The sequence below is a fragment of the Gastrolobium bilobum genome, unplaced genomic scaffold (genome assembly GCF_033153095.1).
Source record: "Gastrolobium bilobum isolate Gb01-03AN ecotype WA unplaced genomic scaffold, APGP_CSIRO_Gbil_v1 utg3993, whole genome shotgun sequence".
Taxonomy (NCBI): domain Eukaryota; kingdom Viridiplantae; phylum Streptophyta; class Magnoliopsida; order Fabales; family Fabaceae; genus Gastrolobium; species Gastrolobium bilobum.
Window position 1 is genome coordinate 83,390 of NW_026896196.1, and position 72,089 is coordinate 155,478.

At 39.5% G+C, this 72,089-nt stretch overlaps 2 protein-coding genes across 2 annotated transcripts; one reads left to right on the top strand and one right to left on the bottom strand.

The window, feature by feature from the left end:
• Positions 1–9,521: 9,521 nt before the first annotated feature.
• Positions 9,522–51,460, bottom strand: LOC133298188 (magnesium transporter MRS2-I-like). The gene is made up of 11 exons (XM_061497447.1): positions 51,239–51,460; positions 51,080–51,109; positions 50,815–50,956; positions 43,120–43,241; positions 32,097–32,171; positions 31,021–31,248; positions 30,879–30,923; positions 10,051–10,095; positions 9,941–9,970; positions 9,686–9,805; positions 9,522–9,608 (listed from the first exon to the last, which is right to left on the bottom strand). The coding sequence occupies exons 1-11, from the start codon at positions 51,458–51,460 to the stop codon at positions 9,522–9,524; spliced, it is 1,146 nt and encodes a 381-aa protein (XP_061353431.1).
• Positions 51,461–54,719: 3,259 nt separating this feature from the next.
• LOC133298189 (uncharacterized) lies at positions 54,720–57,880 on the top strand. Its single transcript, XM_061497448.1, has 2 exons — positions 54,720–54,861; positions 57,654–57,880. The coding sequence occupies exons 1-2, from the start codon at positions 54,720–54,722 to the stop codon at positions 57,878–57,880; spliced, it is 369 nt and encodes a 122-aa protein (XP_061353432.1).
• Positions 57,881–72,089: the final 14,209 nt, after the last annotated feature.

Genomic DNA, 72,089 nt, shown 5'->3' on the forward strand with positions numbered 1-72,089 from the left:
GATAAATATAGAAATATTAGAATAATTATTGAGAAGGTGAAATAACGCTTAAATCGCTTTTATGATGAAAAGTATGGATACCGATTCTGCTTCACGGTATAAATGCGTACCAGTGAAGTATTCCAAAAAATTATAATAAAAATGCAAATATTCTTAGAAAATATCTAGGTCAAGGATATCAAGTTTGGAGTAAAAATAATAAGCAGTGATGTCCGAACTAATACTGGCTATTTCTCAGTATAAAACACGTACCAGTGAAGTATCTCAAAAAATATAATAAAAATATAATAATTCCTATAAATATTTCTAGGTTAAGAATATAAAGTTTGGTAGAAAAATGATTAACATGATTAGTGGGCACACTTTTATAAATAGCTAAAGCGCACAAAACCCTAGGTTATTTCAGAAAATCTAAGCAGCCCCCTTTCTTCTCAAACCTTGAACATTCTCTCCACCACTCCCAAGAAAGATTGTGCCTTTCTCAATGGAAGTTCACAAAGAACACATTTTTACGCTTCATTCTTCTTCTTAATCCTCTAAACCCTTGAGAGCTTGTGATTAGTGAAAGAAAAATCCACTCTTGGGGGCATTCAAGGTTATGTTTTGGGGTGTTGTGGGGCTATCCACCTGGGCTTAGGGTCTGGGAACCATTGTTACACTCTTGGAAGCTTCAAGAATCAATTTTTGTGAAGAAAAGACCTACATTTAAATGTAACTCTCGTGCACCACCAAGTCAGTAGCTTAAAGCACTTCAAAGCCCTCAAATTTTTCTCATTTTTCTATTTTCAAAGTCCCTTAGGTAACCCCTCACCATTTCCTTTGTAAACTCATGAACAAAGCTTGTTTTGAGTCTTTTAAAAAGGAAAACTTTGATGATTCAAGTAAAAGGTTGTTAATTTAAGTGTAATATGGTAGTATGAACTTCTGTTTTTGAGTAAATCATGTTGGGAACTCAGTTCCCTCAGATCGGGTCAGGGGCCTTTGCGGAAGTCAGTCAATGAGATCTTGGATCTTGGATCTCGGCAATACGTTGGCCTGAACTTCACCAAATCGGGCAGCGCAGCGAAAAATCAAAACGAAAAATGGGAGAGAGAGAAGGAGAGAGAGAGAGAACACAAACAGTTTTTAACGTGAGAAAACCTTCTCCAATAAAGAAGTAAAAACCCACGGGACCTAGTCCAGATCAAAAATCCACTATGAAAATAATGGTTACAAATAATCTGAATCACCAATGTGGTGGTTAACTTAACCTCTCCAACAATGGTGATAATCAAACCTCCCTAGAGATGTTTCACTCAAACTTTCTCTAGAGATCTCTCAAATACAAAGCATAAAGCTTTGCTCAAATAATTTTCTCTCAAATTTCTAATCTCTTTCTTAATCTCTGACCTAGCCTCCACCCACAACTAATGAATATATAGAGGAGGTGAGATCAAGGTTTAGGGTTTTTTCGGAAACCCCTCAATGGGCTTGGGCTTAGCATTGAAGGAGGAAGCCCAACAAATCTCCCCCTCCGACTTCAATGTGTCGGCTTCAGCATCAACCCGGCTCCTTCACAGCAGTCTTCAAATTTCCTTGCTGGAACCGGCTTTGACATCTTGTCGGACCAATTCTGGTCAGTGTGCACTTTTACGAGTTCGAGCTCTCCACCTTCCACCACATCCCGGATCCAGTGATACCTCACATCAATATGCTTAGTACGAGAGTGATAGGTCGAATTCTTCACAAGATGGATTGCGCTTTGATTGTCACAACCCAGCTCGTACTTGTCTTGATCATGGCCGAATTCCATGAAGAACTTCTTCATCCACAGCATCTCTTTGCTTGCCTCAGTAGCGGCAATGTACTCAGCCTGAGTTGTTGATAGTGCAACACATTTCTGAAGTCTTGATTGCCAAGAGACATCTTCTCCGGCAAATCTAATCATATATCCCATCGTCGATTTTCTCGAGTCGGAATCTCCCCCTAAATTAGAATCTGAGTAGCTGATAAACCCTTGGTTTACCATGTTTTTAGGCTAAATTATACAAGAGTTATGTAGTAGAATGCATGGAATTCAAGGTTTTACAACATATAAATCATAAGATAGGAAATTGAGCTGACGTTTTAATGATATATGCATTTTGAAGGTAAAACCACAAGAATTGGTGCTAAAAGTGCTAAAGAAATTATGACAAAGAAGTAGCGGCTCAATATAGACTAAGGGAAGCCAAAGTCTTACAAGTTAAGAGCTAGAAAAGCACGCTCAATCGCACAACAGGACGCTCGATCGCTTGAAAGCAGGAAAAATAGCCAAAATGGGCACAACAGGATGCTCAAGCGCACAGATGCACGCTCAAGCGCCCAAGAATACAAAAATTCAGACTCGAGGAGCACGCTCGAGCGCCCAGTAGCACGCTCGAGCGCGCTCAGGCAGGCAGAAATAACTATTTGAAACAATTCAGCATGCTCCAGCGGCCAACAGCACGCTTGAGCGCCCAAGCACATCCTGACAACAAAAATTTGACAAGATTTAATGAAGATTTGCCAGATTGCGATATCCGGAACCAAAACAGAAACATATCGAAAGAAAGTCATGGAAGATTGAAGCAGGATATAACAAGATTCAAAGCTCAAATCTGTCAACCAATCTTCAAGATCTTAAATGCAAAGAGGAAACAATTGTAGAATCAATTACAAATCTGATATGGATTCATTGGGAGATTCAATGAAGGATACAACTTCAATGGTTATAAATATGGAGCTTGGGAGAAAAAGACCAACACGCAAGTCCAGAGAATTACATAGAGACCTGAAGGAGGAATCCTGTTGCGGAGCGCTGGAAAACTGAGGAACCAAGTCAACATCACATCAATGGAGGCTTGGGGTTCTATTTTCTTTATTATTGTTTTTCAATTCAGTATGCTAGGCTAGTCTTTTATGTAGTTAGGGGTAGATGGAACCCAATTGAATCTTTATATTTATGAATTAAATTGTCTCTGAATTCTTTTTTTTTTATAATTGAATAAATTTATCTATCTTTAATGCTTTCTATGAGTTTGCTCCTTATAGAATGATTTTGGGGAATTGTATGAAATTAGGGATGTTGGTGCATGAACCCTGATTAGATAAATTTATCATAATCCTTGTGATCTAGGGATAGACATAGGGTAATTGTGCAATCTTGTAATTCTTGATCTTAATGAATGTTTTATTGGGGAATAATCGGGGAACTAGAGTTCTTTCAAGATCACATAGATTTAGGGTAACAAGGAATTGAGCCCTAAATAACTTAGATAGAATTGATTGGCATTATATTAAGAAACAGATTCTTGACTGTTTAGTTCATAACATATTGAGGAGATTGGGGGAAGTCGAAACCCTAACTAGCTTGTTTTAAATTCTTAATCAATCATCATCTTTTCAATTGTCTTTTTAATTCTGAAATTTCTTTAATTACATCTCATTACTTGTCTTTAATTTTTAAAGTTCTTCAATTACAATTTTCTTCATCTAAATTCTCGATTGTCCAACTAAAACACGATTAGCGAACTAGTGCTTGAAATTTCGATCCTCTTGGGAACGATCTCGTACTCAGTACACTTTTATTATTTTACGACCGGTGCACTTGCCGAGTCACAACAGTAGCCTTGCAACTCATCTTTTCCTTCTCCAAATCGGAGGCATAAATTGGTCGTACCTCAGAGGTACTTGAAGATCCACTTCACTGCTTCCCAGTGCTCTTTGCCGGGGTTTAACAGATACCGGCTTACCATTCCAACAGCATACGCCAAGTCGGGTCTAGTGCAAACCATTGCATACATCAAGCTTCCGACGACAGATTGGTACGGGACCTTCATCATCTCATCTTTGTCTTCATCAGATCTCAGACATTGCTTCTGGTTCAGCTTTATATGTCCGGCTAAGGGGGTGCTCACTGTTTTGACTTTGTCCATGTTGAATCTCTTCAGAATCTTCTCAATATACTTTTCTTGACTCAGCCACAGTAGCTTCTTTTGTCTATCTCACATAATCTTGATTCTGAGAATCTGCTTTGTAGGGCCGAGGTCCTTCATTGTGAAGGACGAGCTCAACGCCTTTTTCAGGGCGACTATCCTCGATTTGTCTTTTCCTACAATAAGCATGTCGTCAACATATAACAACAATATCAGAAAATCTCTGGCCTCATACCTCTTCACAAATACGCAGTGGTCGGCTTCTGTCTTCTCAAACTTGTGATCAGTCATGAATGATTCAAACTTCTTGTACCACTGCCGAGGTGCTTGCTTCAAGCCATAGAGGCTCTTCTTCAATCGACATACCAAGTCTTCTTGGTCTGGAGCTCGGAATCCCTCAGGTTGTTCCATATATATTTCTTCTTCTAAATCACCGTGAAGAAATGTTGTCTTCACGTCCATATGTTCTACCTCGAGGTCCATCGAAGTCGCCATGGCTAACACAGTTCGGACCGAGTTCATTTTGACTACAGGAGAAAAAATCTCCTCAAAGTCTACACCCTTCTTCTGATTGCAGCCTTTCACTACAACTCGGGCTTTGTATCTCGGCTTCAGCCCGTTCTCTTCATTCTTAATCTTGTAGACCCATTTATTTTTCAGAGCTTGTCTTCCTTCAGGCAACTCGGTCAGCTCATAAGTCTGATTCTCGTGCAAAGACTTCATCTCGTCTTGCAATGCCTTTTCCCATTCTTCTTTCTCTGAGCTCGTTACAGCCTCATCATAACTCTGAGGCTCACCGTCTTCAGCAACAACAGTGTATTCATCAGATGGGTACCTTGTAGAGGGTCTTTTTTCTCGAGTTGGATATCTCGGCTGTTCTTCAGCTTGAGAACCCGGTTCATCATTTTCATCCCGGATTTCAACTTCAACTCGGACCTCAGTGACTTGGTCATCATTTTCTTCATTCTCTTGATTTTCTCCCCCTGCTTCAGCTCGAACAGGAGGAACGAGTTCTTCACGTCTGACAGTAACCCAGACTTTGAGCTTCGAAATATCATGAATCTTCTCATCTTCATGAAAGATCACATCTCGGCTTCTTACTATCTTCTTATTGATTGGATCCCAAAGTCGGAACCCGAACTCACATCTCGGCGAACCAAGATAGATGCATTTTTTTGTCTTCGAATCGAGTTTTGCCATTTCATCTTTAGGGATATGCACAAAGGCTCGGCATCCAAACACCTTTAATTGATTATAGGCCACTTTCCGACCTGTCCAGACTTCTTCTGGAATTTATCCTTCAAGTGGCCGTGATGGTGAGAGGTTGATTAAATCAACAGCAGTTCTGACGGCCTCTCCCCAAAATGATTTCGGCAATCCGGCATTGGATAACATGCTTTGAACCTTCTCTTCAATAGTCCTGTTCATCCTCTCAGCGAGTCCATTCAACTGTGGATCCTTGGGGGGCTTCTTCTCAAGTCGAATCCCGGCCGCTCTGCAGTATGCATCAAATGGGCCGCAATACTCACCACCATTATCAGATCAGACCACCTACAATTTATTGCCAATCTCCCTTTCAACCATTGCATGGAATTCTTTAAAGGATTGGAGTACCTGATCTTTAGACTTCAACAAATATACCCTCACTTTGTGGGAATGATCATCAATGACTGAAACAAAGTATTGAGCTCCTCTAAGGGACCTTTCCGACATGGAGCAGACATCAGTATAGACGAGGTCAACAATATACCTACGTCGTCTGGGTTGATCCGGTCTCACAAAAGAAACCCGGTGCTGCTTTCCAGTTAGGCAGTGCGTGCAACTCTCCAACGCTTGGCCTTTCAACCCGGTCAATAATCCTTTCTTGTTCAGGATTTGGAGCCCTTTCTCGCTCATGTGGCCGAGGTGCTTGTGCCATAGCTCCAAGCTAGGTTCATCTCGGACAGAATTGGCTTCTCCGTCATTGATCTTTCCTTGCATCACGTACATGGAGCCTTCCTTCTTACCTCGGGCCACGACCAAGTTTCCCTTGGCCAGCTTCCATCTAACACTGCCGAAGTAGTTCACTAACCCGACATCGTCAAGTTTGCCTACCGAGATTAGGTTCAATCGCATGTCAGGTACATGCCTCACATCCCTCAACACAAGTCGGCATCCGACATCTGTGGTCAGGGTTACATCACCGACACCAACAATCTTGCTGGTCACTTGATTTCCATTTTCACGACTCCAAAATCACCACCTCGGTAAGAAGAGAAAAAACCTTTGTGTGGAGTAACGTGGAAGGAGGCACCAGAGTCAACAATTTAGGTGCAGTCATCATATGCAACATTCAAATAATTATCCTCACCTAGGAGGAATATCTCGGCATTCGAGTTGGCAACCACCGCAGTGGTGCTCTTGCCTTCCCTCTTCTTGGAAATAATCTGATCCGGCTTCACACAACCGTTCTTCTCATCATTCTGCAAAGTCCAGCAGTCTGGCTTCTTATGACCTGTCTTTCCACAGTAAAAGCACTTCAACTCATATCTCGGCTTTTACCGACCTATGGACTTTTCTCGCCTGTCACGACCTCGACCCCGACTCTTGCTTCTACCCCGGGAGTCAGATTTCCCTCTATTCTCAGCAACGTTGGCTTCAGACGTGCTCGAAATACCTCGTTCTCTTCTCCTGGCTTCTTCGCCTAAGAGGTTGTCTGTCACGACATCCATCTTCAATTTTCCATCTGGAGTCGAATTATTCAAGGTCACCACCAGAGTATCCCAGCTTTCTGGCAGTGAGCTCAACAGCAACAAGGCCTGCATCTCGTCATCAATTTTCATCTTAGGCTTTGACAGCTGATTCATAATACCTTTGTAGGTTTTGAGGTGTTCAATCATACTCATGCCGTCCTTGTATTCCAGCTACACAAGTCGGCGAACCAGGTATGCGTTGTTCCTGGGAGTCTTCTTCTGAATCATGGACTCCAACTTCGTCCACAACTCGTACGCGTTCGTAAACTCAGACACATACTCAAAGAGGCTTTTGTCAATATATTTTCTGATCGTAGCTACCGCCTTACGACTCTTAATCTCCCACTCCTTATCGGTTTTGCCTTCCGGTCTCCCATCACGGATAATGGGCTCATGTAAATCTTTGCAGTAGAGATGATCTTCTATCATCGGTCTCCAATAGGTGAAATTGTCTACGGTCAGCTTGAACATATATCCATCATGAGTTATGCCACTGGTCTCCATCTCGTCTCCCTCAGAACCCGTCGAACTCGGGCTCTGATACCATTGTTGGGAACACGGTAGATCGGCTCAGGGGCCTTTGCGGAAGTCAGTCAATGAGATCCTGGATCATGGATCTCAGCAATACCTCGGCCTGAACTTCACCAGGTTGGGTAACGCAGTGGAAAATCTATACAAAAAATGGGAGAGAGAGAGAAGGAGAGAGAAAGAACACAAGCAGTTTTTAACGTGGGAAAACCTTCTCCAATGAAGAAGTAAAAACCCACGGGACCTAGTCCAGATCAAAAATCCACTAGGAAAATAATGGTTACAAATAATCTGAATCACCAATGTGGTGGTTAACTCAACCTCTCCAACAATGGTGATAATCAAACCTCCCTAGAGATGTTTCACTCAAACTCTCTCTAGAGATCTCTCAAATACAAAGCATAAAGCTTTGCTCAAACATTTTTCTCTCAAATTTCTAATCTCTTTCTTAATCTCTGACCTAGCCTCCACCCACAACTAATGAATATATAGAGGAGGTGAGATCTAGGTTTATGGTTTTTTAGGAAACCCCTCAATGGGCTTGGGCTTAGCATTGAAGGAGGAAGCCCAACAAATCGAAGGTGGGAACCTTGGAAGGTCATTGGAGTTCGAATTATGCAGAAAAATCTGCATTTTTGCGTTCTGGACAGGTGGTAAAATCTATTACCTAGTGCAAATATGACAACAACGTACTAGTTTGGTAAAATCGCGATGTCTCAAGCTAGAGACCTCCAAATTGAGTGAGGTTTGAACATATGTGAAACTAACCCATAAAGCTACCATTCTACAAAATTTCAGATCCATTGGACAATTGGATTGATAGAGGTTTGAGTTTTAAGTTTCTGCCTTGCAGTGGAAAATTCTGTTACCTTGCGAAAATATAACCGGAGTTATACAACTCTGATTGAGACATAAAATATCTCGTTGGAAAGCTTGAGATGTCTAGTTTAACATATTAAAATATTAGAACTTTTGGTAAAGATTTCCAACTGTATTTTTAAAAATGGTAAAGACAGTTTGTGCTTAGGGGCTTTGGGAGAAGCGTGCAGTACGCTAAACGAAAAAGAAAACATGTTCCATATGACTTGAAATTGTAGGATATGATTATTGATGATGTGTTTGCCACTAAATCAGATTGTGACTAGCTGGATTGTTTGGTTGTCGGTGACCACATTGATACTGAGTTGGTATTAAAGGACTTTACCGATACAGGTAAGCTTTTGGTTCTCGATTTTATCCATTACTTATTCTACCAAACCCCGTAGGGGATTGGTTTATGTGCATGGTATGTTTTCTGGAAATTATATCTGTTATGTTATGAGTATTGGATATGCTGTTGAGCTGGATTATGGAATTATATCTGTTTATGTTATAAGTATTGGATATCTTGTTGAGTTGTATTCTGTTATAGTGCATTGCTACATGTATATGTAGGTGGGGTAGTGTGCACAACACCTGTGAGGGGTTCTGAGCATGGTGAACTCCATGTAAGAGGTAGAGCTGCTGTAGTGTGGGTATAAGGTGAACTCCTTATACTTTTGAGTAGGTTGCAGACGTGCGTAATACCTACATTATTCTCTGGCCAGTAGGATTATGATTTGCGCACCCACATGATGTATGTTTGAGGATGCATACACACATGACATGGACATATGCTGCGTTGCACACTCATTTGATATATTGCATGACATGCTCATTTTATATACTATATTGTTTAATGCTATAAATGACCCTGTATAGCCATTCCCTTTATCTTGTTATTAATCTTCTTCTTTATATTTTGCATGCACTATTTTAGAACTTATATTATACCTATAAATGAGCTTGGGGTAGAGGATTCCTTAAGGACCCCTTGTCTTACTGAGATTTCTGTTAGAAATCTCAAAAAGAAATTGTTTTTTGGAGACTGTAGTTTCTCAAAATTATAGTCCGTCCACAACAGGATAATTTTTATATTTTTATACTTTTATAATTTTTATACTTCTTTAAAGAAGTGATGACACTTATACCTTTAAAGTTTAAAGGATTGAAATACATGATAACCAAAAAAAAAAGAGGATTGAAATACAGGTTTTATCTTTTATTAATTAACACTGGCTCTCTTTGAATAATAGTCCCTGAATGTTGGATCTCAACTCTTAAGTCCTGAAGAGCTATATCTTGCTCAATCTTTTAACAGCAGTTGTAACTAAGAATACAACAATTCAACAAAATATAGAATCAACTCTAATTTAAAACTCTGGAACATAATACTCATCACATTATATATAAAGAAATCCTACAGTTCATTCTCTGCACCCCTTTTGAGCTGATTGATTCACTTTTTTCATGACCCAACCAACCCCTTTTTGCGAGCATGGGTAACTATGACGAGAAACAAAACAGTGCAAAAAACTCCAGTAAAAGTAACTACCTGCCAATAAAAAAAAAAATATATTACATTCTTTATTCTCATTAAAAAATTGCAGCATATAATGTTTAATTGCATACCCATTTGAACAAGTAGCCATGGTTTTGATTCCAAGAAAATGGAAAATTCATGCCAAATATTCCAGTCACCAAAGAATAGAAAGATAGAGAAAGGTCTCCCGAGTTAAGAAACATCTCTAACTGTAAACAGTGTTGAAAAAGATGGACACAAATATTCAAAGGCTTAGCAACATAAAAAAATAATAATATAGTATCGAAATAATGAATAATGATATATGACATACATTATGTAAAAATTAAAATCTATAATAGCACCTGAATCAACTGATTTCGATGGTTGTCAATCTGCAAAATATGACAAACTTGTATAACATGTCTTTCAGCAAATACCAATAGGTAATACCAATAAATTGCTGGATTCTTGCCTGAATATTAATATAATCTTCAGTATCATCAATATATCCTTGTAGCTGTAAATGAAAATTAATTAGAAATGTATAATACAAAACCTTTATATATGATTTATAAATCATATATATATATATATATATATATATATATATATATATATATATATATATATATATATATTTGAATATATCCACCAGTTCATCAGCAACACAATTAATTCAGTTCAAATACTGTCAAACCCAATATATGGGTAACTCTCCCAAAACCATTTTTTTATTTATTAATTTTTAGGACTTAAACTCGAAATCTTAGTTAAGGAGAATAAACTCCTACTATTTAAACCAATGGTTGCTGGTAAAACAATTTGATATTTCAAGTAAAGCAAATAATGTTGAACAACATGGGTGTGTGTGAGTGTGCGTTCTATTCTCGGTAACCTAAACAAAAAAACATGATCAGATTTGAAGACAACATATCAACCTTTTGGCAGAAAGAATGAAGGTTGTCGAGGTTCCTTCTTCCTAATGCATCGGTAGGGTCCCACCGACACGCAAGTTAGGGATCAGTGGCGGAGCCAGGATTGGAGGAAAGGGGGGGCGAAAATTAATTTTTTTATCTTGCATATATAGTATCACTATTTTATTACCTATTGATCTCATAAGAACTCATTTAGGTAAATTTCTTACCAAAATATTAACATTTAGCAACATTTGAAAGACTGAAAAAATGTACTATTGGTCAGGTCCAACGAACATAAAAAGTAGTTTAAAGTAATAATTAAAAAAAAAGTGTCTTAACTAAAACAATGCTTTTAACTATATTTTTTTTAAAAAATAAAATAAAAGACTGCAACCAAGTTGTCCCAAAAAGTGAATCTTTTAAGTTAGAGCAAACTCATTTTCTCTATATGAAACTACTACACAAGAGAAACACAACTATGCAAATAAAAAGAGAGCAAAAGGGTGACAAAAAGGCTAAAGCTTTCATTAACCAAAACATAGCATATAAAAATAAATAAAAAATGCAGAAAAGGTTGCATATAACACATACATTAGGTGAAGTGGAGATAGATTTCAACTTGAATTTCAAATCAGAACTTCCACAAGAAGCACATGTAATAATAACAACAGTAATATGTTTGGCTTTCAACTGCATTAATTTTTTTTTAATTTTTTTGGAGGGGGAAAGGGGGTGGCCGCCCACCCTAGCCTCCCCATGTCTCCGTCCCTGTTGGGGATTACAAAACCTCTGGGACTAGTCAAAGAATACTTGGCCTAACGGGGATGGAGAAATATCACCCCTTAATAACAAAAATTTACTCTTGAGGCAGAAAGTGCTTTAGTATTGTGACCAATATTAGTAGAATCGAACCGACTGCTGATCCAAATTGTTGGTCTGGAAACTGGCCCATCAACCAGTTTGATTCAAACAATAGATTGGATTATAAATTTTGTGAACGTTTGGGGGTTCGAATCTGTATCATGAGAATGACAAATATAATATTTTTCACTGCGCTACATTTAATTGCTTATTAAGGTGTACCCTTTAATATAATTATTATATAATTTCATAGAATTATTTCACAAGTTGCAGCTAGTAGGGGTTCAACACTTGTCATGGGTTGAAGCAACCTATTACTTATCACTAGGCTATATTGGATTATTGGTGAAATTGTACTATTTAAAATATTTATTATATAATTAATTATAAAACATAAATTTTTATACATTTATATGAGTCGTGACAATTCCACTAGTTAAATTAGAGATTCACTGCTCGGTACTCCGACCAAGTCGGTTTGGGTATAATAAAATTGATTGTGACACTTTGAATATATAGAATCACCATCTTCTCATAATGAGAACCAATTACAAAAGAAGAAAAACAGCTACATCAAAGGTTAAGTATATCTGAATACGTCTACAAAAAGAAAAAAATTGTACAACTGAATGACGACGAACAATGAATATTATAAATTCTCAAATAGAAAGAAGATGGTTTTTAGTTTAAAAAAAAAAACAAATTGAGAGAATAATTTATAGAAGTGTAAGCTCTGAGTTAGTACATAAAAATAAATATTTTTCCGTATTTTCAACTATACAATATTCCAAAATAATTTAATCTATTATCTATCTATATATACATATACATACATACACACATATATATATATATGGGGAAAGATATTGTAACAATCAAAGTTGTGTTACTAACATGTTACTACCAATCAATCTCATCGTTAGATTGATTTATGTTGATCCAATGGTTATATTTATTTTCATCTTTGTATGGTTATGATTCTCCATATTTAAAGTGAAAACATTAAATATGGGAAATCATAACCATACAAAGGTGGAAATAAATATAAAGTATTAAATTTGGAAAATCATGACCATACAAAGATGGAAATAAATATAACCGTTGGATCAACATAATCGATCAAACGGTGAGATTGATTGGTAGTAACTTGGTAGTAACATAACTTGGTTGTTACAATATATTTCCCCTATATATATATATATATATATATATATATATATATATATATATATATATATATATATATCTTATTTATACCTTTATATTAAATTTGAGTTCACTAATTTCTGAGTGGTTAAATTTTTTACTGCACTCTCAATTAAAGAATCACATAAGTCATTCTTAACTTTTCTTCTTTTAATCTTAAAATTTAAATTCTTTGAATTAGTTATATAAATCTTCTTTTTAATTTTAAATATTTATTTTTTTAATTTATATTTATTTTTATATTCTTCTTGAAGTAATTATGTACATTTCTGTTATATTTTAAACATTTTTTCTTAAATAAATTTTCTCTTTTAATTTATAATTTTTATATTGGCAACACACCGATATTTGCTTTGAACAATTAAGAAGACGAAGGAATCTAGGAAGGAGGACTGCCCTATGGATGACGAGATGGGAGAAGAAACCACAGAGGAAGGGCTAGCCAGAGCAAGCTCAAGGGATGCAAGGCCTAAGGATGGAAACGCGAAGATTATTCAGGGAAGGAACCTCGTTTCCTACAGGGATAAGGTTCTGGCCCTGAATGGTCAAGCAACGGATTATGACTCCGAGGAAGAAGACTGGGTGGAAAGGCAAAGGAAAGAAGAGGAGGAAGATGGGGAAGAAGACGTAGCAGGGGAGTTTGAACCTCTATGTCCAACGTACCATTTCTCCAAAAGCCAACACAAAAAGGAGTGTGAACAATGGAGGAAAGCCCTCATTATTAAGTTACTTGGAAAGAGGATGGTGTCAAGCTACCTGATGTTCCGTTTGCAAAATATGTGGAGCTTGGTAGGGTCTTTTGAGCAATTTACTTTCGATAATGGCCACATCCTGCTCAAGTTCTCAGATGACAGGGATTATCATCATGTACTCCATGAAGGTCCATGGATCGTCGCCGACCACTACTTGGTAGTTCAACGTTGGAGGCCTTTCTTCAACCCGAATAATGACTCTCTGAAAAAACTAGCAGTGTGGGTACGAGTTTGTGGTATTCCTATGGAATTCTATTCCTCCTATCATGTCTGGAGAATTGGCAACTTATTGGGAAAGACTTTAAAGGTGGATAAGAGATCCATAAGGAGAAACGAAGGAGAAGACAGAGATGTCATTGACAAGGCCAGATTTGCCAGAATATGCATTGAGGTTGACCTGCGTAGAAGCTTTGTTCCTTCATTTAAAATAAGGGATGAGGTCTTTCCGGTGGGCTACGAAGGTTTACATCTGATTTGTTTCTCCTGTGGGAAGTATGGCCACAGACAGGATCAGTGTGAGGCTCCTAAGGAACAAGAGCACGGGCATACGGGTTCAATTGAGAGACCTCCCCATAGCTCAACCTCTAGTGATGGACCCGCCCCTGAGACTAAAAAGAAGGACGAACCAAAGGAAACAGAGGATGTGTTTGGAGAATGGATGGTGGTCCAACGTCGGAGAAGCGAAAACTGACAAAAGCCAGGCCAGGAAAATAGGTCAACCGGCATAGCCACTTGTACAACGGCGGGTGAAAAAGGCAGGGCTGAACAACCTAGAAAATTGAAACCTACCAACAGGGTAGCACCAGACATAGCTCAGAAACAACCTGCTGTAGCATCAGGGAGTCAGAATTTTGTTACACTGAAATTCACCCTGTCAACAGTGCCATCTAAACCTGATCCCGCAGTCTTGAAGCCCAGTAAGGCCCACATCAACAAGCCCACATCGAGCCCCCATCTTCAAATTTTGGGGCAAAAGAAACCCTTTGCTTCCACTGAGATGCAGATTGACGATTTAGAACTAGAAGCTAAAGGGATTAACGAGCTGGAAAAAGAAAATATTCCTGAGGCCTTAACCCAGATGAGTCGTATGCCAAAAGGCCAGGAAGATGTTTTGTTTGACCAAACCTTGCTAGACGCGGGGGGTACTGGGGTTCTCACCAACTAGTCTTGGCCCAGCCCAATGGGTTCGTTTTTTTCTTTTTGACAATTTTATGATTATTGTATCTTAGAATTGCAGGGGGCAGGAAAAAGAGGTTTTTCCACCCTCATGAAAGACTTGAAGTTCAATTTTAGAATTAATATTCTAGCCCTCTTGGAAACTAGTATAAAAGGTCAACAAGCGGACAAGCTGTGTAAAAGGCTTGGTTTCTCTAACTGCTACAGACAAGAGGCTATTGGGTTCTCCGGAGCTATCTGGCTCCTCTGGGATGACAATAATGTTAACATCCAAGTTCTCAAAGCCCACCACCAGTACATCCACACGAGGGTCCTCTATCGCAGTAATAATAAATCAGAACTCGTGACCTTCATCTATGCTAGCTCGAGGCTCACTGAGAGGAGGACTCTGTGGGAGGACCTCCCTAACCTGTGCAGGAATCCCCTTGAACCGTGGGTCCTTCTTGGGGACTTCAACTCTATCATCCATGCTGATGAGAAGGTTGGTGGTGTCCAAGCCAGCAGTAGGGATATGGAGGATATTCAATCAGCTTTTTTCGATTGTGCTGTGGATGATGTGGGTTTCAAAGGTCCCAGATTCACCTGAAGAATAGGCAATCTCCATCAAAGACTCGATAGGGCCTGTGCTAATGGAGCTTGGAACATATCCTAGCCAGAGCGTTTGTTAACCCATATGCCTTTCTACAACTCATATCACAGACCCATTATGCTAGTAAATGAGAAACCTGAAATCCAGCTTGGGGTTGTGAGGTCGTTCAAGTTCCTGACAGCATGGCTCACAGTTGATAACTTTGGGGATATTGTCCATAGCTACTGGGACAGAGAGAGCCAATGGATGAAGGCTAGGAATTCTTTCCAAGATAAAGCTTCTGAGTGGCACCAAAATGTTTTCAGGGAAACCATGAAACAGAAAAGGAGGCTTTATGCACGGCTTCAAGGTATTGATAAGAAGCTTTCCTTTGGAGAAGACTATTCCCTTCAGCTTCTCCAAAACTCCCTTTGGAAATAGTTAGAGCTAATCCTTATCCGTGAGGAACTCACTTGGTTCCAAAGATCTAGGTGCAAGTGGCTCAAATACGGGGATAGGAACACTAAGCATTTCCACTCATCTACCATTGCCCGTCGTAGATTTAACAGAGTTGAAGCTATCAAGAGCAAGGACGAGGAGTGGATTGGAGAACCAAATGCTTTGATCAAGTTGGCAACTAACTTCAACATTAACCTCTATAGGGAAGATGAGGAACATAGACCTGAATTCCCTATACCTAGTATGTTTCCTCGCCTCAACCCTGAGGATTATCTAGCCCTCTTTTCCTCTCCTTCGGATGCCGAGATTAGAGCAACAATTTTAAGTATGGGGAAGTTCAAAGCTCTAGGCCATGAAGGGATCAATGGGGTTTTTCTCCAAACGCAATGGGACATTGTGGGCAACTCCATTTGTAACCTTGTTAAAGAGGCCTTTAGTAATCCCAGTAAGGTGGCTGATCTGAATAACACCCTAATTTGCCTAATCCCTAAAACTGAAAGTCCAGAATACATGAACCAATTTCGTCCAATCATCCTGTGCAATGTTTCTTACAAAGTTGTGACCAAGATTATTATTAGCAGGCTCAAGATCCACATGAACAAGCTCATTGGCCCAAACCAAAGTAGCTTCATTCAAGGCCGCAACAGCACGGACAACATTGTGGTAGCCCAAGAAATCATCCACTCCATGAAGTCCAAGAAAGGAGAAAAGGGTTGGATGGCGGTGAAGATCAATCTAGAAAAGGCTTACGACCGTCTAAATTAGGATTTTATCCACAACACTATGATGGATCTTGGCCTCCCAGTTGGTATCATTGAGTTGATTAAAAAATGCATTTCTTCAGCCTCAATGAACCTCCTCTGGAATGGCAAGCCTACTTTTAATTTCCACCCCACGAGAGGGATCAGGAAAGGGGATCCTATCTCCCCTTACCTTTTTGTCCTGTGCATCGAGAAGCTGGCCCACTTGATTGAGATGGCTATCCAAACTAAGGCTTGGAAGCCAATCAAACTGACGAGGGATGACCCCCCATCTCGCACCTCTTTTTTGCTGACGATATTCTCCTATTTGCAAAAGCTTCTGTGGAGCAGGTCCATATCTTAAATCAGGTTCTGAAGATCTTCTGCAAATCTTCTGGGCAGAAATTCAGCCAGGATAAAACAAGGGTCTTCTTCTCAAATAATGTTGGGCATGTCAAAGCAAAGGAGCTTAGTGAAAAGCTCGGGTTCCACATGACCGCATATTTGGGAAAATATTTAGGAATCCCCCTCCTTCATAAGAAAATGAGTAGCTCCTCTTGCCAGTTCATCATAGATAAAGTCCACAGACGCCTGTCTTCCTGAAATATAATCTCTCTTTCCATGGCAGGAAGAGTTACTCTAGCCAAAGCTGTCATTGAGGCCCTTCCGACTTATGCTATGCAGTCCATGAAGCTTCCTATGGCTACCAGTGAGAAGATTGAAAAGGAAACTAGAAGTTTCATTTGGGGATCTTCATCTACGAGCATGAAAATCCATCTGGTCAACTGGAGAACGATTGCTTCCCCTACCAAGGCTGGTGGCATAGGCCTTAGGAGGATTAAGTCCATGAACCAGGCTCTGCTCATGAAAGTGGGGCATGGAATGTTGACGAACAAAGAGGCCCTCTGGTTCAGAGTCCTTCGCAGCAAAGTTCAAGGTGGTAATTCAAACCTTTGGAAGAGGGATTCCATCAGCAAGGGATCCAGGATTCTTCTTGATTCGAGCAGTAACTTCAAAGTAAATGAATGTGTAACATCTATGGGTGGCTGGAATTAGAGCCTTTTTGAACACTTCCTCCTGGCAGAAATAATAACTATCATTGTAGGTTGTATTCCCCCCTCCCCTTGGGGGCGAGGAAAAATTTAGTTGGTCTCCTTCTCACGATGGAAAGTTTTTCGTCAAATCAGCTTACGATCTCATCACCCCTCAAATTGAGCACTTTGGTGCTGCTCCTCCCTCAGATCCTTGGGTTTGGAAAGGTCCTAACAGAGTCAAGATGTTCCTCTGGCTCCTATTCGAGAACAAGCTTCTGACGAATGAGGAAAGAGTTCGTAGGCACCTTGCCCCAAATGCCTCTTGCGTGAGATGCCACCACCCCTTGGAGGACAGAGACCACATGTAAGAACCCGCACCGTTAATTAAGGAAGTTAATTAATTAATTATGAGAAATTAGGAAATAATTCCATAATTGACCCTAATAATTATGAGATGGCTTAAATAATTATGGTAAGTGATTATAATGTTGAAAGTCGCTTTTCGGACGAAAAGTGCAGATACCGGTTCTGCTACTCGGTATAAATGCGTACCGATGAAGTATCCCAAAAAATTATGAAAAGTGTGTATATGTCACTAGAATAATATATAGGACTTGTAAAACAAGTTTCAAGTTAAAATAATGAGAACTGATGCCAGAACTGATACTGGCTATGGAAAAGCGCGTACCGAAAAGGTGCTGCGAAAAATAAAATAAAAATAAAATAAATCTTAGAAAAATGAGTAGGATCAGATTCCAAAGTTTGGGATTAAAATTCTAAGCGTAGCTATTAGTGTTAATACTGGGTGATTAAGTTTAAACTAGCTATATATAGATAAGGGCACATGATCCTAGATTTTTGGTGCCTCCTACGTGAATATTTTTGAACTCCAACTGCTGCCTTCTCCTTGTCACCTTCTCATCTCTTCATTTGTGAGCCAAGGAGGCACCTTTCTTCATGAAACATTCACCTAGATACCATTGTTGAGTGAGAGTTGGTCTTGTGAGAGTGTTGAGTGCTTCCTCTTCTTAGTTTGGCCTCTGTGTTGGAAGTGAGAGGGCTGAGTTCTTTGTTTGGAGTGGTGGAAACTATTTCCTTGAGTGTTGATGCTCCAAGAAGCAACCTTTGTGAAGAAAGGAGCCATCTTGAAGCTCATTTTCGTGCACTTGGTAGTCAGCACTTTGGGAGCTGCATAGTGAGCTCCAAGAGCCTCCCTTGTTCTGTTTTGAGAGCCTTGGGTATGTCCCTAACCTTGATCATGAGTCTTCCATGTTAAAAGCTTGATCTTGGCATGTAATATGTTAAAATGAAGTAACCAACATAAACACGAATCTGTAAGTCTGTAAAAATGCATGCTTGGACGTTGGAATGGGTTAAAAACCCAACCTTTGGAGTGATATCTCACGAAATGCAGAATCTGCATTCTGTCGCGAAATATCCGGATATTGATATCCGGATATGGGGTCTCTGATATCCGAATACGGATATCCGGATATGTCCCCGACATATATACGGATATTCTGGGTTTGCGTGAACAGTAACGGTATTGTTCATACAGAACTGTGTTTGGGGTTTGTGGACCCTAGATTGATTAAGTTAAACTTCTGTAATGATTAAACTAAGTCAAAATCAAGTGATTAAGGGCTTGTGGCTTTGTGAAAATCCTAAAGACATAAAACGTAAGGAAAGACATTGTCTTTATGTCATTTGCTTGTAGAGTTTGAATATTAATGTTATTCTGGTACAAAACAAATTGTGATTCTGCTGTGTTTGGACTTTGAGCTTGGTTGGACTCTTGGCTTGGATTTTTAGCTTGCAAGGTAAGCTTTCGTGTCCTTGATTTATCCATTGTGTGATTCCACCATACCCCATGGGGGGATGGTTTATATGCATGATGTGTTTACATGCTTTGATAATTGAGAATGCTGTTGAGCTTTATGTGCAATTGCTTATAATATGTATGTGTTGTTCCACTTAAACGGTAAGCCTGAGTATGTGCCGTCATACAAGACGGTGACAGTGTGGGTGGGTGCAAGTGGCGTCTTGCACTAGTGTGGGTAATAGACGTATTCCTGCATTTCTCTGGCCAGTAGATTAGTTATAACACACATGACATGATTATCTGCTGCATTGCACTATTTTGGAACTTATACTGTTTAACTGTTTTTGAAACTTATATTGCACATGTAAGTGAGCTTGGGGTGGAAGATCCTTGAGGACCCCTTGTCTTACTGAGATTTCTGTTTTGAGATCTCACCCCACGTTTGGGGCGCTTATTTCAGGTTCAGGTAACCCAGGGGTTGAGACCTCTAGCGGCAGGAGGCCGAAGTTTAGTTGATTGATGTTTATCTGCTTATGCTGACTGTGCTTGGATACTAGTTTATGTCTGTTGATATCATGCTTATAGCTTCATTTGATGTTATTATTGAGAATCTGTTGGCTATGTCGTCTGTACGAACCCGCACCGTTAATTAAGGAATTTAATTAATAAATTATGAGAAAATAGGAAATGATTCCATAATTGACTCTAATAATTATTATGAGGCTTTAATAATTATAGTAAGTGAGTAATAATGCTGAAAGTCGCTTTTCGGAAGAAAAGTGCAGATACCGGTTCTGCTAGTCGGTATAAATGCGTGCCGAAAAAGTATCCCGAAAAATTATAATAAGTGCATGATAATTACTAGATTGATATGTAGGACTTGTAAAACGAGTTTCAAGTCCAAATAATGAGAACTGGTGCTAGAAACCGATATTGGCTTAGAAAAGTGCGTACCGAAAAAAGGCTCAGAAAATTATAAGAAAAATATGAAAAATCTTAGAAAATTATGTAGTTTCAGAATCCAAAGTTTGGGATTAAAATGATAATCGTAGCAATAAAAGTTAATACTGCGTGTTTAAGTGGCTTGGGCTATAAATACCTATTTTTAAGAGGCACAAAACCCTAGATACCAGACTTTGAACGTGAGTTGTTGGTGGAGGCTGATCAGTTTCTGTTCCTTTGGCCTTCTCTCTCATTCTTGAGCCAAGTTGTGACCTTTATTGGTTTTCTTCACCCTTTCTTCTTGTATACACTTGGGTGGTGACTTGTGAGTGTGAAGAGTGGGCTTGGGGGAGTGCTCAGCCACTGTTGGTGAGGGGTTTTGGGGCTGACTTGGTTGGCTTGGTTGTGAGAAGCTTGGCTTTGGTTTTTGGAGGTCCAAATGGTGAACTTTTCTCTAAGGAACCAACCTTTATGGTGCTATTTTCGTGCACATATTTGAGTAAGACTTGAGGGGCTGTGTTGAGCTCCAAGAGCACCTCTATTCTCTGTTTTAAGCCTTTGGTATGTATACCAACCTTTGATCATGAGTTTAATGCTTAAAAATGGAAGCCTGATGCATGTTAAGGCTTAAAGATGATAACTTGTTGTTGGGTAATGTTGAACACACCTAGAAATGCATGTTTAGGTGCTTTAAATCGTTAAAAACCCAACCTTGGATGGATATCTTCACGAAATGCATTTTCTGCATTCTGTCATGAAATATCCGGATATGTGCCCGATGAATATCCGGATATGTGATATCCGGATATGGGTTTTGAGTATCCGGATATTAGATATCCGGATATGGGATTCTGGATATTCGGATATTGAATATCCGGATACGTCCAGTGAGATATCCGGATATTGCATATCCGGATATGGACCCGAGGAATATCCGGATATTCTGGGATTTCGAAGAACAGTAGCTGTGTTGTGAGGACAGTAGGCTATTGGGGGTTTGTGGACCCTAGAATGATGAAGTTGAACTTCTGTTTTAATTAAACTAAGTCGGAATCAAGTGATTAAGGGCTTATGGCTTGGTATGGAGCCTCAAGACGTTAAACGTAAGGAAAGGCATTGTCTTTAAGTTATATGCTTGTGTTGCATTTTTATTGATATAGTATTGGTCCATAACAGATTGTGAATCTGATGTGTTTGGACTTTGAGCTGTGGACTCTTGGCTTTTGGAGTTAGCTTGCAAGGTAAGCTTTCGTGTCCTCGGTTTAGCCATGTTGTGGTTCCATCATGTCCCATGGGGGTATGGTTTATGCATGCTGTGTACATGCTTTTGGATATTTGATATGTTGATTGAACTGTACATGTAATGGCTTTTAATATGCATGTGTTGTTTCATCTTGACGGGAAGCCTGAGTATGTAGCGTCATACAAGATGGTGTACCGGGGTGAATGCAAGTGGTACTTGCACGGTGTGTAGGTGATAGAAGTATACCTGCACTGTCTCTGGCCAGTAGATTAGTATTGACACACATGGCATGATTATCTGCTGCATTGCATTGTTTTAGAAATGATAAATGATAAACTGCTTTTGAACTTATATTGCACATGTAAGTGAGCTTGGGGTGGAAGATCCTTGAGGACTCACTGACTTACTGAGATTTCTAGATTAGAGATCTTACCCCACGATTGGGGAATGCTTATTTCAGGATCAGGTAGTATGAGTACTGATGCCTCAGGCGGCAGGAGACCGGAGCTTAGCTGATTATGTTTTACTGCTTATTGTTAGCATGACTGGATATTGATGCTGATTATGTTTTATGCCTTTTATCATTATGTTGTTGTTGAGACTGATGTTGGGCATGTTGCCTTATTTGAGTGAGCATGGGGATTGTCCATGACACTTTCGGTTAGTACTTTTTAGTTTGGAGTTGTATAAACTGTTAGATGGCCCGGTCTACATTGTTGTAGTTCCGTGACTAGAGACACACTTATATTATCTATGTTATGAGGTATTTCAGTTAGCTGTTTTATTGCAATTACATACAGACGATGTTTTATTAATTGATTATTAAGCAAGTTGGAAATGTTAATGGCATCATAATTGAAAAGAAAAAGTAATTCCGCATTTTAATTAAGCGCAGCTTAATACGATATTATGATAACATTACCGGATATATACGGGGTGTTACATTTATGGTATCAGAGCAATGGTTCAAGGGAAAAGCCTGTATGTATTGAAATTGCTAGGTTGTTTGGTTGTGTCGGTCTTTGTGTTTACTCTGTCGAATTTTATTATGATGTTGTATATGTGATCACATTGCGTGGGCCTGATCAACTCATAATTTGTGTAGCTTGTGCAGAGTCATGGTAATATCCGGGAGAACACGAGAGACTTCTGAGGATCAACCCGATCCTATCCTGACTGCATTGGCTGAGATGCAGGCGGCTAGGTTAGCCGATCAGGAGGCCACTAGATTGGCCAACGCGGTAATGATGGAAGCTGTTCGCGAGGCGAACCGGATAGCCGCAGCTGAGGTTCGTGAAACGAACCGGAGGACCACTGAGGAAGTCCTCGAGGCGAACAAGATGGCGAACATGACGATGATGAAAGTCATGTTGGAGGAGATGAGAGCTGGTCCTGCTATTGGCCAGGCTCCACCACCACCGCCACCACCGCCACCGCCTCCACCTAGTGTTCAGGAGGAGAGCCATAGTCACACCGGCAGTGCTACTCATGCTGCTAAGACGGGGGAGCCCCTTGTGGGGATTGCTGAGGATCGTGATGTGATCGATCGCCGGCTGAATGCTTTCAGGAAGCATAAGCCACCTGTGTTTGAGGGGTATTTGGATCCTATTGCTGTTGCGAGATGGCTAGAGTCGCTGGACAAGATTTTTCGGGTCATGCAGTGTACAGACCCACAGAAGCTGATGTTCTCGACCTACATGCTGGAGGGCGATGCCCATGAGTGGTGGACGCACACCTCTCGAGCTTTTGAGAGGCAGGGTCGTGTCATGACGTGGCCATTCTTTGAGGAGTGCTTTCTGGGTCGATACTTTCCCTATGATGCGCAGGAGAAGAAGCAGGGAGAGTTTGATCGTTTGGTACAGGGCTCGATGTCTGTTGATGAGTACCTGGCTAAGTTTAATGACCTAGTGAAGTTTGCACACTTCCGGATGGTTCCTCCTACTCCGTTGTTTCTGGCAGCTAAGTTCCGCAGGGGACTTAGTGAGGTGATTGCTGAGCATCTTGCTGGTGCTGCTTCGAGGGACTTTGGTACACTGGTTCAGCAGTGTAAGGACATCGAGGATGTTTGTGTGGCAAGCAAGGCCAAGAGAGCCAAGGTTGAGGAGAGCAAGGGAACAGGTGGTTCCACTCCTGCTCCTACTTCTTGGAAGGACATGAGGTTTGCTGATAAGAGCAAGGGAAAACAGTTAGCGACTAGGCAGGCGCCTGGTCAGTTCAAGAGAGCTGTTTCACATCAGGGGAGTTCTGCTAGGCCTCCTACCACTCCGAGATGTTCGGGATGTGGGAAGGAGCATGTGGGACGCTGTGCTACGGGGCAGTTGCTGTGCTTCAAGTGTGGCAAGGAGGGCCACTTCTCTAGAGATTGTCCGTCGTCGACGGCGAGAGCTGCAGCTGTTCAGGCAGTTCCTTTGCAGATGGTTCCGATGGCATCTTCTTCGGCACCTGCAGTGCCACATTCTGTTGGGAGAGTGTATACACTGGATAAGAAGCAGCCGGACCGCGCTCCGAACCTTGTCAGAGGTACTGTGTCTATTGGTGATTCTTTTGTTGATGCTATCTTTGATTCCGGGGCTACTCATTCGTTTGTTGCTACCCCGATTGCTTTGTGGCTTGAGTTGCCCAGTGTTGTGCTTTCTCCACCGTTGCGGGTGACTACCGCCACCGGAGAGATTTGTGATTCTACCACTGTACATCGCGATGTAGTGTTTCAGTGGGATGGCCGTGAGTTCTCGGTAGATCTAATAGGATTGCTGATGGCCAACCTTGAGATTATTCTGGGCATGGATTGGTTGTCTAGAAACTGTGCATTGATTGATTGCAGTGCAAAGCGCGTGGTGATGTCTTCGTGTGATTCCACAGCTAGTTCCTCGCCATACATTTCACTGCTGCAGGCAAGGAAAGTGCTGCGAGTAGAGGCATTGGGTTATGTCATGTTGGGTGGTTTGGTGAGTGGGACACATGAGGATATCACTGGCATTCCTGTGGTGGGGGAGTTCCTTGAGGTGTTTCCTGAGGAGATTCCTGAGTTTCCGCCACAGCGGGAGATAGAGTTCTCCATTGACTTGTTGCCCGGTGTGGGGCCGATTTCTTTAGCTCCTTATTGGATGTCGCCACCGGAGTTGGCTGAGCTTAAGAAGCATATTGAAGATCTTTCGGCGAAAGATTTCATTAGACCGAGTGTGTCTCCTTGGGGAGCACCGGTCATCTTCGTGAAGAAGAAGGACGGGACAATGCGATTGTGCACCGACTACAGGCAGTTGAACAAGGTGACAATCAAGAACAAGTATCCCCTTCCTCGGATTGATGATCTGTTGGATCAGCTCAGGGGTGCTTGTGTGTATTCCAAGATTGATCTCCGGTCCGGATACCATCAGATTCGGGTGAAGACAGAGGATGTCCCGAAGACCGCGTTTCGTTCGAGATACGGTCATTTTGAGTATTTGGTGATTCCGTTTGGACTCACAAATGCGCCGGCAGTGTTCATGGATTACATGAACAGTATTTTCCAGCCGTATTTGGATCAGTTTGTGATTGTCTTCATTGACGATATTCTGATCTACTCCAAGACTGAGGAAGAGCATGCGGAGCATCTGAGGATAGTTCTGTAAGTGCTGAAGGAGAAAAAGCTTTATGCTAAACCTTCTAAGTGTGAGTTTTGGCTCAAATAAGTCAAGTTTCTGGGGCATGTGATTTCAGCAGATGGAGTTGCAGTGGATCCCAACAAGATTGAGGCCGTGTTGGATTGGGAGAGACCCAAGACAGCTACGGAGGTAAGGAGCTTCTTAGGTTTGGCAGGTTATTATCGGAGGTTCATCAAGGGTTTTTCCACGATGGTTCTCCCTTTGACTCGCCTTTCCCGAAAGGAGACTCCATTTGTGTGGACTCACGAGTGTGAGGCATGCTTTCAGGAGTTGAAGGAGAGATTGACTTCTTCACCTGTGTTGATCCTTCCATATCCTGAGGAGCAGTTTGAGCTTTACTATGATGCTTCTGGAAAGGGGCTGGGCTGTGTGCTGATGCAGTCTGGTAGAGCTGTTGCTTTTGCTTCGAGGCAGTTGAAGCCTCATGAGGAGAACTACCCGACTCATGATTTGGAGTTGGCTGCGATTGTGTTTGCTTTCAAGATTTGGAGGCATTATCTTTTTGGTTTGAGGTTTGTGGTGTTCAGTGACCACAAGAGTTTGAAGTATCTCTTCGACCAGAAGGAGTTGAACATGAGGCAGAGGAGATGGATGGAGTTCATAAAGGACTACGACTTTGAGCTAAGGTATCATCCTGGCAAGGCCAATGTGGTAGCTGATGCTTTGAGTCGGAAATCCAGTAGTTCATCCAGTTTTCTACTTTGTAACTTCGATGTGGTTGAGAAGTTTCGCCACTTGGCAGTGACCGCTCCGTGTGCGAGCGTACTTCTCGGGTTGGAAGCATCAGATGTTGTGAATGAGCTGCTAGAAAAGATCAAAGAGGCACAAGTTCAGAGAGAGTGTCTGGATTATGTGAAGAACCAAGACGGTGTGTCTTGGAATGATGATGGATTGCTGTTGTTCCAGCGGAGGATTGTGGTTCCTCGAGGTCTGTTGACAGAAGAGGTTATGGCAGAAGGCCATAAGGGTCAGTTTTCTATCCATCCTGGTGCTACTAAGATGTATCAAGACTTGAAAAAGAATTTCTGGTGGCCGAGCATGAAGAAAGATGTTGCTATCTTTGTGTCCAAGTGTTTGGTTTGTCAGAAAGTGAAGATTGAACACCAGAAGTCGTCTGGTAAGCTTCGACCTCTTGAGATTCCGGAGTGGAAGTGGGAGAGCATTTCCATGGACTTCGTTGTGGGTTTGCCGAAGAGTCAGGTTGGCTGTGACTCGATATGGGTCATTGTGGACAGACTGACGAAGTCTGCCCATTTTCTTCCAGTGAAGGTGAGCTTCACTACAGAGCAGTTGGCCAAACTGTATGTTCGCGAGATTGTGAGGCTTCACGGGGTGCCCGTGAGTATCATCAGTGATAGGGACCCGGAGTTCACATCTCGGTTCTGGGAGGCGCTGCAGGGAGCTTTTGGTACACAGTTGAGATTGAGTACCTCCTATCACCCTCAGACTGATGGACAGACTGAGCGGACTATCCAGACCTTGGAGGACACGTTGCGGGCTTGCACGTTGGAGCAGGGCTCGGCATGGGATAGGTACCTTCCATTGGTAGAGTTTTTGTATAACAATAGTTTCCATGCTAGCCTGGGCATGGCACCCTACGAGGCGCCCTACGGTAGGAGGTGTCGTACATCTACCTGCTGGTCGGAGGTTGGGGATCGTGAGTTGTTTGGCTTGGACTTTGTCCAAGATACCACCCTGCAGATCCAGATGATCAGGGAAAAGTTGAAGCAGGCGCAGAATCGTCAGAAGAGCTACTACGATGTCAAGCATCGACCACTTGAGTTCAGTGAGGGTGAGCACGTGTTTGTGAGACTCTCACCTGTCACCGGTGTTGGACGAGAACTCGGAGTGAGGAAGCTGAGCCCGCAGTTTATTGGGCCATACCAGATTCTTGGTAGAGAAGGACTTGTTGCCTACCGGCTTGCCTTGCCTCCGAACCTGGCCAACATCCACGACGTGTTTCACGTGTCTCAGCTTCGGAGGTACATAGCAGATCCTTCGCACGTTGTGCAACCGGATGATGTGGAAGTTCGGGAGAACTTAAAGACTCCCGTAGGACCACTAAAGATTCTCGATCGTGGCGAGAAGTAGTTGAGGAGCATTATCATTCCGATGGTCAAGGTGCAGTGGACCGGAAGGACTCTTGAGGAGTGTACTTGGGAGCGTGAGGACGAGCTTCTCCGGCAGTACCCCGAGTTTCGACCAGGTATATTTCTGATTTTGAGGTTAAAATCCTAAAAAGGTGGGGTGAATGTAAGAACCTGCACCGTTAATTAAGGAATTTAATTAATAAATTATGAGAAAAAAGGAAATGATATCATAATTGACTCTAATAATTATTATGAGGCTTTAATAATTATAGTAAGTGAGTAATAATGCTGAAAGTCGCTTTTCGGAAGAAAAGTGCAGATACCGGTTCTGCCAGTCGGTTTAAATGCGTGCCGAAAAAGTATCCCGAAAAATTATAATAAGTGCATGATAATTACTAGAATGATATGTAGGACTTGAAAAACGAGTTTCAAGTCCAAATAATGAGAACTGGTGCTAGAAACCGGTACTGGCTTGGAAAAGTGCGTACCGGAAAAGTGCTCAGAAAATTATAAGAAAAATATGATAAATCTTAGAGAATTATGTAGTTTCAGAATTCAAAGTTTGGGATTAAAATGATAATCGTAGCAATTAAAGTTAATACTGTGTGTTTAAGTGGCTTGGGCTATAAATACCCATTTTTAAGAGGCACAAAGCCCTAGATACCAGACTTTGAACGTGAGTTGTTGGTGGAGGCTGACCAGTTTTTGTTCCTTTGGCCTTCTCCCTCATTCTTGAGCCAAGTTGTGACCTTTATTGGGTGGTGACTTGTGAGTGTGAAGAGTGGGCTTGGGGGAGTGCTCAGCCACTGTTGGTGAGGGGTTTTGGGGCTGACTTGGTTGGCTTGGTTGTGAGAAGCTTGGCTTTGGTTTTTGGAGGTCCAAATGGTGAACTTTGCTCTAAGGAACCAACCTTTATGGTGCTATTTTCGTGCACATCTTTGAGACAGACTTGAGGGGCTGTGTTGAGCTCCAAGAGCACCTCTATTCTCTGTTTTAAGCCTTTGGTATGTATACCAACCTTTGATCTTGAGTTTAATGCTTAAAAATGGAAGCTTGATGCATGTTGAGGCTTAAAGATGATAACTTGTTGTTGGGTAATGTTGAACACACCTAGAAATGCATGTTTAGGTGCTTTAAATCATTAAAAACCCAACCTTGGATGGATATCTTCACGAAATGTATTTTCTGCATTCTGTCGTGAAATATCTGGATATGTGCCCGATGAATATCCGGATATGTGATATCCGGATATGGGTTTTGAGTATCCGGATATTGAATATCCGAATACGTCCAGTGAGATATCCGGATATGGTCCCGAGGAATATCCGGATATTCTGGGATTTCGAAGAACAGTAGCTGTGCTGTGAGGACAGTAGGCTATTGGGGGTTTGTGGACCCTAGAATGATGAAGTTGAAATTCTTTTTTAATTAAACTAAATCGGAATCAAGTGATTAAGGGCTTATGGGTTGGTATGGAACCTCAAGACGTTAAACGTAAGGAAAGGCGTTGTCTTTAAGTTATATGCTTGTGTTGAATTTTTATTGATATAGTATTGGTCCATAACAGATTGTGAATCTGTTGTGTTTGGACTTTGAGCTGTGGGCTCTTGGCTTTTGGAGTTAGCTTGCAAGGTAAGCTTTCGTGTCCTCGGTTTGGCCATGTTGTGGTTCCACCATGTCCCATGGGGGTATGGTTTATGCATGCTGTGTACATGCTTTTGGATATTTGATATGTTGATTGAACTGTACATGTAATGGCTTTTAATATGCATGTGTTGTTTCATCTTGACGGGAAGCCTGAGTATGTAGCGCCATACAAGATGGTGTACCGGGGTGAATGCAAGTGGTACTTGCACGGTGTGTAGGTGATAGACGTATACCTGCACTGTCTCTGGCCAGTAGATTAGTATTGACACACATGGCATGATTATCTGCTGCATTGCATTGTTTTAGAAATGATAAATGATAAACTGCTTTTGAACTTATATTGCACATGTAAGTGAGCTTGGGGTGGAAGATCCTTGAGGACTCACTGACTTACTGAGATTTCTAGATTAGAGATCTTACCCCACGTTTGGGGAATGCTTATTTCAGGATCAGGTAGTATGAGTACTGATGCCTCAGGCGGCAGGAGGCCGGAGCTTAGCTGATTATGTTTTACTGCTTATTGTTAGCATGACTGGATATTGATGCTGATTATGTTTTATGCCTTTTATCATTATGTTGTTGTTGAGACTGATGTTGGGCATGTTGCCTTATTTGAGTGAGCATGGGGATTGTCCATGACACTTTCGGTTAGTACTTTTTAGTTTGGAGTTGTATAAACTGTTAGATGGCCCGGCCTACATTGTTGTAGTTCCGTGACTAGAGACACACTTATATTATCTATGTTATGAGGTATTTCAGTTAGCTGTTTTATTGCAATTACATACAGACGATGTTTTATTAATTGATTATTAAGCAAGTTGGTAATGTTAATGGCATCATAATTGAAAAGAAAAAGTAATTCCGCATTTTAATTAAGCGCAGCTTAATACGATATTATGATAACATTACCGGATATATACAGGGTGTTACATCGTCTATTTGGTGAGCATGGGGATTGTCCATGCCACGTTGACTTGACTTATGTTTTTAGCTTCGAGTTGTATTAATGTATTAGGATATTGTCCGGACTACGTGTGGTAGATCCGTGTTTTAGATACTCCCTTATTTATCTATTGAGGTATTTCAGTTAGCTTTCTTTTGCAATTTACATACAGGCGATATTTTTATGAAATTGATTAAGTAATCAACTTGGCTAAGTTTAATGACGTCATAATTGAAATAAAAAGATATTTTTCAATTTAATTAAGCGTGACTTAAGACAATGACATGTTAACAAGCTGGGTATATACGGGGTGTTACACCACATCTTTCGGCGTTGCAGTTGGGTGAAGAAGCTCTGGGACAACCTCTCTGACACCCAGTTCTCCCCCTTCTACACAATGGCCTTCGAGGACTGGCTTTCGAGTAACATCAATCAGAAGAGGATTCACACTAGCCAAGAGGATTGGGGTACTGTGTTTGGAGTAGCTTGCTGGATCATATGGAAGAACAGGAACGAGCTAATCTTCAATGGCAAAGCAACGGACCCTGGGAGTGTTGCTAGGAGCATTCGAAGCCAAGTTATAGCTATCACCACTGCAGAAAAGATCCTTATGGTAGTCGACATCCCTATCAATCGTAGATCTGATGATTTGATATCCTGGAACCCCCTCCCTCGGGTTGGACTAAAGTCAATTTTGATGGGTCCTTCTCAGCCAGTAGGGGAAACATCCGTTGCGGTGGTACCCTGCGAAACTCTACCGAAGACTGGATCTGTGGTTTCCAGAGAAGCGTGGGCTATGGTAACCCCCTTTTATCAGAACTTTTGGGTGCTTTTGAGGGGCTCAATTTAGCTTGGGATAAAGGCCACAGAAGAATCGTACTTGAAGGTGACTCCAAAGATGCTCTGAATCTTATCTCCTCGGAGATATCTGAGAGCCATCACTACTACATCCTGGTTTCTGGGATCAGAGAGCTGATCAAATGGAGCTGGACGGTGGAGCTCTCCCATACTTTGCTTGAAGGAAACATGGTAGCGGATTGGCTTGTCGTCAACCATTGCGCACAAGATTTCTGAATTAGTATCTTGGACTCCCCCTTCTGGGGTTAATATTCTTAGTTTCAAATGACTCTGAGGGTGTGGGATATCCTCGCTCGACTCTGAGTTAGAGTCCCCCTTTTGTGTTTTGTTTCTTCTGTTTTCCATATTATCCAAAAAAAAGCTTTATATCTCCTTAATGCATACACACAAATGACACTTACTGTGGATAATTTGTTCAATGTGCCATCAATTTGCATGAAATAAGCCTGCAAAATGAATATCAATCGCTTAATAATAGTTTTTTCTCATTAAGTTAAAATGGAAGATTGTTTCTTACTTTTTAAAAATAAATGATGTTATTACCTCTAGTAACATTTCAAGCTCCTCCACATCATTTTCATCTTCATAAAATGTTGCCACACTTGCTCTACTTGTCCTAGATAGTTTTGGTTCTATGGTGGGCGACACAACATACCAATTAGCAGCTCTTGATACACTTATTGGCAATGATGTGCCTGCCAACTTTCTTGATAAGTATAGATCAGCCATGTCATCTTCATCATCCATTAATTGTTCTAGTTGATCTTTCACCTGTAGCAGATAACAAGAACTTGAGACAAGGTAAATAGAATATAATTTGTATATTGATACGTGCAGTGCAGATACAGTATGTATAACAATGGAGCATTAGCACAATATGTATGGGCTAAAGACTAGGTATAATCACCTACGAAGTTATATGAATTTAAATTTGGCAGAATATTGCAACTTATATGAATTTTCAAGTTTTATATGTGTTCTCTTTTGCAAGTCCGGAGTAGTGGTAAAGTTGCTTCTGTGTGACTGAAAGGTCACAGATTTGTATCCGAGAAATAATCTATTTACTAAAATGACAGGGTAAGGCAGCATACAGATTGCCTTACCCCATCCTCACTAATAAGGGTTTAAAAGAGAGTGATTTTTTTTTTATTTCCCTTTTCCTTGCTTTAAAAAATAATAATTCTATTAGGGTGGAGGAAAATAAGATAATAAATTAGCCAATCTGAGTCAACCTCTGTTAGATCCATATAGTTAGGGAGCAGTTTTTTCAAAATTATTTTCTCTATTTTCATATCTCAAACTCAAGAGTTGTGATTAAGAAGAACAAGCTCCTTCCGACTTGAAGCAATGTTGTTGATAAGGAATAATTTCTAAAAGAGCTATAAAACACAATATTTTTTTCGCAATACTTATGATGATGTGTCAACCGGCCACAACATCACGATTTTCACTTAAATTTAACATAAAAAATTAAAATTAAAATAAAAGTCAGCATGTAAGATAATTAGCTCGTACTTATGATGATGGTGAAAATCTAAGATGTTTACAATTTCATAAACATGCATAGAGGATTTTCTGGAATACAAATATTATCAACAAGACACCAAAACTAGGCATACCTTCTGAACCCTAGTAGTCAGCCTCGTTATGGAACTCTTCAATTTACGAACTGTGTCCAAATTACGAGTGCAAATCTAAAGATTAAATAATTCAAAAAGATCAAAACAACACAACAAAATAAAATTACTCAAGAAATTGAAAAGAAAAAAGTAACAGAATCCTCAAAGAAGGTTCAAATCTGTACTAGATTGAGCATCCACATTACACACTAACCAACCAACCAAAAATCTTATAGAAAAAAAAATAGCTAGAATAGAAATGAACACCTCAAGGACAGATGAATATAATAAGCAATCAAAATGACAAGAGAATTGAACTAAGAGAAAGAAAATTTAATGCCAAAGCAGTAACCAATCGGCTAAATAGAAAAAAAGAACAAATACAAGAATTGCGAGAAAATATTATTTCTCTTTTCTGAATTTTATTAATAAAAAATAAACTCAATAACAATAGAGTTCTCCAAGCCTTAAATAGGCAAAACAAAATAAAACAGAATCAAAATGAATTATGTGCAATCAAAGGAGATAACACAAAATTAACGCACACTCAAACATAATCTAAAATTAAAAAAAAGGAAAATAACTAACAACTATTGAAAGCCCCAAACTATGAAACAAATTATGGAAAAGCCCAAAACTGTTGATGCCAATGGCAAAGCGACGAGCCTTGCCCAAAAGCCCATTTCAAGTTTCCTATCCAAATTGAGCTTAATCCAAGTCAGTCAGCTCGGGTGCATCATCCTTCCCTACCAAAAAAAGATTTCTTCTTGAATCTAACGAGTCTTCATTGTTACTTTCATGCAACAGGTCCTCCTCTTATTTATGATAAGGAGACAAGTCTACAACATAGAAAGTACCTGAAACATTGTACTTCCCAGGAAATGCAATCTTGTAGGCGTTGTCGTATTCTCGAGCACCCTCAAGGGGCCATTAGCTATAGGCTGAAGCTTGCGAAACCTACTAGCCAGAAAATGTTCCTTCCTAAGGTGGATCCATACTAAACAGCGGTCCTTGAAAACAAATTGCTTCTTATGCTTGTTAGCTTGCTGCTTATATTTCACATTCTTCTTTTGAATATGATCTTGAACCCGCAAATGCAACTCCTTAATATGATTGTCGTGATCCTCAGCATCTGCACTGAAATAGTTGTGTACTGGCAATGATGCTATGTCCACAGGGATTATTGGATTACGCCCACGAATAACTTCAAAGGGGCTTGCCTGTAGTGCGATTTTGTGATCTGGTGTAAGCAAATTCTGCTTGCGATAACACTAAGTCCCACTGCTTAGGATTCTCTCCAATTAAGGTCCGTAGCAAATTGCCCAAGCTTCTGTTCGCAACTCCAGTTTGACCATCAATTTGGGGATGGTGAGATGAACTGAACTGTAGCTTCGTCCCCTTCAGTCTCCAAAGAGTGCGCTAGAAATGGCTTACAAACTTCACATCATAATTGAAAGTGATGGTCGTAGGTACGTCATGGAGTTTCACAACTTCCTGCAAAAAACAAATGAGCAACCTACGAAGGATCAAAAGTCTTGTTACATAGGATAGAATGAGCCAACTTTGAGAACCTATCCACCACTACCATGATAGAATCCTTATTGCATTAGGTTCTTGGAAGGCCTAACACAAAGTCAAGGCTGATATCTTCTCATGGTACAGTCAGAATAGGTAGGGTAAGTATAAGCCAGCATTGATGCCCTTTGGTTTTAGCTATGTGACAAACTCTGCACCTATCCACAAGTCTAGCAATATCAAGCTTTATTTGAGGCCAATTGAAGTGTTCGTAGATCAAGGTTATTGTCTTGTCAACACCAAAGTGCCTTGCTAACCCTCCTAAATGTCCCTCGAGGATGATCGCCCCTATAGCGAACAATGAGTAATACAAAGTTTGTTGCCCTTAAAAAGGAACACATAAACTATAAAAAACCGCAGATAGGGCCCTGCCTTGCATTTCCCCCCAAATCTCCCTAAAATCAGTATCATCAATATACAGCTCCTTAAAGGTCTCAAAACTAGCAACCTTCACCTGCATAGTGGATAATAACGAATACTTTCTGCTAAGTGCATATGCGACTTTGTTTAGCGCTCCTGCTTTATGTTGAATAACAAAGTTGAAAGCTTGAAAAAATTCCACCCACTTAGCATGCCGGGTATTCAATTTGTGTTGGCCATTGGTATACTTCAAGGCTTCATGATAGTGTCTCCAATGCTCCAAACTCTGAATTATAGCATAAAATTCGTTATCATAAGTCAAATATTTCATCCTAGCCTTCATTCAACTTCTCATTGAAGAATGCTATCGGTCTATTCTTTTGACTGAGGACACACCTTATACCAACTCAAAAACATCAAAAAAATCAGGCAACACCAGAATGGTGGCTTTAGTTACCTTCAACTTTAGTAATTGGAATGCCTCTTTTGCCTCTTTAGTCCACTCATACCTGGTTTCTTTCAGACAGTCTATAACAGGTGCTATAATAGTGCTGAAATCCTTAACAAACCTCATATAGAAAAAGGTTAGACCATGAAAGCTTCTATTGTCATGTATGCTCTTAGTTGTCTCCTATCCAGTAATAGCTTCAACCTTTGTTGGATCCATCCTAATACCATCAGCAGAAATAATATATCCCAAAAACGTCCCAAAGTTGGTGAGGAAATGATATTTCTTCTGATTGGCATACAACTTCTGTTCTTTTAAGGCCTCAAACATTTTCCTCAGATGTAGTAAGTGATTCTCAAATAGGAGCTATGTATCAAGATATCATAGAAATAAACTACAACAAAAGAACCAACAAAAGAACAAAAAACCTGGTTCATCCACTGTATGAATGTGCTTGGTGCGTTAGATAAGCCAAATGGCATAACCCTCCACTCATATAACTCCTCCTTTGTCTTGAAGGAGGCCTTCCACTCATCGCCAATTCACATTTGATGATAACCGCTTCACAAGTCTATCTTTGAGAAAACTATTTCTCCATAAAGTTAATCAATTAAGTCATCAAAATGAGGTATGGGAAAATGATACTTGATGGTGATCCGATTGATAGCCCTACTATCAACCACATCAACCAGGATTTGTCTTTCTTAGGGACCAACAAGGCAAGTACTGCACAAGGACTTATGCTATAATAACCTGAACTTGTTTAATGAGTAATTAGGTTTTTTGCACGATTATGAGATTAATTAGATAATAAATCTAATTAATGGGTTGAGTCAATTTTAAAATAAATTTCAATTACAACGAATTTTCAGTAAAAATATAGTATTTTAAAAGTTATCGAAAATTTGTGAATGAGTTAGTGAGAGATTATCTCGTGAGTTTAGTTAATGTTAAAATCCATGATAGATGAGTAAATACATAGCTTATGAGTTGAACACACATTTGAGAAAAATGTTAAGTCAAGGGCTAGTATAAGTGGAAAAATGAAGTAAATGAGTAAATTATCATGTTTAGACTTTTGACCAACTCAAGTGGGGCCAAGACCACTTAAGATAATTAGTTCCACTCAAGCCCAAGACCCCAAAAATAGCCCCCTCTCTTCCTTTCTTCTCTATTTTTGAGCTCCACAATTGTTGAAGAGGAGATAAACTTACAAAAACCCTAGAGTGAGCTACACTTGATGAAATTGAGTGATTCCAAAGTCAAATTTGCTTAGAATCTCACCTTTTATAAAACCCTATCCATATTTTTGACTAGGAACCAGTGTGGAGAGAGATCATTCCCCTTAAAGATTTTGGGAGAGCTTGAGTCCATTAGAGTTTAATGGGAGCCTCCTTCTTTATTGTTGGGTGCATGTTGGTAAGTAAATCCATCTCCTTTAGGGATTTCATGAAGATTTGAGATTTTGAGGTATTGGATGAATAGTGTTCCAAAAATTTGTTATGCGGGTGTGTTTTGATGGATGTTATTATGTTTGTGATGTTGTAAAGTTTGTTCCTAGTGACACATTTGTTGAAGAAAATCCATTGGATAGCTTATTGTACCAAGACCATGTTTCTTGGAAATTTGCCTAAAAGGGTAAGTTTGAAAGTTGATGTTTATGAAACAATGTTGAGTAATTAAGGTAATTTACTAGCCATAGACTTAATATTTATGTGTTGTTTAAGTTGTTGATCACCGTTGCATAGGTTGCTCTGTGTTGAAATTGGTGGTTGTATACATTGAGAAAGAGAAAAGTTAGGAACGAAAGTCACGCAAGGTAAACTTCTAGATCTTGGGGTTAATCTTCTTGTGTGTTCCACCAAACTCAATTGGAGTGCTGGTTCCATGATAAATATGTATTATTGTAGTTGAGCATGATATGTTGCATTATATGATGATGTTGAACTATGATGGATATGATGATGATGTGATGGGATTGACTATATGTTTGAGATGATCTCTGGCCAGTAGATAAATGTATATATATGGTTACCTTCCTTGGAACCAGACGAGGATTTTCTTGGGATCAGACATCTAAGAGACAAAGGTATCTCTTGAAGGTAACTGCATTTATGGGCCTTCCTTGGAACAAAAGGTTTCCTTGGGGATTTGATGCCTATAAGACAAAGAAATCTCACGAAGGTGCCATACTATAAGGACTTTCCTTGGATTTAGCCTGACGGGGACGTATTTTAGATCAAATATCAAAGGGAACAAAGGTGTTCTCTTGAAAGTCACTTACTATCTCATGGAGATTATGTATTTTATATTATGTTTATTTGTTGTCATACATGTGAAGTGAACTATAAGGTGGAGTTATCCTCCAAAGAACCTTATTTTACTAAGATTTATATTTTGCCCCACGTTGTGGATATCATTTCAGGTACCAGCTGTAAGAACCTGCACCGTTAAATTAGGAATTTAAATAATTTAGTTATGAATTTAAGAAATAATTTCATAATTTACCTTGGAAAATATAGAAAGATTAGAATAATTATTGAGAAGGACAGATAATGCTTAAATCGCTGTTCTGATGAAAAGTGCAGATACTGGTCCCGCTTCACGGTTTAAATGTGTACAAACAAAGTATCCCGAAAAATTGTAATTAAAATACAAATATTCCTATAAAAATATCTAGGTCTAAGATATCAAATTTGGAGTAATAATAATGAGCGGTGATATCCAAACTAATACCGGCTATGTATAAAACGCGTACTGGTAAAGTGTTGCGGAAAATTATAAGAAAAATATGTTATTTCCTAGAAAGATGACTAGGTTCAGAATATTAAGTTTGGTAGAAAAATAATTAGTGGAGCTATTAGAACTAATATCGGGTGCTTAATAGTGTGCCACTATAAATAGGTGGGCACACTAACCTAGGTCAGAAATTCACACTAATCCTACGTAGCTTGGCTGCTACCACCTTCTTTTCCATAGGAAAGTTTGAGCTTTTCTTCACTTGCATACCCAAGACTCCACATTTCTTCTTGATTATCCTCTTTCATCATTGTGCCTACTTGTTAGCAAGCATTAGGGGAGTGGGAAGAGTGTCCTTATGAGTTTTGGATTCTGTTTTGGGGCATTGAAAGACTGCCCTCCATTGTTATGGAAGTGAGCTTGTTTCACCTCCATTGAAGCTTCAAGAACCAAGCTTTGGGAGGAAAGAACCTACCTTGGTGTGGGGATTTTCGTGCACTACCAAGTCAGTGGCTTAGAGCACCTCTTTGGTCCTCAAAGCTTCCCCATTTTCTGAGTTCAAAGGTCCCTAGGAAACTACAAGTCATTTCCTTTGTAAATTCTTGAAAATGAGCTATTTTGAGAAGTAAAATATGGAAATACTAATGATGCATGTAAAATATGTTAGAACGATGTTTAAGCATGTTAGTTCGATTTCTGTTTTGATAAAAATCGGAACTTAGACCCTTGGAAGCCATTGAAACCGCGAATTATACAGGAAATTCTGCAAATTTCGTGTTATGTCCACTTGGTAATCGATTACCCTGTGCATGGTAATCGGTTACCGTGTGGAGTAATCGATTACCCCCCGTATGGTAATCGATTATCCCCTGTCAGAAAGACCATAAACCAGTTCTAATGCATGAGAAAGTCCCCATTTGGGCATGGTACCCTAGGAAGTCGGTGTTACTGTTGGGAAACATTAATACCTTTAATAGTGGGGGTTAATATGCGATAATTATGAATTAAAAAGGATGTAAACGAAAGAGAAACATTGCTTAATGGATATGAAATTTGGGATTTTTGAATATTAAATTATGTGTCATACAAAACATATTGCAATTGTCGAATTGTGTGACGGTTGAGGTTCCTTTGTATACAGAGCATTTGAATATGGATTCTGGCACTTCAGGTAAGCTTTTGTATCCTCGATTTTACCCATTGATGGTTCCACCATACCTCATGGAGGGATAGTTTATATGCATGATGAATATTGGATATGGTGTTGAGCTGGATTATATGTTAGTGCATTGCCATATGTATATGTATGTGGGATATTCACACGAGACGGTAACCCCTGAGCATGTCAGGCCACATGCAAGATGGTAAACCCATGTGTGAAGTACATGGTGTACTCCTTGTACTGTGGGTTGTAGACGTACGTAATGCCTACATTTTATTCTCTGGCCAGTAGGATGCATACACACATGACATGGACATATGCTGCATTGCACAAATTTTGATATTATATTGTTGTTACTATTTTAGAACTTATATTGCACATGTAGTGAGCTTGTGGGTGGAGAAATTCTTGAGGCTTGTCTTAGTGAGATTTCTCTTTTGAGATCTCACCCCGTGTGTGGCACATTTTCAGGTACAGGTACTTCGGGGGTTGATACCTCTAGCGGCAGGAGGTCGGAGTTGAGTTGAGATGATGCATGCACCTTGCCATATTATCATGATTTATATCTTGTTGTTATGTTATGGGCATTATATGTGAGGCATGATTTGCTGTCTATGTTGCTTTATTTGGTGAGCATGGGGGTTGTCCATGCCACATTGGAATAAGTTGTATTTATCTAGACTGAGTTGTACTATTGTATCAGGACATGTCCGATCTACGTATTGTAGCTCCGTGACTTGATGCATTATTTATATTATGAGGTTATTCAGTGTAGTTATTTATTGTAATTTATATACAGGCGGCTTTTGAAAAAGAATTAAGTAAATCCACTTGGTAATTTGATTATGTTTCATAATTGGAAAAATTTAGCTTTCGCATTTATTTAGCTGCGCTTATTACCATTATATGTTTAATACATCGGGTGCACACGGGGTGTTACACCAGCAGTCATGGTATAAGTGCTTCACGTGGCAAAAGTTTAGATGTGGCATGAGTGAATGACATATAGATTGATTACTGTTTTGTTTTTATGTAATCAGTATTGAGTAGATGATGACATGATAGTTTTTGTATAATCCTTCATTACGTTTGATAGATGATCATGTATAGGATTAAATTTTGAGTATGTAAAATTTGTAATGAGATTATGAGACAAATTATGTAATGATGTATATGTATTTGAGCTTAGCAATATGTATATGAGATGTATTATTAATGTACTACCTGAAATCCTATGCCATGGAGGCTAGGTAATTTGATGAGATTGAGATGTTAAAGTTATGAGATAAAGGATGAATGTAAAGTTTAAGTTAATGTGAGGTAAAAGAGATAGGTTCCATCTCTAAAACAAATGAAATGGATGCAAGTTCCAAGAGAATAAGTGTGTCTATGCTTGTTGTATCATAGAGATCATAACTTGTTCATTAGGTACCAAAAATAGGGTACCAAGTTCCCCGAAAGTGCTTGCAACACGAAATGGACCATTTTTGGTCCTGAGGAGCACACTAGAGCGCTAAAACGCACTAAGTGGCCTCAAAATGCTATTTTCCTCAGTGTCGGAGAGCTAAAGCACTTTACAAGAAAGGAAATGGCTTCGAAAAGCGCACTGCCCATAATTAAGAGTAACATGTCATAATAAAATGGGCATAACATGAGCTATAGGTCTCCAAATTGTGTGAGGTTTGGACCTAGGTGAAGCTAACATATAGGGCTACAACTATTTGGTGATAAGATTAATACCAGTTTTTCTTTAAAGTTAATGCTGCATCTTCGGAAGTTTGGTTGAAGCAATTATTTTGCCAGTTGTATAACTCCAGCTATACTCAACTAAGTGGTTAATGTTAAACCTTTCTGGAAAGCCCAAAATTTCTAGTTTAACATACTAAAAGATTGGAGTTAATGGTTAAGTGGATTATTCCCAGCTATAGGAAACGTAAATGATGTTCAATGTTAAGCATAAATGAAGAAAGTTTTAGGCTATGGTTTATTGGAACCTCATGGTAATAATTAATAAGCGATGGATGATACGATTGAATATATTTTTATTCTTCTACATCACGAAAGAGTTATGATTACATTTTTTTAATTGTTTTAGCTACAAAAAAGTTTTAACCTTAACTGTATTTATTAACGGAAAAGAAAAAGTTTATTCGCATTTTAATTCAACTGCTATGATTGTAACTGCGCTTAATCCATATGCAATTATAACAAACATGTGTACAACAGGGTGTTACACAAGCTCTCCCTCACTATGCTTTTCTTCAGCAGCTCTTGCACCTATTTTTGTAACTCGTGCTCCTTAGGGCTCATCCTATATGCTATTTTATTGGGAATAGTAGCTCCCGGCACAAAATCAATGTAGTGTTGGATGTCTCTCATAGGTGGTAGTTTCGGTGGCATCTCCTCAGGGACCACATAAGAAAAGTCTTTCAAGAATGGCTTAACTTGTAAGGGGATATTAGAAACACCGAAATTCTCTTCTATCACCACACAAACAAATATCTCAACGACATTGGCAACTTCTTCTTGGAAATCTATTGTGGATAGCATGATATTCTTTGCCTCATTCCTCAAATCAGAAGGCCCCAAAGTAATAGTCAATCTACGCTTCTTGAAAGTGTATGTGTTTTTATGCCATAATGATGCATCTTCCCTTCAAATTGTCCCGGCCTCCCTAACAACATATGAAATGCATCCATCAGAATGACATCACACCACACCTCATCAGTATATTTCTTGCTGATAGAAAATTGCACGAGGCACTTCTTGTTTACCTTCTCCTCGCTTTCTTTCTCCAGCCAAGAAAGCTTGTATGGTTATGGATGTTCCTCAGTTTCAGCCCTAACTTCTCGACCATGGTATTAGAGACAACATTATTACATCTATCCCTATCAATGATCACACTAAACACCTTGCCACCATTGGTGCACTTGGTGTGGAATATATTGTGTTGCAGCCACAACTCATCGCCATCTATAAAAATACTCTGAACTCTTCAAACAACCAAGGATTCTCCAACATAACCACAGATAATCTTGCCCTCTTCAGACCCTTTTTCCACCTGGTCTTCTTTGTACTCATCATAAATGGGGCCTATATCATCGGCTGGAGTATTGATAAGAGTTATATACTACCAGTTTGGATAATGAGCAGCGAAGTGTCCTAAACCCTGGCACTTTAAACATCTATTCGTTGTAGTTCCTGTCTTACTTGCTCCACCATTGGTCGCTCCCCCTTTCTCACTAGTTTCAGGTTAGAAGGATCCTTTTTCCACACTAGTGTTGGCTGTTAAGCTTGATAACTTTCCTCTATCAGAAAATATAGGTTGGAATTTTGAAATACCTTCTTTTCTTTTACACCGCCCCTTCACCTTCAAAGCTAGACAATATACATCATTATACGAATAATTTTGTTGCAAGTATACAACATCTGAGATCTCAGTCCACAGTCCTCCTAGGTAATGAGCAATCAATTGTTCGTCCTCCTCTGCGATGTCACAACGCATCCGCAGACAATTAAATTCAGTTGTATACTATTCAAGTGATAGGTCTCGCAGCTTGAGATTATGATACTCAATAAATGCCTCATGTTGGTAGCGAATATGTAAGAATTTTTGTTGTAACAGTTTCTTCATCTTATCCTAACTCTTGATCTTTGACTTTTCTTCTTTGGTTCGCTACTTCTTAATGTGTTCCCACGAAATTGAGGCACGCTTCCTCATTTTGATAGTGACCAGTTTAACTTTTTAGTCTTCTATCAAGTCTCTGATGTTAAAAATTCATATGGATGAGTGGTGTCGTCAAATTTTGGGATCTCAATCTTCACCCCCAATATTACCAAAAAAAGATTGATTGCCAAGTTGACTTCGTCTTTGTCACTCCTGGTTCTAAAATGAGTTTTCGATCTTTTCCTCCACATGAGATGATTTTTCAGACTCATTTCCTTTATCTAACTCATCCAACTGTGTTAGGGCAAGCAATTGTTTGAGTTTCTAAATTCGTCTATCTTTATCTGCCATTGCAGCTATAATTGTAGCGTCTTGCGCGTCTATGAGTGGTTGTTCGTCATCACTATTAAGGGTATTACCACGCCCTCTTCCGACACAGCCTCAACTCTGCCATCCTCGACCTTGACCTCGACCTCTATCGTCATTGTTCTGTTTAGCCTTTCATGCGATAGTTCAAGCTCTGATTACTAAATAATGTCAAAGCAGTAATCAATTGGCTAAACAGAAAGAAAGAATGAATACAAGAATTGTGAGAAAATACTATTTCTCTTTTCCTAATTTTATCAACCAAAAAATAACCCAATAACAATAGGGTTCTCCAAGCCTTAAATAGGCAAAACAAAATAAAACAAAATCAAAAAAACTTACGCGAAATCAAATGAGATGACGAATAATCAATTCACACTCAAACATAATCTATAATTAACAAAAAAGGAAATAACTTACAATTATTGAAAGCCCTAAACTGTAAAATAAATTATGGAAAAACCCAAAATTGTTGATGCCCATGGCATAGCGACGAGCTTTGCTCAGAAGCCCATTTCAAGTTGCCTTTCGAAATTGAGCCCAATCTAAGTCAATCAGCTTTAGTGCATCAAAATTCCACTCAAAAACTTTTAAAAAACTTCTTATTTTTTAGTTTATTCGATATTTATGAAAGAGGTATATTTCAAATTAAAATCAAAACAATAGAAAAGAAAAAACAAAATAAGGTAGTCTATTATACATGTACCTTGGTGGTAAGTTCATCTAATGCAGGATAAGCAGCCATTTCCATTTCTGTTGTACGTGCAGCAAGGAAACTACAAATTGCTTCTAAAATTACCTCTAGGGCTTGGAACTCAAAGGGTGGCTCTGCATTGCATAATCTATCGTTCATATATGAAAGAAATAAAATATAGTTTTTAAATATTAGTACAAATTAGTGTTGTTAATGAATCGCACCAACTAATTAACAAGTTAAAGATATAGAAAATTTAGGTAATTTATTAAATGAGTAAAGTTTAAATATTTGTTTGTTCTGATTTATTAGCTCATGAATTGTAGCAAAATAAAAAAATTAAAGTTAGGCAGTCGCTAAACAACAATCCACCATAATAAATGGTTTGAGGGACAAGATCTGTTTACAAACTTTTTTTGCAATTACACTAATGTAGGACCGGTCGTACACTGTGTGATTAATGTAGGACCGGTCCTACATAGTGTAGTTTGTAAGAGTTTGTAAACAAAAAAGTTTGTAAATATAACCTGCCCCATGGTTTGATATTATATCTCAACTAAAAACTTAAGATATTAAATTTATGGATCATTCATTTCACATATATATTCTACTAACTTAGTCTATTTTAAATCAATGTGTCATTATAATTATTTATCACTTTCAAAAATTTCCTTACCTAACATCAGAATGTTTCCCTCAAATGGAAGCCCAAACTGTAGGCTCATATCACTATTATGCGGCACAGAATGCCTAAAGCAAGAGAGACATGCATCGCTAGGATAAAAGACAGGGCACAATAAGTGTGCTCGGTAACATGTCTCACCCCAAAAGCAAAATAAAGAGGGAAAGTGATATGTGATGGTATCAAGAAGAAGAAAGAAACTTGGTTTTCATTATTCAGATGTTTCAGAAATGATTACAAGACTTTTATTTATACTACAACAGGTACTCCACTATGCACACATGGTCTAACTAAGCTACTAACAAATCATTTAATAATATCCTAACAAACTACCAATAAATGGAATTTATTCCTCAAGATATATTCGAAAATAGAATCTGATTGTGTAATGTTGAAACCCAAACAAAATACTTAATTAAAACATATGATCCAAGGAAAAAAAATTCAATGAAAAAAAAAACTTTTGTTTTTTAACAATTTGGGGGGGGGGGGGGGGGGTAGAATTGCCTTTTTCCGGTTATCCCCGAGATCGGCTTTCATTTTTTTTATCCTATTTTTAACCTCACGCTAACCTGTCAATTTTGGGATTTTATTTTTCTTAGGAGGTATCGGGAAATATTATCCATTTATATATGGAGACTCAATGGCAGCTAAGTGTAATTCTTTTTCGTAATAAAAAACGATGGGAGGTTATTGATAATTCATTTCAACCACTTCCCTATTCTAACCGTAATAAATGCTGCCTTTTTTTGTAGAAACCCTTCTCGTAACATCACTCACCGCTTCAAAAGGGACCTTCTCCTCAAGGTCCAAGTGGGGAGAAACCTTGAGATCAACCATACTCATAAGGTGGAGGCAAGGTAGTTGATGACAAAATAAGCTTATAGTGTTGTAGGCCATAAGGGAACAGGGGCGCAAACACACCCATTAAGAAGTACAAACAAAGAAAAGAGCTCAAATTCAATTTTGTAGCCAATTTGGAATTGTTGAAGCGAGCAAGGAAAATAGAGGACAGAACTAGAGATTGGCATGAAGAATTCTGGTGTTGAGGACTTTTGCAGCATTGGCGTCGTGGGTGTTGAGTGGTATGCAGAACAGACCTAACATTTTGCTGATGGTACTGGATTGGTGCTTGATGCCCTTGATGTTGGTCATTATAAAGTTGACCTACTTTATATATGATGAAGACAATAGTGGATCTTGCTTTTCTTGTTCCAAACCCATGGCTTTTGGGATTTTGTTTGCTTCTGCAATGGGTTGGTGATGAATAATGTAGTCTGAAAATGGAGTTAGAGAGAGATTGCTCCAAAGAATGGTGGAACAATCTCTTGAAATGAACCTCTGTATTATTAGTGGTGATGGGATTCTTGGTCGTATTTGAGTCTTAGGAAGAGGAAGAGAAAGGTTTCTTGGCTGAATTGTTTGGGTTACTAGAAAAGAAGAACGCAATTGCTCATGGTGGGTGTGGTATGTGGTTGATTGCCGGGATGTTGTGTTGATTGATGGGATGTGAAAGGGGATGAGTTATGTGTTTGTAGCATGAATTCTTGAAGGAGATTATCAAATTATAGAACTGATTCCTTGAGTTGATCCAAGTGTTGTTGTAATTCTGTACGCATGGATTGCAACTCTTGCTAGAGTTCTGTTCGAAGCTAGTCTGCAACTTGTTGGATCCTCATGGTGAGATTCAACTCTCAACGAGAGCACTAGTTGATACGTGATGGTATCAAGAAGAAGAAAGAAACTTGATTTTCATTATTCAGATGATTCAAAAATGATTACAAAACTCTTATTTATACTACAATAGGTATTCCACCATGCACACATGGCGTAACTAAGATACTAAAAAATCATCTAACAATATTCAAACAAGTACCAATAATTTCCCATTTTAGCCACTTCCCTATTCTAACCGGAACAAATGTTGTCTTCTCTTGTAGAAACCCTTCTCGTAACAGAAAGGTTCTTTGGTAATTCTTTGATTTCCATTTTCTCTTGGTTTCTTTACCATATTCTTTGTTGCGTGCAAGTAGCTTCACAAAGTTGAAGATCGAGGATTCACACTTGAAAATCATCGAGTTGTTGCTTGAACGAAGAAGGGGAGTTTTTTCGTCACGGACTAAGAACAGACGTATGTGTTGAGATATATAGTCCCACATTGATTGTGTGGGAAACTAATGTGGCCTTTATAAGACCTTGGGCACTCCCACCCTTTGAGCTAGCTTTTGGGGTGGTGTATCCAAAGGTTCTTTACATGGTATCATAGCTTGAGTTGACTATAAGGTCACAAGTTCGATCCTCACCGTCCCCAAAAGCTTGGGATACTATGTAAAGAACGTTGGGATACACCACCCCAAAAGCTAGCTCAAAAGGTGGGATTGCCCAAGGCCTTATAAAGGCCACATTAGTTGCCAACACAATCAATGTGGGACTATATATCTCAACATGCCCCCTCACACTAGAGCCCATTGGGCTTGAAGCGTGGTTTATGCACAGGCCCAATTTTTTGTTTACCTTTTTGTGCTTTTTTATTTTAATTCTACTTTAAAGTGGAGGACGGTGAGGATCGAACTTCTGACCTTATAGTCAACTCAAGCTCTGATACCATGTAAAGAACCTTGGGATACACCACCCCAAAAGCTAGCTCAAAGGGTGGGAGTGCCCAAGGCCTTATAAAGGCCACATTAGTTGCCCACACAATCAATGTGGGACTATATATCTCAACAGTATGAAAGCGCCATTGTATCAATACAAAAAATGAACGGAGATATCAAATAATGGTAGCTTAGTTGACGCCAGGAAACTGAGCAGTTGGGGTAAAAGCATATGTTCGATCCTGTTATGGACCTGACAAAGGCCCGTATTCTAGAAGGACCAATAAAGGACAGAACAGATCCTCCCCAGTACCATCTTTGGAAGGAATTTAAAGCCTTAATCCCCGGACACACCTCAAATCGGATTAGTCGCGAAGCGTTGAACCAATTAGAATATTTTAAAAAATAAACAGAGATGGGAACCCAACGAAGGAGCCCATTTTTTGCAGTTCCGGCCTTCGTAGGCCTTCTTCAAAAATGGAAAACAAAAAGGACTTAGAAGAAATTTTTAAAAAAAAATAAGGGTATAAATGGAAGAATTTTTTTTTTTTTGGGAAAAGGAGCATCTAATAAATCATGCACCCGGTGCATGTTAAAGAAATCCCCAACGAAGAGAGTAAATCTAGGAGACAATTAGCCCAGAGAAGGTAAAATCTTATCATAAATCGAGGAAAGAGAAAAAGATTCTTTGTCAATTCTTTGATGTCCTTTTTTCTTATTACCATGCATGCTGCTATTTAACCAAATATAATACAATAGAATCGTAATCATCCATTCTTAGATAATTTCTATAAAATAAAGGAGAGAAATAAAAAAGGTAAATGAAGAAAGGAAATATATAAAGATCAAAAAAGATTTCTTGAGAAAGTAGCTTATGAGGCATAAATGTTGAGGTAGGCCATCTCGTTTTCTACATTAACTTAGTAGATAAATATATTGGATTATATTTATTAATAATGGTAATAATAATGGTTTTGTTTTATATATATATATATATATATATATATATATATTGATAATTAAATTTTGGAAAAAATATTTTTCCACTGACACAAAATATGATTATCTCTTACAACCTCAAAACAGTATATTTTGGGGGGAAATTCACAATATTTTGGAAATTTTCTCTCTCTTGCAAAACTAAAAACTCCAAGGCATTGGTCAAAACTCCAGAGGAAACTAACATCAAGAAAATATGTGATAAAATTGGCGATGAGGGGTTTTAATTGAAAATGAGTTGAACAACTTCACCGAAATAAAAAATTTGGCCCTTGGTTGCTTCAGACCGCAAGCTTGAATCACCTAATCAAGATCGTGCTTACACACAATTCGTCTGGTGTATTTGGGCTATAGCAAAAGAGGTGAAAAATCCCTTGTTGATTACATGTCCTCCCAATACTCCCCCATCTAAATAGTAGATAAAAGTCCGCTTGGATAAAAAGAAAATGAGGTTGTTATTGCTCCTCCCTAAGACCCTTCTAGTAAGTCAAACCGATTTTGTAAGTAGTACGTCCTTTAGGATTTGAGTGCATATGACCTATTGATATCTCACTAACCAAAGCCAACAAAAAACTTAAATAAGGCCCCAATTGGATCAAATGCTTACCACTAGATCAAAAGGTATAACTATTACTCAGAGCATAAGCCTTTCTGCTTACCTTTTTTATTTTAGGGGCCATAGTCCGATTCGACTTTAACCTACACTAGGCTTTACCAAAGTAGGATGTTGGCTTCACCAACAATACCCCCATCCAACTCATATCTTTCGCACAATGTCATCCCTGTGAATCTAACTCATCACCTCAGCTCTAATCCCAAGTGTTGGATTGAGCACTTACCAGTAGAGAACAAACTTTGTTGTTAGTCAGAGTGAAACTCTTTCCATCTACTTTTACTAGTTCAAATGTTATGGTTTAATCCGACTCCAACCCACCGGGTCTTGCTAAGATAGGTTGTTGGCTTCACCTATAGCTCCTATATGCCTAAAAACCACAATATTCCTCTTCGTTAATTGAAATCGTAGAAAACTATTGTTATTCCTCGTCATTAGTGATGAAGTTCCAGGCCTAAAAGTCAAAGGATTCCATAACCCAAGACTAATATGTTATAAAAGACTATAAGTCGGAGAAATCGACAGCAAATTAACTGAAATAACCATCATTTTGAAGAGCTGGTAAAGAGACGATACTCGAAAGGACATCAGCAAAGGAATAAAAAGACATCAGCTAAGGAAGGGCTAGGATAGACATCAACCAAGGAAAAGCTGGAAAAATGACAATGTTGCAACTGGAATACAAGCCGACGGAGCCAGTGTAAGTGGAATAATCGGCGGACATGGCAACAACGAAGATAAATGCTACCCCTGAATGGGAGGCCAAAATAAAGCTAAGCAGTGGCGAAAATAAATCAAATACAAGCCACATCAGACTTGAATAACACCACAAACATATGTGGGAATAAAATAAAATAAGCCAAATACAAGCCACAAAAGAAAATCAAAATAAAAATAATAAATCAACGAAGATGAAGAAGAAAACATAGCCGGAAGAAACAAGATTCGGCCGGAGAAGAAAAGATGATGGGACTGGAGGAAAGAGACGCGACTAGAACAATAACTTGATTTGGTTGCTGGAGAGAGAGAGAGAGAGAGAGAGAGTAGATCTAAGCTTTGCCAAAAAATAAGAATAAATTAGATGAACGCAGGTTGGTGAAGACGAGTCAGATTGTGGACAACAGAGGGAATCTGACGGTGGACCCCTCACCATGCGCAACTTGGCCGCGACGACGCCTTTGGCTGTGACAACGATCGACGGCGACGAAAACAAGGTGGACAAAGATGCCTTTCTCAGATTTTTCAATGCGGCGGAGATGGAGGTCTGACGAACATATCCAGGAAGGCAGAGACTAAGCACGAATAGATCTATGGAGGCCCGACTGGAATGGCGCGCAACCAAGAGGGAGACGACCTGCGAACACTAGCACGGTGGTCGCAGATGGTAACAGCGATGCCGGTGGCGACGAAATCGGACAGAGGGATGGGCAGAGGCTAGGTCGTCGATGATAACGGAGCGCAACACTTGCAGCGGCGAAGGAAGGAACGATAAGAAGAAACTAAGAGAAGCGGAGAGAAAAAGGGAAAGGGAAAAGTTGTGAAAGTCAATCCCTCATGGTGGGTGATATCTCTCTACTACCATATTAAAATTATGGAAAATAGATATAAGGAAAGGCGGACAAGGATTCCTCTCGTTAAGCTCTGATACCATGAAAAATAACAAGAGATGAGAGCAACATTGAAATAAAATCTGTATATTGAATTGATTCAGGAGAGTACAACATATAAAGAAATACTAATAGGCTTAGCCAATACCTAACCTAAATTCTAATGAAATAAGGAAATATATCTTTACAAATAATAAAGATATTCTAAGATATTCTTTCCAACTTCACCAATCTAACACACAATTCAAATTTAAAGTTCTTGAGTGTCCTTGTAGTCTTTGCTTGCTATCCTTTCAAGCTTGTCAGAAGTAATTCGGAGATGTTCTGCTACACTTTGTCTCTGTGGATGTTGTTTCTTTCCTTTCATTTTATCTAATGGTATATCTATCTTTGGTTATATGCTTATAACCAATGGAGAGACTCACATTGTTTTGGGTGTGCTTATGAGTAATGTTATGGCGGGTCAAAGGGTGGGAATGTGACTGACTTGTAACATTGCTACCCTTTTAAGGGCCAGCGTCTATGGCGGGTTTTACGGTAGACCTTTCTGTAGCCTCAACTCTGAATGAAATTATCAATTATTAAGGACTATGAGGCTACTATCCCAAAAATTAACTCAAAGGGTGACAGTGTCAAAGATCTTATAAACTTCATGTTAGTTGCCTATACAACTAATGTGGAACTTGTAACAAGTAATATATACAACACCCACCACTTTACATATTCTGAAATATCCGTACTGTATATAGACCATGAGAATTGATTGGGCCTTAAATAAAATAATTAGATTCTAGACAAACCACTAGAAGAGTGCACATAAATATCCTAAAAGTTTATAGTCCTTGTAAATATGTAGAAATTTTATAAGGTTAGTTAGGAAAGGTTCCAAAACTTTACTCTTACCATAAACTTGACTACATAATCATCCTACATATTAAGGGAGTAGACTAAGCCAATTCATAAAGAATTTAACACATTTCAAAACTTTTTTCCCTTGATCAGCTCGCGAGCTTAACGTGAGTCAAGCTTGAGACAAGAATATAAATTTGATTTTAAATTGGGTCAACTTTTTTTTTTTTTTTTAGTAGATTGAGTCGACTTATTTCTACCCCAAATTCTAATATATTAATTTCTTAAACACTGTATTTGCAAATCAAAAGACAATTTTTATAAGCTTGTTATCAATGACGTTTTATCTATAATCAAGCATACCATCCTCTTCAACTATTTCAGTATCGTGTGGGCTAGGATACTCTTCTCCTTCTCCTTGATTTGTATGAACAGCAGTCAACCTCCGTTGTAGCTCCTGAACAACGGGCACCACATCTTCATCCCTTGGGTCTTGCAAAAACACCTAAGCCAATAATTTATACAACTTAAAATCTTAGTTTCGAAACTGAAATCCATCTTATTAAACTCTATAAAAAAAAATAGGTATCTACAATTTAAAGGTACCCAAAAAAAAAAATTGACTAACCTCTTTAGCAGTGATGATTGCTTTGATATGCTGAAAACCCAAAATCACAAAACCAAAACTATAGAATGAAATGTAACAAAACACAACGAAGGAAAAAAATAAAAATAAAAATAAAAATACAAATGCAATTGATGTGAAAAAGTTAAAATGTGGAACCACCTCCAAGTTAAGAACAATAGCCTTTTCTCGACCAAGAATGGTAGAGGGGTAAGAGAGAAATGGATCAAGAATCCTGAGATCACGAGCATGAATCTGAACTCGACGCATGATATCATACTTGTCCAAGTCGAGTAAGGAACCATGGCCTTTAGCATCGAAGTGAATCCAACTACTTTTGGGAGACATACTTGTCTTCCTTACAATCGACTTCCCCTCTGCCATGAGAGTTAAAAGAAGCACACTTGCTCACACACACTTATAGTTTTAGTTGGAAAAAAACAAGGTATATATAATACAGGAGAAGTTATCTTTTTTTTTTTTTTTTTGATAACAAGAGAAGTTATCTTTACTACTGAAAAGTTTTACAACTTTACTACTAAACTAATGATAGGTGATTTCAATCAATATATCAGTTATAATTTATTGAGTACACTTATTAATTAATTATTAATTTCTAATAAATTATAATTATTAGATTGAAAAAATCAACGATGATTAATTTAATAATAAGAGTTGTAAAACTTTTCAGTAATAAGTATAATCATCTTCATATAATACAATATATATCTATATGTAAAGGTAAGGCACATTACGTTTACGTCAACTACGTAATTTCAAAAATATTTTAAAACATATTTTGTTCAGACAAACAATTACACGCAAAATTGCAAAATAGGAAAAAAGGGAAGGAAAAAAAGAACGGAGACACAAATTTACTCTAATTCAACTAATGTGAACTACGTACATAAAATAATATTTTACAATATTTTTCTCACCGTACTCGTTATCATGAATTCTATTTACTAAATGCAACCCCAGTTGTTTTCTCTGTCCAGCTAACAAAAATCATCTGCTGAATGCAAACTATATATGAGTTATACCCAATATATTTAGTACATCTGATAATGCTACAATGGATTGTTGTTCTATCCTGATCCTTCTGCAAAATTGCAACTACATTTTAGCTTTTTTATTTTCATTTTTCCTAAGGGAAAACTATTAAACAATCATTAAAAACTAAATTATATAACTTTATTTTATTTTAATTTAATGGTTCAAGATAACTCAATTTAATATAAGAAAAAATAGTGGAATATGACTTAAATTAAAAGAGAATAACAAAATATGTTTGCAATGAAGAAAAAGGAAAACTAAATTTACTCAGTTAAGAAATATAATGAAAAAAGATAACAAATTTATCTTTTATAAAATGTTAAGAAAATTAATCAAGATATTAAAATATATTTACTTAAAATGTTTAGTAGTCATTCTTTATTAAAATAATCTTTATATTATTTACTAATATAACAGAAAGCACCTAAATTGAAAACGTTTTGAAATTAATAAGTACAATGAACTATTCTCCTTCTTTAAGTTGTCATTTTTTTAAGAACTTTGTTATTTGGACACCGCAATGGTTACAGATTTTTATTTCTTTTTTTAGTTTGGGAAACAAAGGAATAGAAAGGATATGCATTGAAAGGTGTTTTTTTTACTATTTTAATGTTAAGAAAAAAAATATATGAAAAATTAGCATAATTAAAACAAAGAAAAGTTTATCCTGTCATATGAATTAAAGTTATCTCTTACAACTCTAAACTGACATCATTTTGAGGTTTAAAATAAAAAATAAAGGATATTTTTTAGTAAAATACATGTTACAATAGGAAAGCAAATTTTTTAAAATATCCTTCATTTTTTATTCTAAACTCCAAAATAATATCATTTTAGGGTAATCATATGGCAGGAGAAATATTTTTTCATGAAAAAAAAACATTGTTGTTTGTTTAATACATGGCGACGAATCTCGAGGAGAAGAATTTAATAAAAAACATAACAATTCAAAAGAAAGAAGAAAATAATCTCTGATAATGACTTTGGGAAAGAAGAAATAAGATAGGAGTGGGATTTAGATGATAAACACAATTTCAATATTGATCCGGATAAAATATAGGCCCAATCAGGGCCCAATGACACATAAGGAAGCCCAAACCCATTAAAAACCAGAGCAAAGCACAAGGGATAAGTACAGCGCGCAAGACGCGATGCCCTCATCGCGACAGACAAGACGCGATGCCCACATCGCGTATGAAACCCCTTTAGGAAGTAAACTTAAGGCCCAAGGCAACCCCACTGAGCCTTGACTCCAATAAACAACGGGCAGCTCCAGCTCGCCACGACTCTACCACTACACACTATAGCAGATAAGGCTACTCAGGTCCTCTGACTGACCTGCAGCCCAAGCCTGGCCACTCAGAAGCCAAGCCGCCTTAACTAAGGCGACATCGTAACTACTATATAAGAAAACGATATACCACCAAGGTACGATCATTCTTTACATGAACAACATACAATTCCTGCCTCTGATACTAACTTAAGCATCGGAGTGTCTTCGCAGGTATCCCCCATTTGGTGTCAACACACCAACGTGAAGGACAAAGACAAGGCACGATCCACTACGTGACCACCAAGCCCAGACCGAAGAACTACGCAGACTATTCAACGCAGACTACTCAACCGTGTGTGATTGGGCTCAGTGCATATTGGCCTGTTCATAGTGTATTTGGTCCGATCAAATATCAATATGATCGATATCGATATGGAAAATGGTCTTGAAAGCTAATTAATAATCCAATTAATTATTAGCTATTAAATAAAATATAAAATAATTAAAAGTATTAATTATCAATTTTAGAAGCATATACTTATGTTTAAAATTTAGGATTAAAATTCAAAATAATTAATATCAAGTTTGATTGAAACAAATTTAAAAGAGGTAGACAAATTGCATCGCTATAAACATTTTATCTTAAACAAAATTAATGTGGAAATATTTTCATAAAGAAAAGTGTCGTCATTAAAATATCATTAAAAAAACCACTCTATCTGTTTCCAAAAAAAAAAACATCTCTATCACAACTTCACAAGTAGGGTGTGCATGACAACCATTCTATTCTCTGGCACTATTTCTGAAAAGAAACAATCCTTTTCTATTTCTGTATCATGGAACAGTTTCTGAGAAAAAAAAAAGTGTTTGATAACATGTTCTTTTTTTATTCCGAGAATGAGAATTGTGTTTGATAACGTAACAAATAATATAATAAAATATAATCCTATTAAGCATAAATTTTTTTCAGATTGCATTTTGTTTTCCATATGGTGTGGTGGTGGCGGCGGCGGCAATGGCGGCGTGGTGGTGGTAATAGTGGTGATGGTAGTGGTGGTGGCCGGGCGGTGGCTGTAGTGGTGGCGATGGTGGTGGTGGTGGGTGGATGCGGTGATGGTGGGTGGCTGCGGTGATGGCGGTGGCGGTAGTGGTGGTGGTAATGACATGGTGGTGGTGGAGATAGCAGTGGCTGGGACGACGGTGGTGGTAGTTGGTGGTGATGGTGACGGTGGTAATGGTGGCGATGGTGGTGGTGGTGATGACGGTGGTAATGGTGGCGATGGTGGTGGTGGTGATGACAGTGGTGTGACGATTATGGCGATGGCATGTGGTAGTGGTGATGGCAGTGGTTGCGGCGATGGTGGTGTTGACAATGGCTATGGTGGTAATGACACGGTGGTGCTGGAGATAGCAGTGGCTGCGATGACGGTGGTGGTAGTTGGTGGTGGTGGCAATGGTAGCGGTGGCGGTGGTAGTGGCGGTGATAATGGTGGTGGTGGTGACAGCAGTGGTTGCGACGATAGTGGTGGTGGCGATGGTGATAATGGCATGATGGTGGTGGTGACGACAGTGGCTGTGGTGATGGTGGTGGCGACAATGGTGGTGGTAATGACATGATGGTGTGGAGACACAGTGGCTGCGATGATGGTGGTGGTAGTTGATGGCGGTAGTGGTAGTGGTGACAGCAGTGGCTGCGATGGTGGCAGTGGCATGGTGGTGGTGGAGACAGCAATGGTTGCGGCAGTGGTGGCAATGGTGGCGGTGGTAATGATGGTGGTGATGACGACAGTGGCTGCGACGATGGTGGTGGTGGTGGAAAAGGCGGTAATGGCATGGTAATGGTGGTGGTGGTGGTTGTAATCACATGGTGGTGGTGGAGACAGCAGTGGTTGCAAGGTAGGTGGTGGTAGTTGGTGGTGGTGACGGTGGTGGTGGTGATGGCAGTGGCTGCGACGATGATGGTGGTAGTTGGTGGCAGCAGCGGTGGTGGTAACGGCAGTGGCTGCGACGATGATGGTGGTGGTTGGTGGCGGTGGCGGTAGTGGTGGTGGTAATGACATGGTGGTGGTGAAGATAGCAATGGCTGCGACGACGGTGGTTGTAGTTGGTGGCGATGGTGGCGGTGGTAATGGTGGCGATGGTGGTGGTGGTGATGACAGTGGCTGTGACGATGATGGCGATGGCATGGTGGTAATGGTGACGGAAGTGGTTGCGATGTTGATGGTGTTGACGACAACTGTGGTGGTAATGACACGGTGGTGCTGGAGATAGCAGTGACTACGACGACGTTGGTGGTGGTGGTGGCAATGGTAGCGGTGGCGGTGGTAGTGGCGATGATAATGGTGGTGGTGGTGACGGCAGTGGCTGCGACGATGGTGGTGGTGGCGACGACGATAATGGCATGATGGTGGTGGTGATGACAGTGGTTGTGGTGATGATGGTGGCGACGGTGGTGGTGGTAATGACATGGTTGTGTAGAGACGCAGTGGCTGCGATGATGGTGGCGGTAATTGGTGGCGGTACTGGTAGTGGTGACGGCAGTGGCTGCGATGGTGGCAGTGGCATGGTGGTGGTGGCAATGGTGACGGTGGTAATAATGTCGGTGGTGACGTCAGTGGCTGCGACGATGTTGGTGGTGGTGGCAGCGACGGTAATGGCATGGTGGTGGTTCTAATGACATGGTGGTGGTGGAGACAACAGTGGTTGCGACGACGGTGGTGGTAGTTGGTGGTGGTGATGACAGTGGCTGCGATGGCGATGGTGGTAGTTGGTGGCGGCGGTGGTGGTGGTGATGGCAGTGGCTTCGACGATGGTGGTGGTGGTGATAGCAGTGGCTTCGACGATGGTGGTGGTGGTTGGCGGCGGTGGCGGTAGTGGTGGTGGTAATGACATGGTCGTGGTGGAGATAGCAGTGGCTGCGACGAGGGTGGTGGTGGTTGGCGGCGGTGGCGGTAGTGGTGGTGGTAATGACATGGTCGTGGTGGAGATAGCAGTGGCTGCGACGAGGGTGGTGGTAGTTGATGGCGGTGGTAGTTGGTGGCGGTGGTAATGGTGGCGATGGTGGTGGTGGTGATGACAGTGACTGTGACGATGATGGCGATGGCATGGTGGTAGTGGTGACGGCAGTGGTTGCGGTGATAGTGGTGTCGACGGCGGCTATGGTGGTAATGACACGGTGGTGCGGGAGATAGCAGTGGCTGCGACGACGGTGGTTGTGGTGGCAATGGTAGCGGTGGCGGTGGTAGTGGTGGTGATAATGGTGGTGGTGGCGACGACAATAATGGCATGATGGTGGTGGTGACGACAGTGGCTGTGGTGATGGTGGTGGCGACAGTGGTCGTGGTAATGACATGGTGGTGTGGAGACGCAGTGGCTGCGATGATGGTGGTGGTAATTGGTGGCGGTAGTGGTAGTGGAGACGGAAGTGGCTGCGATGGTGGCGGTGGCGGCAGTGGCATGGTGGTGGTGGAGACAGTAATGGCTGCGACAGTGGCGGCAATGGTGGCGGTGGTAATGATGGTGGTGGTGACGACAGTGGCTGCGACGCTGGTGGTGGTGGTGGTGGCAGCAGTGGTAATGGCATAGTGGTGGTGGTGGTGGGTTTAATGACATGGTGGTGGTGGAGACAGCAGTGGTTGCGACGACGGTGGTGGTAGTTGGTGGTGGTGACGGTGGTGGTGAAGTCAATGGCTGTGACGACGATGGTGGTAGTTGTTGGTAGCGGCAGCGGTGGTGACAGCAGTGGCTGCGACGATGGTGGTGGTTGTTGGCGACAGTGGCTGTAGTGGTGGTGGTAATGACATGGTGGTGGTGGAGATAGCAGTGGCTGCGACGACGATGGTGGTAGTTGGTGGCGATGGTGGCGGTGGTAGTTGGTGGCGATGGTGGCAGTGTTAATGGTTGCGGTGGTGGTGGTGGTGATGACAGTGACTGTGACGATGATGGCGATGGCATGGTGGTAATGGTGACGGCAGTGGTTGCAGCGATCGTGGTGTCGACGGCGGCTATGGTGGTAATGACACGGTAGTGCTGGAAATAGCAGTGGCTGCAACGACGGTGGTGGTGGCAATTGTAGCGGTGGCGATGGTAGTGGCGGTGATAATGGTGGTGGTGGTGACGGCAGTGGTTGCGACGATGGTGGTGGTGGCGACAGCGATAATGGCATGATGGTGGTGGTGATGACAGTGGCTGTGGTGATGATGGTGGCGACAGTGGTGGTGGTAATGACATGGTGGTGTGGAGACGCAGTGGCTGCGATGATGGTGGTGGTAGTTAGTGGCGGTAGTGGTAGTGGTGACGGTAGTGGCTGCGATAGTGACGGTGGTGGCAGTGGCATGGTGGTGGTGGAGACAGCAATGGCTGCGACGGTGGTGGCAATGGTAGCGGTGGTAATGATGGTGGTGGCGACGACAGTGGCTGCGACGATGGTGGTGGTGGTGGAAATGGCGGTATTGGCATGGTGGTGGTGGTGGTGATTGTAATGACATGGTGGTGGTGGAGACAGCAGTGGTTGCAACGACGGTGGTGGTAGTTGGTGGTGGTGAGGGCAGTGGCTGCGGCGACGATGGTGGTAGTTGGTGGCGGCGATGGTGGCAGTGACGGCAGTGGCTGCGACGATGTTGGTGGTGGTTGGTGGCATTGGTGGTGGTTATGGCAGTGGCTGCATCAATAGTGGCGATGGTGTGGTAATGGTGGCATGGTGGTGGTGGTGATGTGGTGATAGGTGGAGGTGGAGGTGGTGGTGATGGTGATGGTGCGGTGGAATCGTGGTGGTGGTGACAACGGCACTGGTGGTACGACAACAATGGTAGTGGTGGTCGTGTCGGGATGGTGGTGGTGGTGGTGGTGATGGTAATGGTGGAGAGTATTTGAGAGAGACAAATGTTTCTCATTTTGTGTCAGGGAACAAAAAATCAGAATTTTTTGATTCTTTTTTCTGTTCCCCAGCACAAAAATTAAATAGGTTTATCCCGAAAACGAAAAATTAAATCGGTTTTATTAAACGAGTTTCCTATCCATTATTGTTTTCGGGAACATAAATTAAAAAAGAATTGATTCCGACAAGGTTGTCATGCACACTCTTAGTCACAAAGCATAATGTGTCACCAATATATATAATATTTCTTTCCTTTAGTGAACTTGGATACAAGGTGTAGCTAATTCTTAAATGCTCTTATCTTTGAATCATGAAAACAATTTAACTATGCATGTGACATCCTCGTTCTGCATTAGATAAATCAATCGTAAAGTGAATTTGTATCCATGGTTCATAGAAAAAAGCATCAATATAAATTTTAAATACTAATTAATGTAACAAGATTTTTAATTTCATTCACTATAATGTAAAATTTGTAAACTATCATTTGATAATGTAATGGCGTATCATTTGACAAAATAGTTTTTCTATAGTTATTGTGATAATCAAACTTTATAAATAATATGGTAATATACAATTGAATGATAATGTAAAGAAGATTTATACTAACCAAGTAACCATACACCAAAACTAAATTCATATACGTGTATGATGTTGGAGGTTATAAATTTGAGAGAGAAGGGTTTAGAGCACTTGAGTATTATATCGAGACATCAAATTTGGAATGCTTAACAGTGTTACATTCAGCTTAGGGAAAATCCTAGAGATAATGAAAGTTATTGGGCTTCAACCTATATGCACTCAAATGACTATACTTTGACCTATTGGGCTTGTATGTGAACTTATAATTGGGCTATATTATTAATATTTTCAACAACTCCTCCTATGTTCACATACAATACAATCCAATTGTGTGATCAGTGTAAAGTTTAAACAAATATGAATCATTCACATCTAGTCCAAAACAATTAACTCAGATCAATCAAAAGTTGTAACAGTAAGCTATTAAACTCAATCATCATTTTCTATCTAAATAAGTAAATTATCATTATCATGAATCTATTCTGAGATCAATATCCCAAAATAAATATTTAGAGTTTTAGATAAAATCTAAACTCATCCAAATCCCAACATCCAAAATAAGTCTGAAAATCAGTTCGCAATCAACAATATTCATAAAACAAAGATAGCAAATTTAAGTCTCAAATAAATGGATTCCTTCAAAATGGGCAATAGCATGTGAACTGTCAAGTTTGTGATATATACATTCGTCAAGCAAGTCATCTTGGTCAAGTTTCCTCTCGTTAAGCTTTCCTCCATCTATGTCATCCCCTGTAGAATATCAAATATGAATTTCATATTATGATGAATTTAATCAATTGAAAAATCTACTAAAAGTGTCTAGTTCTACTACAAGAACTTAGCATTATAACATTAGGCAAAGAAGAACATATATTAATGTCATAAAGCATCATAATATCATGTTCATAAGCATCAAGCTAATTTTATAAATTATGAACAATGCCTAAACAGTTTGATTTGCAAATAGTTATCAACTTAAGTTTATTTTGAAGAGAATAACCATTCTCTAGTTTTAAAAAACAAGACCAATAGTTAAGTCATTTACAATAACCTAATAATGTGATATCACATTTCAACTAAGTACAAGACCAGCATGCTTTTTATACAAACAACTATTTTTATGTTTCAATTTGGAATGTCACAATTACTAATTCCTCAAACTCAAATAATCTAGCATCAAGTTTAGAATGAGATCACTTAACCAAAAGGATGGTCTAACCTGGCTGAATTGTATCATCAAGTTTTGAATGACACAAGTTTCCTAGGTAGAACCATTAAATTAGGTTCGAGTTATCTTCATCAAGTTTGGAATGAGACTACTTATCCTTTTCAAACTAATCACCAACTATGAATATGGATGAAACATATAAATTATGCTTATTGTAACACCCCGTATATATCCGGTAATGTTATCATACTATCGTATTAAGCAGCGCTTAATTAAAGATGCAAAATATCTTTTTCTTTTCAATTATGATGTCATTATCATTACCAACTTGCTTATTAATCAATTAATAAAATATCGCCTATATGTAATTGCAATAAAAAAGATAACTGAAATACCTCATAATATAGATAATCAAAGTGTGGCTCTAGTCACGGAACTACAACAACGTAGACCGGACCATCTAACAGTTTATACAACTCCAATCTAAAAGTACTAACAAAAGTGTCATGGACAATCCCCATGCTCACTCAAATAAGGCAACATGCCCAACATCAGTCTCAACAACAACATAATCATAAATAGCGGAAAACATAAACAACACCCAAATCCAGTCATGGCAGCAATACAACATAATATCATAATCAGCTAAGCTCTGGCCTCCTGCCGCCAGAGGCATCAGTCACCATACTACCTGAACCTGAAATAAGCATTCCCCAAACGTGGGGTGAGTTCTCTAAACAAGAAATCTCAGTAAGACAAGGGGTCCTCAAGGATCTTTCACCCCAAGCTCACTTACATGTGCAATATAAGTTCAAAAGCAGTTTATCATCATCAGTTCTAAAATAGTGCAATGCAGCAGATAATCATGTCATGTGTGTCAATTCTATTCTACTGGCCAGAGATATGCAGGATTTATATACGCCAAATACCCACACTAGTGCAAGACGCCACTTGCATTCACCCCGGATCACCATATCGTATGACGCCACATACTCAGGCTTACCATCAAGATGAAACAACACATGCATATTAAAAGTCATTACACATAAAGCTCAATAGCATTTCAAATATTCAAAGCATGTAACACAGCATGCATATAACCACACCCCATGGGACATGGTGGAACCACAACATGGCTAAACCGAGGAGACGAAAGCTTACCTTGCAAGCTAACACCCAAAGCCAAGAGTCCACAGCTCAAAGTTCAAACACCACAGATTCACAATCTGTTATGGGCCAATACTATAACAATAATAATGCACCACAAGCATATAACTTAAAGACAACGCCTTTCCTTTGCGGTTTACGTCTTAAGGCTCCATACCATGCCATAAGCCCTTAATCACTTGATTCTGACTTAGCTCATTAATTACAGAAGTTCAACTTCATCAAACTAGGGTCCACAAACCCCCCAATAGCCTACTGTACACACAGCACAGCTACTGTTCTTCGAAATCCCAGAATATCCGGATATTCCTCGGGACCATATCCGGATATCTCACTGTACATATCCGGATATACAATATCCGGATATCCAGATTCCCATATCCGGATATCCAAATCCCATATTCGGATATTTCTCGGGCAGATATCCGGATATTTCAAGACAGAATGCAGAAACTGCATTTCGTGAAGATATCCTTCCAAGGTTGGATTTTTAACATTTAATTACGTTAAAGCAAGCATCTTTATACTGATTTAGGGCCATACTACTGTTGGTTATTTGTTTAACTCTTTTAAACATACCAAGACACCTCTTTTACTCATCAAACACATGATCAAGGTTGGTACAACTCACCAAAGCTCAAAACAGAGGAAGAAAGGCTCTTGGAGCTCTCAAATCTGCCTCTACAGGTCTGACCTTCAAGGCACACGAAAATGGTGATCAAGAGTGATCCTTTCACACAAAAGTTCACTCCTTGAAGCTCCCACCACCAACACAAAGCTCCAACCACACCAACACAAGGACTCATCCCCAAACCTTGACTCAAACCAGCTCCCACAACTCAGAAGATGGGACGTCAACCTCCCAAGACACTCACCCAAGTGTTTACTCAACCAAAGAGAAGAAGAATTGGAGCAAAGGTGGCAACTTGGCTCACAAATGGAGGAGAAAGGGTGACAAAGGGGTGGCTGACTCCAAGCTCAGCAACACTCACGTAGAAAAAATAGTGGCACCTAGGGTTTAGTGCCCACTAAGGCTTATATAGGCGGTTAAGTCACTTAACACACAGTATTAACTTTAATTGCTACGCTTAGCATTTTAATCCCAAACTTTGGAATCTGAAACTACACATTTTTTCAAGAATTATCACATTTTTCTTATAATTTTCGGAGCACCTTTCCGGTACGCGCTTTTCAAAGCCAGTACCGGTTTCTAGCACCAGTTCTCATTATTTGGACTTGAAACTCGTTTTACAAGTCCTACATATTATTCTAGTAATTAACATGCACTTATTATAATTTTTTGGGATACTTTTTCGATACGCATTTATACCGACTAGCAGAATCGGTATCTACACTTTTCTTCCGAAAAGCGACTTTCAGCATTATTACTCACTTACTATAATTATTAAAGCCTCATAATAATTATTAAGGTCAATTATTGAATCACTTCCTAATTTTGCATAATTTATTAATTAAATACCTTAATTAATGGTGCGGGTTCTTACATTTACCCCACTTTTTAGGATTTTGACCTCAAAATCAGAAACATATCTGGTCGAAACTCGGGGTACTGCCGGAGAAGCTCGTCCTTACGCTCCCAAGTACACTCCTCAGGAGTTCTTCCAGTCCATTGCACTTTGACCATTGGAATGATCTTGCTCTTCAGCTGTTTCTCGCCACGATCGAGAATCTTTAGTGGTCCGACGGGAGTCTTTAGGTTCTCCCGAACCTCCACATCATCCGGTTGCACCACGTGCGAAGGATCCACTACGTACTTGCAAAGTTGAGACACGTGAAACACGTCGTGGATGTTGGCTAGGTTCGGAGGCAAGGCAAGCCGGTAGGCAACAGGTCCTACTCTACCAAGAATCTGGTATGTCCCAATAAACCGCGGGCTCAGCTTCCTCACTCCAAGTGCCCGTCCAACACCAGTGACAGGTGAAAGTCTCACAAACACGTGCTCACCCTCACTGAACTCCAGTGGACGATGCTTGACATCGTAGTAGCTCTTCTGGCGATTCTACGTCTGCTTCAGCTTTTCTCTGATCATCTGGATCTGCAGGGTGGTATCTTGGACAAAGTCCAAGCCAAAAAACTCACGATCCCTAACCTCAGACCAGCAGGTAGGTGTACGACACCTCCTACCGTAGAGCGCCTCGTAAGGTGCCATGCCCAGGCTAGCATGAAAGCTGTTGTTATACGAAAACTCCACCAATGGAAGGTACATATCCCATGCCGAGCCCTGCTCCAACGTGCAAGCCCGCAACATGTCCTCCAAGGTCTGGATAGTCCGCTCAGTCTGTCCATCAGTCTGAGGGTGATAGGCTATACTCAATCTCAACTGAGTACCAAAAGCTCCCTGCAGCACCTCCCAGAACCGAGAAGTGAACATCGGGTCCCTATCACTAATGATACTCTCGGGCACCCCGTGAAGCCTCGCGATCTCGCGAACATACAGTTTGGCCAACTGCTCTGTAGTGAAGCTCACTATAACACCTCACAATTTTAAATCAAGTAATTAAAATATTAAGTGAGCAATCAAGTGATGAATTAGTGAAAATCCTAAAGATTAGGCCAAAATACAAAGAAAGGGCAAAACGGTAATTAGCCAACACGCAACCCTAGGAAGATAAAAATTGAGTAGAAGGTCTCAGATGGTAAAAATAACCCTGGAAATGGGTTCAGAACGAAAAATTGAGTGGATAGGCAAGTTTCAGAAAAATCAGTGAATAGTGTTTTTCGCGGGTAAAAATACCGCGTTACGATTGCACCGTAAAATGTGCCAGTGGAATTTTGAGCTCTAGGTTTCAAATATGAGTTAAAAATGGTCTAATGAGTTAGGAAATATGATTTCTTATGATATTCGATGAAATTAAGACAGTTTGGGGAAGCGTGCCAATGGCGCGCGTAATAGCTTAAAACAGTGTTTTCTCCGAACGAATGGAGGACTCTTAATTCATCTGGTCAAGCCTAATTAAAGGGGAATAGTTAATGTTAAAAATTTGAGTTTCTAAATAGGTTGTGAATTTACGGACGTTTAGTGGAATCGGAGGAAAATTCGGATTAGTTTTAAATCGCGTGAGGTGGCGGTGGGACCCACCCCACTTAAGTGACTTAAGCCACATGTGCTTGGCACTATTCATGCATCACTTTCCTCCCTTCTTCTTCATGAAACCCGCAGCCCCCTCCCCCAAAAACCCCATTTGCATTCAAATTTTCTCTTCACCATAACTTGATCATTTCTTAACCAAATCAAGTGATTTTTGTGTTGAAATTTGTTGGAAACAACCTTCTAAACACATTGGTACCACTCTTGAGCCTTGAAACCGTGTATTTGGGGAGATATTGGCCATTTACAGCCACGAAATTTTGGAGAAAAAATGGTTGTCCATGGAGCTTTTTGATCTTCCATTGCTTGGAGGAGTCTTGGGTTAGCTTCTAGCCTTTGTTGTGAGTATGTTTCCATCCCATTTACATGGTTTAATTGTGATTGAATTTTTGGAAACCTAAAGCTTGATTTGATGATGTGTTGTGTTAGAGAGCTCAATTTGAAAATGTGTATTAGATGATAATGTGTTAGAATGATGTATTAAAGCTAGAAATGCGATGAAATTTATTGGTGAAAATTGATGAATTTAACTTAGAAAAATTTGATGATCATGATTTTGGACTTGTGAATTTTGGTGTTGAGACTTGTTTGATGAATTGTGGCATGATGGTATGATGATATAATAGGTTGTGTGAAGGTTGGAGTGATTAAAATTGAATGGAAATTCTTTGGAATGTCATAGGGCAAGATTCGAACCTTTGAGGAAAAATGAGTGAATTGATGATGAAAAATGATTTGGATGATGATTTGTGTAGTTATATAGTGCTTAGATGGGTTGTGTTGTGATTGGCAAGTGTTAGAATCAATGGAAAAATAATAAGTGGTTTAGTTGGCATAAATGAACCTAGAGCGAAATATTTAGCGAAACGATGCTTAAAAGACGTAAAACGGCGAAACGACAGTTGAAATGGCCTTATGGCAACCCAAGGATGGGTACTAAAATGAGAAAGAAAGTTTAGAAAAATAAATCCCCAATTAACACCTATATGGCCGAACCTCCAAGGGAAAAGGGGTGATTTGGCGATTTTCGCGTTTTGATGTAATTCGACGCGAAAATGACGAACCGGCACTTGAACTGGCCTATTGACAACCTAATGAGACGTAACAAAATGAGAAAGAAAATTTAGAAAAATAAATCTCAAATTTACACTACAATGGCCGAACCATCAAGGGAGGATGGGGAGGATTTTTGTGATTTTGCGTTTTGATGCTATTTGACGCGTACTGATGGATGTACGTAATTGTATAGGTTGCCGTACGTTGACTTGAATCCTGAATCTTGATTCAGTGAATTGCCCTTCGGTCTTGGACCAAGTGGATTGGGGTAAGTAATTGGTTCAATGCATGTGTAATTGTAAAGTAGCATGTATTGTTTGAATTGTGAGTGATTAGGAATGTCCTCTGTGTAGGCATTCTGCTGTGTACCGAGTTGAGGGATAAGCTGCTGCGGAGCTTGTGGAAACACGAATTAAGGTAACCTCTTGGTACTGGGGCTTGTTCCCCTTTTCTGTTCCACCTTGCTAGTTGATGGCAACGGTAGGAAGTGTGTATGAATAGTATAGAACACATGAGCATGCATGCATTATTGCTATGGGTACTGCGGTACCGAGTCTCTGGCCAGTAGACAGTTTTATTGCCTTCGGGCATTTTCGGACTTCCGCTGGATAGGTCTCCAGGAGGGAGTTCCAGTTGACTGCGGTCATGGTGTGTGATCCGGGTAGGAGCACACTAGGAATGTCTTTGGCGTTTTGGTTGGTTTGGGCATCATGGTTGTGGTTTCTGTGAACACACCTTGGATGATACCCATAGGCTTATATATGCCGAGGGCGTACGTGGAATTGGGGTTACCATCCCGTATCGTCGTATTTTGTTTTCTTTATATTCCCCATTCTCTAAATCCCTTGCTATATCCCGTTTTCAAAGTGGTTGTTGTATTCTATTGATATGCATCGAAGTGAACCATTGGGTGGAGTTTTCTCCAGAACCTCTTGGTTACTGAGATATATTCGTATATCTCACCCCGTCTCGGGGCATTTATTTCAGGAGGTAGCAGTGGAGCAGGAGCCTCGGGCAAGAGGCCCGCAGAGTGAGCGGTGGAGCGCTTCTTATTTTGCATTTTGTTGGCCGTGTGGCCTAGGCTAGACTTAGGGCATGAACATGTCATTTGTATTTATTAGTAGCTTCATTAGCATCTTGTTCATGCCATTTTTCCTAAGTCTAGTAGTGATGTATTTGGTTATGTTGTCTTTTAAATTAAGTTGAAATTTTAGAAGAATGTAATTTGAAGTTTTAGTTTCAAGTTGTAATTTGTAAAGCCATATTGTAATAGTATTGATGCATGTCTAATTATGATGGAAGGGCCTTAGGCCTATTTTAGGTTATGATAATATGTATGATGGAAATATGCATGAAAAAGGTGTTAGTGATTGCAACTACTTAAGAATGATTAATATGGACTCTATGTTTAATAACTATAAACTGGATTGGGTTGTAAGTGCCCCAAGGCGTTGTTGGTCCTTGTGTGTGCCACCCATTGGATTATTACTGTATTATCATGTGTTTATTAGGTACATTTGAGGTTTAAATGATCTTTTACAAATTTGGGATTATTGGAAAAACAAAGGAAACTCTGGCGAATTTTCTGTAGAATTGGCAGATTTTAGGCGAACTTCGGGAGAGCATATCTCCCTCCATAGAAGTCCCCTAGGGACGTGCCATACGCCATTTTGAAGGTTGAGATGTCCTCTACCTTGTGTCAAAATTTGAGGAAATTCTGGGTTGATCTTCGGCCTGAAAAAAATAGAGAAACACGGACTGCCCATGTGCCCCTGCACCTGAGGCAGATTCTGGACCGGATTTGGGAAATTAATTCCCGCTTCGTTTCTCAGTCAAATTGAGCGTGTGATATATCAAAATGAAGTTTGAGATGTCTAGTTTGTAGGATAAAAATTTGAGAGCAAATGGTTGAGTGGATTGAGTGCAGTAATTCGAGCAATGTGAGTGGTTTGGAGCTGTTTTTGGGGTTGTTTGGGCTAATTGCTTATCCAACTTCAAACGGCGATAACCGGAGCAAATGAGCTCCGAATTGAGCGTATGATAGCTTGTTAAAAAGGGAATTAAGTAACACAAAGATATAATCTGAGAAGAAGGGTTGGTTGCGATCGGTTTGGTCGCAGAAAAATTTAGAGTGAAACATGTTCGAATTGGTAAAAACGTAAAGTTGGAAATAGGCTAAGTGAGTTTATGGGAACTCCTTAGTAACTCATAATAAATGATGTAAGTTATAAAAATAGTTGAAATAAGTCTTCCGCAAGAGTTTACGGTTACGGTCACAGCTTTTAATTATTACGCTTTTTATGATTTAAATGCTCGCGTAATAGTCGGAAAAAATTTATTCTCGTTTTTTTAAATGAACTGCTGTGATTGTAACTGCGCTTAATATCATAATTAATGTTAACAATACCGGTACGTAACGGGCTGTTACATTTTATGGTATCAGAGCAGTTTTGTTAGGGAACTCTGATAATGAATATATAGTTGTGTTGTGTGTTGCATAGTTGTATGTAGATTCTTATCGATTACTGCATATGTGATTCCTTAGTGTGGGTCTGATCAACCCATTCCTTTGTGTTACATGCGTAGTCATCGTAAGAAGCCTGCGTGGCAACCTTGGAACACCAAATGTAAGTCCTTAGCCTGATGTTGTGGATGCAGTGTTGACTGCTCCATGGACAAGAGATGGCAGTAAGTAAAATATGAATATTATAGGACTTATGGGAAACAGACTTAAATGTTTCGTCTGACCTTGTAGATGAAATTTATAATGCTGGATTATAAGTGAAAGTTGTAAACAAATCTATGATATGTACGGTATTGCATGGATGAACCTTGTAGTACCATGAATAATAAAGATATATAATTGAGATGAGTCCATAGTATGGAAATGGTATGGGTAAAGCTTCCAAGTATGTGTGTAGTATAGTGTGTACAATGGACTTGGTGAATAGACTTCATCAAGGTGAAAGGTTTAGAACCTGTTGGATTATTGAAAATGGTGAACAGATATGCTTAGGCACGAGTTTGAATATTTTATGTTGACTAGAAGTTATAAGTCCTTGATGGATGATGTACACTTAAACAAAGTGAGATGGTTCATGCAGAGAAATAAATAGAATAATTGATGATTAATCCTATGGGATTTGACCACTTGAAATTATAATGTTGGTCAATTGATAAATTGAGATGTATCGAAATATGGGATTTAAATCCATAAGGAGGTAGTATTGATTAAGCATAGGGGAGATGAATTAATTATGTATTATATGTATAAGGAAGAAGTTGATAGAATCGCCATGGATGGCATTGAACAAGGTTCATTGAGAGTATGATTGTCCGTAACGGAATATGGTCTAGCTTGACAGACATGCCATAAAGGAAACAAATGTGATTATATGTGTGCGTTAATGTGTGGAATTCTCCTTGGAAATGGCTACTTTGTAGAGGTTCAGGTGTTATGAAGCATAAGAGGATTGATCCATGATGGAGGTCTCATGGAGATCTCAAAGAATGAATATCGTAAATTGAAATGGCCTAATTACTAGTGGATGTTGTAATGCATTGTGAATAATACCTAATGGCCTGATGGCCAGTATACCTACTCTGATAAATAAACGGATGATGATCCAGTGATGGCCTAAGTGCCAGTATACATATTCATGTGATTAGTGTATGAACTAAGTTACAATAAAGTGTGGAATTATGTGTTTAGCAAAAGAGCTAATGTGTAATGTCAAAACAAAAATGATAAGATTAGTTAATGAGTTGAGGTATAAGTGTTAGTGCAAGGATTGATATAATTTTCCAGTGCACGGATTGAGGTGAAATTAGTCTTTTGTGATAGGACGAATATGTTTAGAAGATCCCTGTGTGATGGGAAGTATATGTGAGATGTGTACAGAACTTTGAGAAAATTCTTGATTCACGGAATAGAGATTATGTTATGAACTATGCCAAGTGAATAGTCAAAGTAAAAGAGAAAACAATCTGTGAGAAGAATAAGCAAGGAAGAGATAATGGACTATGGATTTGAACAATAACATGACAGAAGGAACTATTGAGAGTTAAGAAATGTGTATGAAATTACGAAGAGAATGTGAATTATTATAATAGTGACTTACATGTAAACTATCAGTGAGAAGAATGAAATGAGAGAGTAAAATGAATTGACTTATATATATAACAGGTGTATATTATACCATTATTACTATGGTTATGGGGATAGCCCCATGTGAATATACCAAAGATATTTTGCTGTTATATACAGAGTGATACAGACACCAAATGGACTGGGTCCATGTGTGATCTGGAGTGTACGGAGTACCAGTTTTGCCGTTATATACGGATATGTTATAAGTATGAACTCCCCTGTGTACTGGGTACACGTTTGCTGTTGTATACAGATGTGATGTAAATATGAACTCCTCTATGCACTAGGTGCACGTTATGAGACTTGATATTACCATCTCTGTGCGGCTTATGTGCCCGAAGTGTGTAGCCATCTCCGTGCGGATTATGTTCCCGGAGACTATTATTATGTTATACGAGTAATATGAGATGAGGAAGTATCCTGCAGTGATGAGACTGCTATTATAGTTGAATTGATCTACATAAGTGCACAAATAAGAAACGTTGGGAATACTAATAGAACACAGTCAGCAGGTGGTAGGTTATCATTACTGCATGGATTATATGGGTGGATTCTCTGATCGGTGGGTCATTACATCTGGGGCCCTGAGGACAGCAAGAGCTCGAGCGGTTAAAACCTGTGAATGTTGTTACCCACTGTATTGAGAGAGTTCTTCCATGTGATTAACGCAAAATATGAGGTCAGATGTTTGTAAATGAACAAAATATGTCAGATTTGGATATAAGAGGTGAGGTATAGTGGGAAAATTTTTTTGTAGTGTGATAGTAAAGCACTATTGTGGGCGTAAAGTAAGTTCGATGAAATAATATCGGCTCCAAGTGAGTTGGTAAGTTTGTTGGAATCCTTGCCTTATGATAAAAGAGATAACAATGTGATTTAATGTTGAAAGATGGAGTAAGTATCCTTCTAGGAAGACTGGCGATGATCAAGAGTTCAGGTTAAAGGAGTGTTATATATAATCGCATATGCCACTTATGGTGGAAAGTGTGTGGAAAATGCACAATGTTGATGTTGTTTTGGTTAAGTATTAATGAGGTATAGCTGAGTGCTATGGTAGCTTTGAATATTCTGAGAGATTGAGATACCAATCGGTGGGGAATTGTATAAGTAGTGGCAAGGATGGATTTAGTTTTATGTGACTTGATAATGAAGTTTCAAAGATTCCTATAGGATGAGACTTGTATGTGAGAGACATGACATTTTTAGTGGTCCCTCAGTTAATAGGGAAATGGGTGTTGAAAAAGGATTCGTCCCAAGGTATTTGGTGAAAGTTGGTAAAACTGTAAGGTGATATTATATTGAATTTGTCATCCAGGATTAAATGACGAGGATTACGAAGAAGTAGTATAAATAAGTGGAACAAATGGTTAAGTTGCAACACCGGAGTGGAATGAAAGCTGAAAATAGTTAGTGGGAGAAAATATTAAGCATGAGGCCTTCATGTGGAGGTCATTAATGAGTGTTGTGTTTAGACTGTGAGAGGTCTAAGTATGGAGTTGAGCTGGTTGAGTTGGTAAAGTTGAGATGGTTAGGCTAATAAAGAGTTTAACAATGAGTGTAAATTATGAATATGAATTTGTAGGTGGAAAAATTTCATGAGTATTTGTGGTCGAAAGGCCTTATAGGGCTAATCGAAAATATAAACTAGTATGAGTATTGCTAGTTTCGTATCACAAAGAGAAAGATATAGTTGTGAGTACCTAAAAAGAGGTGAAGACACGTGACAAGGAAAAATAAAGTATATGAGTATAGAATTTAATGTGAGTCGTAATTGTAGGACACGACAAAGTGCCTTTGAAACTAGAAAGTATGTGCTTGGGTGAAAGCCAAGAAAACAACGAAATGATAAGAGTAGTAACAGAAATGGAAAGAAATGGTTGTTGGGGTATTGTCAAAATAGTGAGGACATCGAAAAGAGTTAAGTACTAAAGAACGTGTGAGTTGGAAATACTCCAGGAATAACTAGTGAATGTGCATGAAAGCGATTAGATGCTTTTGAGAATGACCATTGGTCAGAAAGATGGATAAAGATGAGAATGAGGTAAATTGATACCGACAAATCCGTAATATTGTTATATTATTACCTACAAATCAGCGAAAGGGTAACGGGAGACCAGAGAAAGTGTAAAGTATTGTGAATTAAAAGGTCACAGAACCATGAGAGACAAGTGATTGTGAAGGATCAAAGGATAATAAGTATCATAAAAAGGAGATCATGCTTGTGATAAAAGTAATGTGGTAAAGGAACACACTTGAGGATGCTACTTGGGAGCGGGAGGATGAGATTCTCCGACTGTGTCCTGAGTTAGCGGATGAGTATGATTTAATTTTGCGGACAAAATTCTAAAAAGTTGGGGTGAATATAACACCTCACAATTTTAAATCAAGTAATTAAAATATTAAGTGAGCAATCAAGTGATGAATTAGTGAAAATCCTAAAGATTAGGCCAAAATACAAAGAAAGGGCAAAACGGTAATTAGCCAACACGCAACCCTAGGAAGATAAAAATTGAGTAGAAGGTCTCAGATGGTAAAAATAACCCTGGAAATGGGTTCAGAACGAAAAATTGAGTGGA

Excerpts from the sequence above, each read along its gene's own strand:
- LOC133298188 (XM_061497447.1), bottom strand. The coding sequence starts at position 51,460 with ATGGCAGAGGGGAAGTCGATTGTAAGGAAGACAAGTATGTCTCCCAAA. Across the intron at positions 10,096-30,878 it reads CATTGAACAAATTATCCACA|CTACAAGGATATATTGATGA; the intron begins GTAAGTGTCATT and ends TTTCATTTACAG. Across the intron at positions 9,609-9,685 it reads ATGGCTACTTGTTCAAATGG|GTAGTTACTTTTACTGGAGT; the intron begins GTATGCAATTAA and ends TTTTATTGGCAG.
- LOC133298189 (XM_061497448.1), top strand. The coding sequence starts at position 54,720 with ATGGCGATGGCATGTGGTAGTGGTGATGGCAGTGGTTGCGGCGATGGT. Across the intron at positions 54,862-57,653 it reads AGTTGGTGGTGGTGGCAATG|TGGCTGCGATGATGGTGGTG; the intron begins GTAGCGGTGGCG and ends GTGGAGACGCAG.